This window comes from Anser cygnoides, chromosome 3 (genome assembly GCF_040182565.1).
Source record: "Anser cygnoides isolate HZ-2024a breed goose chromosome 3, Taihu_goose_T2T_genome, whole genome shotgun sequence".
NCBI classification, from domain to species: Eukaryota; Metazoa; Chordata; class Aves; order Anseriformes; family Anatidae; genus Anser; species Anser cygnoides.
The window spans coordinates 70,695,123-70,767,211 of NC_089875.1; positions in this window are offsets into that span (position 1 = coordinate 70,695,123).

Here is a 72,089-nt window from a genome sequence, read left to right on the forward strand (position 1 = left end):
TACACACATTGAGAAATACAATGTTAGCACTTCATGTCTTTTACTGCCTCTCTGTAGCTTTTTGTCTTTTTCTATGGGCCTGATTTTCATTAAGGGATACTTGGAAATATTTCCTGGCCACTGCATGATAGGCAGTAGAGTAACACTTCAGCAGGCATTAATCACAGAATCACAGAATTGAAGGGGTTGGAAGGGACCTCGAAAGATCATCGGGTTCAACCCCCCTGCCAAAGCAGGTTCCTTAGAGCAGGCTGCCCAGGTAGGCATCCAGACGGGCCTTGAATATCTCCAGAGAAGGAGACTCCACAACCTCCCTGGGCAGCCTGTTCCAGTGCTCCGTCACCCTCACTGTGAAGAATTTCTTTCGCATGTTGGTGCAGAACTTCCTGTGCTCTATCTTGTGGCCATTGCCCCTTGTCCTGTCTCCACAAACCACTGAAAAGAGTTTGGCCAAATCCCTCTGTCTCCCACACCTCAGGTATTTATAAACTAAGAACCCTTCTCAGTCTTCTTTTCTCCAGGCTGAACAGACCCAGGTCTCTCAGCCTTTCTTCATAGGGAAGATGCTCCAGGCCCCGCATCATCTTTGTGGCCCTCCGCTAGACTCTTTCCAGGAGATCCCTGTCTTTTTTGTACCAGGAAGGCAGACATTGTTCTGATATTATTTTCAGTTTTTTCTCAAACTCTGCTGCTCCTTTTAGAGTTTGATTTTTGACAACTTAAATGAATTAAGTGTACAATATACAGCTTGTTGTTGTTGTTGCTGTTGTTTTGTTTTGTTTTTTTTTTTTTTTTTTAACAGCTTGTGGTTTCTTTATCTTCTCCTACCTGGACAGATCTCCTGCAGAGTGTCCCTTTCTTCTCCCATAAAAGCTGAACATCATCCTTTCAGCCTGCAATGGGCTATTGTGTTGTGAAGATTCTGGTTTTGGTCTTCCTCTCAACTTAAAACAAAAACAAACAAACAAAACCTACAAGTATGGGTTGAATATAATTGGATATGGCTGAATATGCTTGAGATAGTGACATTTCTGAGAAGACAATCTCTAACATGCAAATTAGGTCACTACGTTTGTCTCACCTTTGGCCTAGCCTTATTTTTTAAAAACATTAATAACTTGGAGGCTATGCTTTGCCATTCTCTCTCTCACCAATCAGATGTATTGTTATTTACCTTCTATTTAAAATTCTATTACCTATGTGTACACTGACTGTTGTTGCTGAGCTCACAAAAATGCACTGAAAACTGTGCTTCAACTTTTTTTCCTTGCTATGCATATTAGGTTTGTGTTTAGCAATTACATTGCCATGAAACCAAGAAAGCCAGTTTATGATTTTAAGTGACCTGGCTCTGCAAATTTATGTTTAAAAAACATAGGTGAAACTCTATACTCCTCTGAAACTCCTCTCATACTCTCAGTCCACAGAGCTTTAATTTAATTTAATTTAACTTTTTATTTTATTTTATTTTATTTTATTTTATTTTATTTTATTTTATTTTATTTTATTTTTATTTTTATTTTATTTATTTTATTATTTTATTTTATTTTATTCTTAACTTTTCCCTGCAATTTCAGTGTGTCCAGCCTTCTTCACTTCCCCTGGAGTGCTTTCTGTTAAGTGGAATTTTGTGATTGGTTTCAAAGCTTCTGTCCTGCGAATGTCTTGCACTGTGGTCTCCTATCAGACTTCCATTTTCGGATCTTTCCCTTCTGAAATAATATCTACAATAAAGCTGTCAATTTAAAAAGAAACTTCATGCTAATTGCTCACAATTTTATAAATGTGAGAAAGTAAGCATAGTCCCGTTTACAACAGTTTATGAGTTGATCAGAGTCATACAGTGCATGCAAGTTGTCTCACATAAGTTTCATTCTATCTACCAAACCATCTCCAGAAGAATATTATTCCATAGAGAGACCAGGAACGAAATAAATAAATAAATAAATAAATAAATAGATAAATAAATAAATAAATATTTTTACAATTTCTTTAAATTACAATTGTCTTCCCAGTGTTACTGTAGATTTATATGCAAGCTAAATATAAAGAAGAATATATCCAGAAGCAGTGGCCAAATAAAGTCCAATAATGTAGTCCAGCACATGAAAATGTTAGAACATTAAGCCTACTTTTTAAGGAGACAGCATTTAATTTTAGTTTAACTATCGATACATACAACATAAATAGATGTGGAAGATGTGGAAAGGTTTTTTTTTTGTTTGTTTTGTTTTTGAGAGAGAGAGAAGGGGCTGCAGTAGAAAAATGTTGGTAATTTTTGGAGATTTTCTTTTTAATGTATTATTTTTCTCCTACGACTCTGTCTGTGTTTCTTAGAGAAATGAACACAGCCAGAGGGATATGAAAAATAGTTATAATGAAACCCCAAACCACTTGTAAAATAACGCTCCTGTGCAGAATGTTCCTTAAGCAGAACATACATCGGGGTAGCATAAAAGGTTTATTAGCTTTTGGAATGAGTTACGTAATTCACTGATTGCTTCATCATGATTTCAAAGGAAAAAAACATAAATGAATAAAAATAAGTAAACTGAACCCCCCCCCGGACCGTCTGAACCTCTTAAGGACAAATGTGTTACCTTATTCTAAAAAAACAAAACTGTATTTCCCAATATGCACTTATATGCACACCTAGGGGAAAACAAACAAACAAACAAACAAACAAAAAAACTAATTAACATTGATAAATAACTGTAACAGTTATTCAGGAAATACATCAGATAAGGGATGATTGCCATTTCACTAATGCTTTTTTTTTTTTTTTTTCTCAGATGTGGTCATGCTTGTCAAGGACAAACACAGCCAGAACATTAAAATTTGCCAAAAAATTACAGATCCTTTCAGAAGTGTTTTGTCCTCAAGCAGGAAACTTTCCAACTTTGCTTACAAAACAGAATGCCTTTGAAATCGTTTCTATTGCTGTTTTTAAACATATTAGGATACCTGGCATATTACACGGAGAATTTGCAGAATATTATACTTTCTGAAATGTTGAAATGCTAACTATAATATTAAAATTTTCAATAAATCCTGTAATAAATCCTGTAACAATTTAACAAACATTTGCAAAGATATAATACAACTTTCTGAGTGAAACGGAAGTATTTTAAAGTCCAATAGTAATCCATCGGTAATACAGAAAAGAATACAGGCATATACATCTACTATATCTCCTTTACATTCTTGAAGAGTTCAAGGTTGTTTGGTGACAAGGTCAAGCTACAGAACGGATTAAATATATTTGGTAATATATATTACATAGCAGCCCGTTTTTATTTAGAAAATCAGTCAGGAATAATTGCTACCCAAAATATGAACAACTTGCTGACTTCAGATTTAGAAGTATCATGAAATTTCAGTGATGATCATACCAGCAATAGATAAGTGTTTGCTTCCAGGAATGTGTATCTGGAAGAGTTTTCAGCTCATGTAAACAATGAATGTCAGATCCCATAGCAGCGTCTGCGCCTCTCCAGGGCTCCCCCCTAACCACTCACAGCTAGGGGCTGGGAACCAAATAAATATGTGTAGTGGAGAAAGAAAGACATGGATTACCTAGAAGTCCTGCAAACTTATCTTTGTTTCAAGAAAAACTTCCCTTTCTTACACAGAGTCTTTGCACACTGTATTGAGTTTGTGTGGCAAGGTTTTGGTAGCAGAGGGATGCAGGGGTGGCCTCTGTGAGAAGAATCCAGAAGCTGCCCCATGTAAGATAGGAGACAGTTTCAGCCGGGTCCAAATGGACCTGCCGCAGCCCAGAGCCGAGCCAATAAGCTATGTTGTTTGCACCTCTGGGAGAGCAGATTGAAGAAAGGAGAAAAAACCTGCTGCGCAACAGCAGCTGTGAAAGGGAGTAGTGCGAAAGTGTGAGAGAACCAGCCCTGCAGACACCAAAGTCAGTGAAGCAGGGGGAAGAGGTGCTCCAGGCATGGAGCAGACGTTCCCCTGCGGGCTGTGGAGAGGCTCCTGGTGGAGCAGGCTGTCCCCCTGCAGCCCACGGGTCCCACACGGAGCAGATCTCCACGCTGCAGCCCCCCCGTGGAGGAGCCCCCGGTGGAGCAGGTGGATGTGGCCTGGAGGAGGCTGCGGCCCGTGGAGAGCCCCCGCAGGAGCAGGCCCCGGGCCGGAGCTGCAGCCCGTGGAGAGGAGCCCACGCAGGAGCAGGGGGTCTGGGGGGAGCTGCCGCCCGTGGGGGACCCGTGCTGGAGCAGTTTGCTCCTGGGGGATGGACCCCGTGGTACGGAGCCGTGTGGGAGCAGGTCTTGGAGAGCTGCTGCCTGGGCAGCCCCCGCAGGCTCAGTTCAGGAAGGACGGCATCCCGTGGGAGGGCCCCCACGTGGAGCAGGGGCAGAGAGTGGCCATGAAGGAGCAGCAGCGGTGATAATTGTTTAGTGATCTCCCTGTCCTTATCTCAACCCTTGAGTACTTTTCCTTGTATTTTCTCTCCTTTTCCTTTTGAAGAGGGGGAGTGAGAGAGCGGTTGTGGTGGAGCTCGGCTGGCCAGCTGGGTAAAACAACCACACACAAGTGCAACCTTTCCTCAAAGCCTTTATATAGGCCATCAAGTGCTTCATAAAGCATTAGTCAAACATGCTAAAATAATCAACTAAAAGACTAAATAGGCAAGTACGTCTTAAGTAAATATTTCAAATGGCCTTGGGACTGAGTTCCCAAGTAGTCTGCTTGTGTTTTGGGGGTTCAGGTGACAAAGCAGATTGATAATTATGGTGTGTGAACACTTTCCTTTCTAAAATGTAGTTGATTTTGGAGCAGAAGAATCAAACAATAAATATAAAAATACCCCAGACACTCCTCAATGGGATTAGAACAACAGAAAGAAAAAAAAGGCAGAAAGTAACATTTTACCTTTACGAGCTATATGGAACATACAGCAGTCTAGTAATATAGCCTCGCCTGCGCTTTCGTAGTTGGTAAGTATTACAACACGTGTAACAAAGAATATTAAAAAAACACTCAATTCAAAGAAAATGTGAACATATGCCCCACTATTTCATGAAATGAATTGCAAATGTGAGTCCTGTTTGGGAGTTTTATTAACTTTGGCATATTGCACATGTCGCTGCAACGTGTGTCCTGTGCTCTGTTGAAATTAATTTTGAAAACAGTAGAAGCCAAAGTAATCGAACACTTCTTTCTCCACACTTTTATTTTTTAGCTCCTGTACGTAGCCAATTCCAAGTGGATGTCAGTGTAATATTAGTCTGGGGCACAGAATGTGAAATTTTCATTTAATAATATTCTCTTCATTAGTTCAAAGATTAAAAAAAAAAAAAGCCTTTTTTTTTTTTTTGCCTTAAGCGATAGACCACATTACATATTTGTATTCATGCAAGCTTTTGGGGGACTGCAAAATTCTGAAATAAACTGAAAAAAAATGTGGCATCTTTTTGCATAACAAGATACACTGAATAATAGAGATGCAGTCATTCTTGTGTTAGTTGATACCAGTAATGATTTCTACTACTGGGATGCCAGACTGTCCAGCTGAAAGACAGATAACATCACAGGCTGTCCAATGCATAGCAAATTACACAGGGCTGTTAGCCATTTTCAAACTACATTATGAGAAAATGAGAGACAGAAAAGAAGTGATGCTGATTCTTAGCAGGTGACATACATATATCTATATATGTCTTATATCTGCTCTGCCTAGCTGCTCTGGGGATTCTCTGTATCTCATAGGAAAATATGTGCATTCCCCAGAATGTTGTGTACATGAATGACTTTCCAAATTCTGCTCTGTTTAAATATAACTCTTTATTGTGTCTCTGCCACTACTGAAAAATCAAATGAAGCTGAAAATTCAACAAACAGAAAGAGGGAAAGGATGTTGATTAGGCTATAAATACTAATTTGAAATACTGGAATGGAACCATTTTTATTCTTGTCTTTTTGACCTGGCAATAGTTATGTCTCTCATCAGTATTTCAATTCTTCATATGGAAAATAAGAACAAGAATACAAAAACACACACAAAAAAAAAGTTTAGGGTGACAAATCCCTTACAACAGCATTCAGGTGTTATAAGCCTTTGCCTTCTATTATCCAGTCTGGACATCTTGCCGCAAAACAAAGAAATTGAAGGAGGCCCTACAACTTCAGAAAACATAGAGTTGCTCTTTTGACACAAATCTGTCTTGTTGGTAGCACATTAAAAACAAACAAAAAGTATTCCTCCTCTCAATGTATTTGTGTTCAACAATATTTTCAGAGAAAGACAAGTGTCAGGCAAGTGGGTACAAGATCAATACGAGTCATGGACATCAAATAAATTTAATAAACTGATTTGCTTTTTATTAATTTTTAAAGCATACCCTGGAGACTGAGTTTATAACAGAAATCTTGAAGAAATGTTCAGGGAAAGTCAATGCTTTGTTGTAGAGACTCTAAAAATATGTTTTAGTATTACATTCATCCAATTAATATATGGTCTTTATCTATTCAAAATAAGTGAAATCTTGAATATTTAATAACAACAACTTATGTTCAGATGAAGTATTGCAGATAAATTCATTCAGCACTGTAATTGTAATGTTCAAAATGGCTATAATCTCTTTACAGAAAGTACAAGAAAAAAAAGCCAAAAAAGAAATTACATTGTTTTCAGTGAATTGACTTGTTTGTGAATATCAGTGTTTCATTACGCTTCTCTCTACTTCTGAGCACTTAGTTATAAACTTAGTCTTTACAGACAAAGTATTAGCTATTATAAGCTGGGGTAGAGCATGTAATTCTAGTTATATGTAACTCACAAGCAGATCAAGTGAAACTTTTATGCTACTGTTTGTAGCATGCTGGTCTGAGGACTCCCGAGAAACACAAATCTCCAACTGACACAGTAGGATGCACCCAGAAGTTGACTTCTCTGCATCAACAGGACAGCCACCTGCAATAGCAGTGACATCCCAGGAATGGACAGCCACCTCCTATATGCCAACACTGCACATTATTTAACCACTTTATTTATTTATTTATTTATTTATTTATTTATTTATTTATTTATTTATCTTGAATTTGGCCTGTAGGATCACAGATCTCTCCATTTCTCTGTTTACAATAGCCGAGCTGTTTCTGCATGCAAAAATATGTTGTGTTATTTTTTCTCTGACAAAATTTAATGACAGCCTCTCCACTGATAATATTTTGCAATGTATTTAAAACGCAGTACGCAAAGACAGTATTAAGAACAGGAGTTCATTATAATCTTTAATGTTCTAGTAAACCAAAACATGCTTAGAAAGAATTATCTTGCATCTACAGCAGTGAAATTCTGTAAAATTCCATCATCACTTACTAATCTGTCATCATCAGTTATAAGGCTTTAAAAGGTAAAAAATAAAAGGGGAAATGCTGAGGGCACAAAACTATGCCAAGGGATGCAAAAACTGTATTTAAAACTCTGACTTTTTATCCTTTTTAAAAATCATTCTTCAGTAGTTTTTGCATTGTTCAGGAAATTTCCAAAATTCCTTGGGAAAATTTTCATATACCTAAGTGACTATGAAATTAATACATTAATAATATATACATAAATACTTGTATATTATAAACACATACACACTTGATAGGTTCTCTCTCACAAACTTCAACCATTTTTGTCCCATGATATACAAACTCTGCTTAAGGCAGTTTGAGTTAACCCAGTGGAAAAATAATGAATTTCATATAACGTGGCAATAGATTGCTGTTGTCTGAAAAAAAAAAAAAAAAAAAGTCTTCCACAGGGAATTATAAGAATGTTCTGTTTCACTGAGTAAAGAAGAAATAAAAGAATTGTAGAAATGTGGGCGGAGGTGAATTGAGGAGATGTGAAATGGGGAATCATGCTTAAGGATTGATTATGTGATAGCATTAAAGAAAATAAAAATGTCCTAAAATTGCCCTCAATTAATTTCTGTTATTCGGTAGATGTTTATAAGAGGAAAACATTTTTTTTTGGGGGGGGGGCGGGGGAGAGGGAAGGGTTTGTACTCATCCAGAAACTGCCAATGAATAATGAAAACCCAGATATCTTAAAGACCATTAATAGATAACCTATGGAGGAGAGCCATTTTTCTGAAAGTATGATAGACAAAGCACTATTAATAACATCTTCAGAAATTACTACTTGTGACTATGATTATTCCAAGGAGTATAATGTATTTCAGCAACTATTGAAATTCTAAGGAAACTAGATTTAGGTTTCCCTAGTTTAGATAGAAAAAGGTTTTACCTCTTTTACTGTGAGAACTTCAGCTCAGGTTTTGGATTAAAAGACATCTTGTAAAAAATGGGTGATATTTTCAGATTTTATTTCAGGCATGATACTGGTGACTTATCATACAGCCTCTCTCCTTACCTTTCCATCTAGTTTATATTCGTTTAATGTTTAACATTTATATTCAGTTTATATGTGTATATATACATATAATGTGTAATATATGTATCTGATTGGATGGCTTTGGTAATATATCTTGAAATAATATTTAAGTATTTGGGTATTTTGTCAGGACCCAGTCTTGGGCTGCATTTTACAGAATATTGACAGTCATTGGGTTCACTCTTTCTAGCTATCAAGGAAACAGATTAATGGGATGTGAGAGGAGGTATAAGCTCAGTGCTGCTTACCAGGCAACTATAAGAGAGAGCAGTTACAGCAGAGAGGAAGACTGATAAGATGTAAAAGCAAAGCCAATGGTTGGGGGGAAAGTTCTAAAAATGACAAGAAATGCAATCTAAAGGGTTTTCCAACCAAGTTAAGACTGATACATTACAAATGTCTCAGCAAGACAGGCCTGGGAAAGAGCTGATCAACCCTGAAAGTATGTTTTGCAAACCAATCAAGACTCCAGACTACCAAATGAAGGTGCACTTTAGCAAGTAGACACAGTGACATTAATGATTTTAATACCTGAAAAGGGTTGGGCACATTGTGGCCTTTGGTGCGATTCAGTTTGAAATGAAGACACTGACAAGATACAACAGCTTCAGACTTAAAACCTGAAAACAGTTTGTTTTACAGGTTTCCATAAATATAGTTATGGATACAACACTTACCATCAAGATAGGGAATTGGCTGTATGGTTGCATCCAGAGGGTTGCAGTCAATGGCTCAGTGTCCAAGTCGAGATCAGTGATGAGTGATGCCGTTGACACAACAGAAGGAAGGGGTGACATCCAGGGGGACCTAGATGAGATGTGGGCCCACATGAAATTTATTAAATTCAAAAAGACCAAGTGCAAGGTGCTACACGTGGGTCAGGGCAATCCCAGATATGAGTGCAGACTAGGGGATGAGAGCAGGCCTGCAGAGAGGGATTTGAGGGTATTGGTGGATGAAAAATTGGACATAAGTTGGCAGTGCATGCTTGTAGCTCAGAATGCCAGTCCAATATCCTGGGCTGCATCAACAGAGGAGTGGTCAGCAGGTGGAGGGAGGTGATTGTCCCCCTCTTCTCTGACCTTCTGAGACCCCATCTGGAGTACTGCATCCAGCTCTGTAGGCCCCAGTACAAGAAATACATGGACCTGTTAGAGCAGACCTGTCCATAAGAGGGAAACAAAGATGATCAGAGGGCTGGAGCACCTCTCCTATGAAGAAAGACTGAGAGAGCTGGGGTTGTTTAGCCTGGAGAAGAGAGGGCTCTGGGAAGACCTTATTGTGGCCTTTCAGTACTTAAAGGGGGCTTATAAGAAAGATGGAGAGAGACTTTTTACACAGGACTGTAGTGAAGAGACTAGGGGTAATGGTTTGAAACTGAAAATGTGTAGGTTCAAATTATATATGAGGAAGAAATTCTTTACTCAGAGAGTAGTGAAGCACATGAACAGGTTGCCTGGAGAAGCTGTGGATGCCCCATTCCTGGCAGTGTTCAAGGACAGGTTGCATGGGGTCCTGGGCAACCTGGTTTAGTGGGAGGTGTCCCTGCCCACTGCTGGAAGGTTGGAACTGGATGGTCTTTAAGGTCCTCTTCCAACCCAGGCCATTCTATGATTCTATGTTTCTATTCTGAGACTAAGTATCTGCATCATGTCATCCTTCTTAAAATAAGATATTTTGTTGGATACAACAACAAATGTCTTCAAAACTCTGACATGTTGATATGAAGAGTACTGTTTTGCAGAGTTCTAGGGGGAAAAAAATAAAGAAAGGAGAGAGGGAGAGAGAAGAAAGGAGGGGCAGGGGAACAGGAGAGAAAGAGAAAATAACTAAACAGTTAATAATCCTATATACCCATTGGAGTAAACAGAGAAACGATAACACAGACTTTTCTAAGGACTCACTTAATGAGATGTAGAAATAAGGGTGTTATCTTCTTTAAATTTACTTCCATGAACAGTATTTTTCTGTTTGTTTGTTTTTGTTTTCCTTTTTTCACCAACCAGAGAGAGAGTCTGAGGCAGTTTCTGCTGGGAATCAACAAGTTAAACTGTACATAAAGCATCCAAATCAGAAGGCTGTGATTTGAGCAAAAAACAAAATAGTTTTGAGGCAATTATTTTGTCACATAGCAATACTGAAAAATTACTTTACATTTCTGTTGCCATGCCTCACACCTGGGCCAATAATTCCTAGAAGCAAACTGTAGTACATTTTATGTAGCTATTGTGAAAGAATAATTACAATTATGCAAGTTAGTTTGAACATATTGAGCGTGCTCAAGTGGCATAAAAATGGCAGGGGAAGTAGGATACTTCTGTTTTGTTCAGCAATTGCAGTGCAGTACTGCAGTCTAAAGGGCTGAGGCAATTTCTCACATGCATCTTGTCACTTTACTGTAGATGCTTGGCATAGTGATAACTGTCATAATATTAGTTATCTATATACTGCAATACGATGTAAAAATACTCTCATTAACATGGTGGTGGTGTTATAACAGCTAAATATCACAAGCTTTCTTTTACTTAAAAACAAACAAACAAACAAACAAAACCAACCAACAAACAAACAAAACAAAACAAAACAAAAAAACAAGAGAGGTATCTCTGTGTTGTTAATTGGGTGGTCATTGACAATTTATTTATTTATTTTTAAATGGTAATCAGATATATTGAGAGTTGTGAAATTTGTTTTACTTCATGCTTGTCTTTAATCCTGTACTGAATCAAACTATCTTGGTTTACCTCATTATAAAAGAAACCATTTTTAATCCAGTAATGTATGTTATAAATGAAAATAAACTATTCCTTATTGACTTGTTGACATAGGTAAATTCAGTTGAAAACCTGCATAAATGGAGGCTAAGATAACACTAAGACAGTAATGAATTCCACCCTCAGATTTTACTGGGATTGAGTGGGAAGGTAGTATAATTATGAATGCTGCAACATTATATGTAAAATGAAGATTAATATTTAGATAAGTCACGTAACCCAAAGGGAATGAACTGATAACGTAATTAGAACTGACTGCGATATGCATACTACAGACCACAGCTGCAAAAACATCATAACTGCTACCTGGTTATGGGTAAAATATAAATATTTTTCATCTTGGCATTATAAAAATATTGTGACTCTTTCTCAACTCTGGCCTCATTCAGTGGAAAGCTATCATGTCATTTCCTCTCTGTTGTTCCACAGTAGTAAAATCATTGCAGTTAGTATTTAGGGTAAGCAGCTGATTTAGGGAAACTCATGTGGAAAGAGCTGTCTTGCAACTTGCAAATCAGGTTTTGTCAGCTAGTAGCAGACAAGTACCTATTATTAGCTCTTACAGCAGGCAAGATATAAATGTCTTTTTTTTTTTTTTTCCCCCAGAAAGGTGAAGTGAAACTGTCACAGTGCTATATGTAGAAGCTACCACTCTACCAGCTGTCATAGCAAGTGATATTTTGGGGCCACATTTAACCCAGCTGATGAATAGGTCACAATCTTGGCCAAAATACTTTCTGTTAAATAAAGTTACATAAGCACTTAGGGCCTGAATTCAGCTTATTCTCTGGAGGGGGCAGCACCTCTGGAAAACCTGTAAAGGGTTTAGGAAAGACAGAAACATACCAAGTTGGGTAGGACATATGCACTATTTTGCATGGATATTAATGAGGAATATAAACCCAAGCACACTTCTAACCTTCAAGTTCTGCTGTTAGGTGGGGGCATTCAGCTACCATTCTTGCTACCCAAGGAAGTCAGCTGAGGACAGTATTTTTGTCCAGCATTCTTAGCCCACCTTGCAGAAAGAGATGTTGTCATTTCTCCTGGTGTAAACTGTTAAACCTATTAATCCTATTAGCTGAAAGCCCTAACTTCTGACACCAATTCAATCTTTAGAAGTCATCTTTGATGCTTTTGACAGATGAGACCTTGCAAATATCAACATTTTGGAGATTATTATCCTGAATTATACTTAGAGACATTACATGTGTGATTCTCCCAATTGTATCACTGCTGCAGCTTTGATACATAGCTTCGATTTCCTGCGTTACTGGAGGAAGGTGAAGGAGACAAAAGCCTATTCTTCCTCTAGCCTGGGGACACAGTTTGCTGCAGTTTAAAAAGCATCATGAAGATGTTGGTGAAAGGACTAACAGAAGGTCGGCCCATATCTGAAGCAAAAGTGGGAAAGCTGGCAACATGGACTAGGGAAACAAATGAGTTCTTTTTGCCTGTACTATGTGCAGCTGATGTGTAATAACTGCAAAGAGATTGCTTTATGATACACTTTTTTATAGAGTCTTTTTTCACTTTTAAATGAAAAGCACTTTTCTGAAAGCTGACTAGTTACAGATAAACTCCTTTTTCTTTTTCTTTTTCTTTTTCTTTTTCTTTTTCTTTTTCTTTTTCTTTTTCTTTTCTTTTTTTTTCTTTTTCTTTTTCTTTTTCTTTTTCTTTTTCTTTTTCTTTTTCTTTTTCTTTTTCTTTTTCTTTTTCTTTTTCTTTTTCTTTTTCTTTTTCTTTTTCTTTTTCTTTTTCTTTTTCTTTTCCTTTTTCTTTTCTTTTTCTTTTTCTTTCTTTTTCTTTCTTTTTCTTTTTCTTTTTCTTTTTCTTTTTTTTCTTTTTCTTTTTCTTTTTCTTTTTCTTTTTCTTTTTCTTTTTCTTTTTCTTTTTCTTTTTTCTTTTTCTTTTTCTTTTTCTTTTTCTTTTTCTTTTTCTTTTTCTTTTTCTTTTTCTTTTTCTTTTTCTTTTTCTTTTTCTTTTTCTTCTTTTTCTTTTTCTTTTTCGAGAGAGAGAGCCATAAGACAAATGCTGAACTCATGTTAAATCTCTTTAAGTTCCCATAGGAGGTTAAGTGAACCACAACTGTAAATTCAGGGCTAGAGACAGGAATGCACTTCCTCACCTGAGAGAAACTCAGACTTGCACATCTAAGACATAAGCAGAATATGTCAGAGGATCTTGTGAGGGAAAAGCAGTAGTAAATGAGCATCGCATTATAGATGAAGGTGGTTAAAATCATTACAAGATGTATTCCCTTTATAAAAGAATCTAATGACTATTAATTCATCTACTTCCAAATAGATACACCATAGTCCTTTTGCATGCTATGGATAATACTGTTTTAGGAATACAGAGCAGCAGACAAATATTTTGAACGTGAAGTTTTATTCTTCAGTGTTTATATATCAAAGTGTATTTTCACCTTCCTTAAGCTTATTTCATGGTTATTTCAACAGCACAGCTGAAAATAACTCTCAGTCTTGAAGCTATAACATCACCTTAGCAAAACATAGTGCTTCACCTGTGTAAGAGTAAGGGAAGAAAACTCAAAAATCTATTCACGATTTTAAGATCGGTTGTTGCTTAGCAACTATGCTGAGGATGGTGGGATTTCTCTCTGACACAGGCCAGTGGACAGACGGCTCATGGTGGGTGCAAGGGACCCACAGCACCATTACAATAAATCCCCAACTCCATCAGCACCTTTCAGAGGTCCAGTGGGACATTTTTTATTTTATATTTTATAAATTACTCTTTGCTATTACCTAAACTATGAGGAATTTGGCCTTTTGTGCCATTCTGGCAGCTACATAGCATGCCTACAGACTCCTTTAAATGGTATTTATTCCATATGAGTTTTTTTCCACACCTATGGTGCTGTGCTGCAGTTATTATTGGGCACATAACCAAACTCCCCCCAAAAGAGCAGCCACACTAAAATGAGAAAACATTTTAGACTGTAGCCAAACAAGTTGAAAATTCAGGCACTCTTGCTTGTAACATTGGACAAGACCCCTGACTCCAAAATCATTGAGCTAGCACAGCTGTCCACCCACTTTTCCACTTCTTCAGAATCCTAAACAGAGATTCTCTGTCAGTGCAGCTTATGACATCCCTTCGCTGGTTAAAAATCACAGCAAGCTGTATGCAATGTCCCTGCTTTGCAACATCTTACCAGTAGATTCTCTTCCCAGAAGTATACTAATTCTCTAAGCAACTTTGAACTTTGTAAGTGGACATTAGGGATTCCTCTGGGAAAAACATGGGAAAAGTGACTCTTTGTTGGCTTATTTACCTTTTTTACAAGATGCTCAATAACAATTTAACTAGACCTTTTTTTTATTTTTTTTTTTTAATAGGAGTGGGAGTGGGAGTGAGGAGGAGGATTTGACAAGTCTTGAGATTCTTTATCTTCCTCTTTTTTTTTTTTTTCCCAAATAATGTAGAAATAGACGAGGAAAAAAAATTAGATTAAGCTTTTGTTTGAGGGAAAAAAAAAATATGTTGGGAGTCTTTTCTCCTCTCAACCAATTCAAGATAAGGTTTGGACACAGAACCACAGCATGTACCTGGATTTTCACTTCATATACACTGAAGCTCAAGTTTCAATTTGACCATTTCCTAAGATTATCCAAAACCTCAAACCACGCAGTTTAAAATCTTGGCAAAAATAGGCCAAGCTTCTGGGCTTTTTATGAAGATTTCTAAGACATTTAATGGCTCTGTAGAAACCGTGATACCTAAGCAGTATTTTATATAACAGAGATACAGAATCTAAGTGTCACAGCTAATAGATGTGTTTCAAAATCTTTTTATTTTTTCCACAGATATGAGCTATTATCAATATGATTAATGATGTTTTCAGTTTTTACTTCTTCCTCTCCTCTTCCAATCTTTGTTTCTCTACGATTATGTAATAAGCTATCAGATTGTTACAAGCCAGGAGGGCAGATTGTGAACTGACAGATAAAAGTATCCAAATAAAGATAAAAAAATGTATCTCTATATATCAATAAGGAAATCTTCAGTTTTATGTAAATATTACTGTTTATTGATGATCAATTTTGAAATTTTATCAATAGAGAACAAGAAGCGAAAATATATATATATATTATCTCTTAAAACTTTTGAAGTTAACTTTGTAACATTACTTGGAATTTGTAATAAACAACAACAAAACCAAAATGCTATTTTAACAGTATATACCAAAATATTCCAAATACAGTTAAAATTTTTATTAGCACAGTAGACAGAATTTTGTTTTCTTTAATGTATTTTATCACACACAAATGCAAGTTATCTTAACTAAAATAGAAAGACATTCAGCAGGTCTTCAGAGGATTTAGCATGAGAAGCAAACGTCTCATAGGAAAAAAGAAAATTGCCTTTCTTTTAATGACACTTGCTTCAGACTTGAGAGATCCAGGCTGAGTTCTTGTAACAGCTTTCACTGCAGTGCTGAGTCCAGTACTTCAACAGTGTCTAGACAGATACTGACAGTGCTGATCACAGCATTACAAAATCACAGAATGTTTGAGGTGGGAAGGGACCCCTGGAGATCATCTGATTCACACAAACCCACACTCAAACACAGGCTCAAGCAGGGACATCTAGATCCACTTGCCTGGGAACAAATCCAAATGTCCTGAGTGGAAGGGGACTCCAGAATCTCTTGGTGCAACTTGTGCTGATGGTCAGTCACCCACACAGTAAAGAAGTGTTGTCTGATGTTCAGACAAAACCTCTTGTGTTCCAGTTTGTGCCCATTGCCTCTTGTTCTGGCACTGGATGCCACTGAAAAGAGCCTAAATCAGTCCTCTTTGCACTATCCCTTTATGTACATTTTTATGATGAGATCTGATGAAATCCCCACCACACCTCCTCTTCTCCAGGCTGAACATGCCCGTCTCTCTCTGCCTCTCCTCATAGGAGACATGCTCCAGTCCCTTAATCATTTTTCCTGGACTCTCTCCAGTAGATTCATATCCCTCTTGTTCAGGGGAGCCCGGAGCTGGGAACAATACTTCAGGTGCAGCCTCAGCAGTGCTGAGTAGAAGTGGAGGATCACCTCCTTCTACCTGTTGGCAATACTTTGCTTAATGCAGCCCAGGATACCTTTAGCCTCCTTTGCCACAAGGACACACTGCTGATTCATGGCCAATACCTCATGTATTTAGATATTAATATCCTGAATGTTTCAGTGCTTATGGGTAAATTGAAATAATTCTTAGTCTTTTGGATCAATGCAGATATTTAACAATATTTAACAAACAGGTGTCAGAATTCCATCAAAACCAATTTCGGCACATTTTCATTGCAACAATGTAATCAAACCACACTGCCAGTCTATAACAGTCAAATTATCTGCAGTTTGAAAGAAAGCCAGATTTCACAATATTACTGATACGAACAAGCTCAAAAAATAATCAGATGTTCAAGAGTCTTTTCCTCACTAAACTGTAATATTAGGCATTCTTGTATAATTTGCTTCTCAGATAGGCTGATGCTTATGTTATCATTAGCTGTGCTGAAGTTCTAATTACACACCGAGTGTGTTTGTAATAAAGCATTTTCTCTCTACTGAGCTGCAGAGCTATCACTCACTAGGTAGTAAACGAAAACATTGCTCACAGTGGGAATTGAAGATATTAGAACATTTTATTTATTTATTTTTGTCCCTCATCTCACCAGATTTAGTCTCTCTCCTGTGGAGATCTTTTTCTTCTCCCACTTTGAATTTGGGCCATATTTGCTCTTTTCAATTTCTAGTTTATTGGACTTGATTCCCTAGTCTGTTTCCAGTTCAGCCACTTTGCCAAGTATTTGTGTAGCCCTTTAATACAAATATACACTCAATTTTACTCACTACTACTTTCCGGTCCAACTTTCCCATTATTTAATTTCATTCTATTTTGCTACTTTTCCACTTCCAAGTTTCGCTCATTACTTGTATTCTGATTCCAGCTGAATGCAGTTAATTTCTCTTCTTTTCTAGTTTAGTCTCAATGACTTGAGAGTAAACTAAAATTGATAAGATTTGAAATTGCGAAGGAATGCATTATTCATAATCAGTGAAGTAGAACGGGAAAAGGGAATGATTAGTGGGGGCTGAACTATTAAATGGGAATTGTTCTGGTGGGCTGAATGGATAGAAAAGGGAAAGCAATGTATGGACTGGGAATGAGAGAAAGATTAAATTACAAAAATGGACTAAAGAGTAGGTAAAAGAAAGGGAGGGATTCAGGGCGAACAGAGAGAAATAAGGTAGTAAGGAAGAAAAAAAAATCAGAACATGAAAATAGACCTCATGGGAAGCATTTGGAAAACACCAAAGAGAAAACTGAACAGATTCAGTTGAAAAAGTTCAAGTGTAAATCAACGTAAGTTTAATGGAAAGATACTGACATGAAAACAGTTATAGGATTAGATTCTGCTATTTGCTCACAATGCAAATGGTGAAAAAGAAACAGAACTGAATTATTTGTAGAGATATATTGATGCAAGTGCTGGAACTATGCCTGGTGCTTTTTCAGGCACGGTTGTGATGTACTCAGCTCAGGGGCAACACTTGATTGCCTGATCATACTGGTTTCTGCAACAGGGGTCTAGGGGAGCTAACTTCAATATTTGGCAAAGAGATTTTCCCCTTTTTCTCTGATTGTGAATTTTCTGTGATTCCCTATAACTTCATTACCTCAAGTGCAGGTTATTGCAGTGCTTTCTACATGGGCCACACCTTCAAGCCACTTAAAATACATAGATGGTATAGAACATGCTAGATCACATCTTTAGTAGCATTTCATGCAGAGTAGTTTGTTTTAACATTTTAAACCATTTTTAAAGTGTTTTGGGTATCGGTCTGGTAAAAAAAATCACCTCGTTTTGTGTCTCTTCCACAGCCGAGGTCACCTGAGGTACTTCAGCTAAAAGCACGCTTCATGCTAATAAATAACACAGAAGGAGGCTGATGGCAGTGTTCTCCATGTGAAGTCTTTGACTTTGAACCAATCTTTTTGCTGGGATCCCTCAAAAACTAGTTCTGAACATATCAAACATTAAATGCCCAGGGAAATAAAGAGGTACAGGAAGACCAGTTAGGCAGTGAGGAACTTGTGGGACACTGCTTATCTGACAGGGAAAAGGGGAGAGAAATAGACAAAGGTGCAGAGATGGAAGATGAGGGTCGTATTAGAACATGAAAGGTGTATTCAATGCTGTGTCCTGTTCCAGGCTGTTAATAAAAGAATCTTTGGAAGTTAAACTGGAGGTGCGGAACCATTTTATCTACGGTGAATTTGACCTTGCCAGATTATATTTTTTAATTTTGGTACAGCACAGTTTTGTATAGTGTTTTATGGGGACTCTATGTAAACTAAAACAACATTATCTCTCTCCAGGAAATAATAGATATTAACCAGGATATGGTTGGTCACATATAACTAAAACAAGTGTCATAGTATATTGGTATTTCTTCTAGGTTACCTTTCTAAACTTTACATTTCCTTCTTGTCAAGAACTAGAAATCACAACAGTTTGCTTTCTGATACACTGGCTATTGCTCAGTTATTTTTTTATTTTTTTTTCCTAGAGCCTGCAAGGTGGAAGGACTGACTGAAGGTTTTTATTGTTCAGTTAGACCTTTATACATAAGAAGAGCAGGATTCTGCATGCATGATGATAACATGTCAAGCAGTGGCTGTCAATGGAAGGAAGAAGCAAAGGCAGTCCAAGCTTAGGTGATCACCCTTATGACAGAGGAAAGCACAGAGAGGGATCAGACATCTTGTTGATGTCCCTGTGGAATGAAGGCAGAGAAATGTTCTTGACAGTGGCAACCATGGGATTTCTCTCTTTGTCAGCAAAAGGAAAGCACAACTGACAGTCTCGGCCTAGACTACAGCAGCATGAATGGAAATAGCACTGCAGGGTAAATGAGCCATGGGAAGAAGTGCAGTCCACAGAGTAGAAAAGTAATTTTTAGAGTTTTAATTTCAAATAAAATAGTACCAGTTAGTGTTCTTTCCTAAAGGAAATGAACAAATGAAGAAACAAAGCAAACAAATAACAACAAAAAACACCAAATTATGGCTTTGAGGAAAAGTGGATAAGATATCACATCGCCGAAGTCTCGGTTTTCAGGAAACTGAAGTGAAATATAGATATTTTCAGTTGTATTTGGTTTACACAACTTTGGTCTGATTTTTTGAGTAAACTTTACTTGTTTTGCAAATCTTCTGCAGAATCATAGAATCATAGAATATCCGAAGCTAGAAGGGACCTACAAGGATCACTGAGTCCAACTCCTGGCTTCATACACGACCACGCAAAGATCAAACCATATAACTGAGAGTGGTGTCCGAACAGTGCACGAACTCTGACAGGCTTGGTGCCATGACCATTTCCCTGGGGACCTTGTTCCAGCATCCAACCACCCAGTCAGTGAAGAACCTTTCCCTAACCCCCAGCCTGACCCTCCCCTGTCCCAGCCCCATGCCGTTCCCTCGGGTCCTGTCGCTGTCCCCAGAGAGCAGAGCTCAGCGCCTGCCCCTCCGCTCCCCTCGTGAGGGAGCTGCAGGCCGCCATGAGGCCTCCCCTCAGCCTGCTCTGCTCTGGGCTGAACAAACCAAGGGACCTAAGCTGCTCCTCATACGTCGTGCCCTCTAGACTCTTTGCCATCTTTGTAGTCCTTCTTTGGATGCTGTCTAATAGTTTTATGTCTTACTTATATTGTGACACTCAAAACTGCACATAGTACTGGCTACACCAGTGCAGAGTAGATCAGGACAATCACTTCTCTTGATAGGCTAGCAATGCTGTGCTTGATGCACCAAACAGTATGGTTGGTCCTTGCACCCCACAATAGTAATTTCCCTTGGTTAACTAGGTGGGTAACCTTGTCATAAAAGGAAATTGAGTTTGTTAAGCAGGACTTTCCCCTCATGAAGCCATGTTGGCTGTCACCAATGACCACATTTAACCTTCAGGTGTTTTTCAGTAAATCACAGAATAAATTCTCTCCATAATTTTACCAGGCACTGAAGTGAGACTGACAGGCCTGTAATTACCAGGGTCTTCTTTCTTGCTCTTCTTGAAAATTGGAATATGTTTGCCAGCTTCCAGTCAATTGGGACCTCTGCAGATTCTCAAGACTGTTGAAAAACAATTAAGAGGTGTCTTGCGGTGAAATCATCTAGCTCTCTGAGTACCCTGCAATGAAACCCATTAGGTTCTATAGACTTATATGTGGCCAGGTGGAGCAGAAAATCCTGCACGAGTTCAGGGGTGGCTGGGAGTTTACTGTTACTGCAGCCAAGGTCCTCTAGCTCAGGTCTCCAGGGGTCCCAGAGCCCATAATCAGTGTTGAAGACAGGCAAAAAAAAAGGCATTAAACAACTCTGCTTTTTCTATTTCCCTGTTAGTGAGCTGACCATCCTCATCAAGTAACATACCAATGCTACCTCTGGCCCTCCTTTTGCTGTTAACATATTTTAAAAAGCCCTTTTTATTGTCCCCCACACTACTGGCCTAACTGAGCTTTGCCCACATAAATTTTCTCCCTGCAATGGTGAACAGCATCTTTGCAGTCTTCCTGTGTCACCTGAACTCTCTTCCAGGGGCCATACACCTTTTTTTTTTTTTTTCCTGTTTAAGCTCTTCAAGAAGATCCCTGCTTAGCCAAGCTGACCTGCCCCACCTGCTTGAATTCTGACATTTTGGAGGTGCCTGTTCCTGCACTCTTTAGAGGTAGTACTTAAAAAATGACCAGTACTGATGGACCCTAATGCCTTGAAAAGCAGTTTGCTAGTTTCCCTTACTTCCTAGCTCCCTGAGCATCCTGAAGCCTGCTCTCCCCATACACAGGGTTGAAGTTTCAGTGGCTGTTTTCCTCCTATTACTAAAGATTTTAAACTCAGCTACTTTGTGGTCACTATGGTCAAAATGGCCACCAATTGCCACTTCACCCACAAGGCCCTCTCTGTTTGCAAGCAACAGATGTAGGAGGGCACCTTTCCTAGTCCGCTTCTTTAGTACCTGTACCAAGAAGTAATCATCAAGATGTTTTAGAAATCTCCTGAAACCTGTTTGAATCAGCTGTGTGGTATTCCCAGTTAATGTCTGGCAAGTTGAAGTCATCCATAAGGACAAGGGCAGCTAATCTAGAGATATCTCTTAGATTATTAAAGAATAATTCATCAGTGTCATCATCCTGGCAGTAAGAAAGATTTTTAACTCTTTTTTTTTGTACATTTATTTACAATTGCTTATTGCCAGCATCAGCTGCAACATCAATATTTCTCATATTGTAAGATAAATATTAGCTGCTGTGACCATCATGATACTAGCAGGACTCCAATTATTTTCTTTCTTCTATCAAAGAAACAAATTAATTTAGATAAAAAGGGATTTTGTTAAAATAAATATTTAGCATTTAAAATTTGTTAGAATAAGTACTGTAGATGTCTCAGGTAAAAAGAAAAAAAAAGAAAAAAAAAAGCTTTGCAAATATTAGAAATATTAACATAATAATACAAGCCACAGCTCACAGCTCCCCTGATGAGTCACAATTTTATTCAGAAATTGATGTGATTCCAAAAAGAAATTCTAGATTGAAAAATATTTTTTTTCCTCAAGGATAAAGAGATTAAGATGCTCATTTGGGTGAGGCAGTGTTGGCTTTTCACTCCTACTCTGCTATTTGTCCAGTATATCTCAGTCCCTGGTGGTCCATTTGCCAAACAGTAAATAAAGAAGGCTTGTATCCTCTTAACTCAGAAAGCTCTTCCAAGGGTAATTACAGAGTGAGAACTGATGCTCTTTTGTGGCTGCTGGGACTATACAAGCACTTGGGAAGTTAATACCATTGAAAGCCATTATGTATTTATTAACTTTCCATCATTTTAGTTAGATTTATGAGCACTTGTTAATGATTCAACATGTTAAGATACACAGCAAGAACCCTCTCACCACCAGGTTCTACTTAGTACTCATAACATATGCCAGAATACTTAGTTGTTCTTTTGAGTCAGATTTTATAAAATTTTAAATATTTTGAGAATATTGACCAATCAGAAAAACCTAAAAGAGGAGGAACAATAGAGAACACATTTTGACTTGGTCTACAAGGACAGCACCATCATAACTTAAACTGCTGTCATTACCAATATTACACAAAAAATGTTTGTTTTCCAATTCTATGAAGGTATATTCCCTAGACAAAGGAAGCCTGAAAGTATATTAATGTATTGCAAATATAAAAAGAAAAAAATAGTTTTAAGGAAATTTCTTAATTTAGTTTGCATTTTTGGTCAAGATTCAGTCAGAACAGAATCTCTGTATCTCCATATCTCCATTATTATTTGCTCTCTTTTGTCTAGTGTTCCTGATTTTTTTTTTTCCCCAGTTACATGACCCTGTTTTTCAGTTAGTACATGGACTTGTGCACCTAATGACAATAAGGCTTTGTTCTTCATCTCCAATGTTCCATTTTTACTATTGCTTTGTAGCTTAAAATGTAGTCTCATGCTGCCTATTGTTTCAACCCTGCTCCATCTACAGCATTGTACATTTCCTTGTGGAGTTTACCATAACACTCATCACTACAATTGTTTCAAAGCTCTTAATTAATTTTCACAACACCTCTGTGACACGAAGGCAACCTGTTAGCTATTTATTAAGATAAATGATAAAAACTAGCTATAAATATGCAGAAAGTTTTAAACACTATAATTCCTGTTACAGACAATACATCAATCAGAAACTAAGGGGAAAGAAAAAACAAAATGAAAAAGGATGTAACCATTCATGACAAACAAATCTGATTTCTTTCTCAGTTCTTATTTGTTTTCTGTAGGGCTAGTGTATCAGAAATTACTGTTACGATCACTGATGCAAATTCCCCTACTCCTGCAGGGAGATACTTCATGAAGACTAAATAGAAGTCCAAAAAATACTTATTCGGTATTCAAGCTCTGGAATAAGTTCAGCTCATGTGTGGTTCATCAGGCTTTTAAATCCCTCTACAACTTGTTTCTGGTAGTTCCTATAATGGGAAGTCCTGGTTCCATTGCTGAAATCATGAATACACATTATCATGATGGGATGTAGGAAATGAGACACTGCATGCTCATCTCTAAGATTTGTCGACTCCTTTGTGTCCCCAATCTCCAAAACAAGTCTGCACAAATAAACTTAAATCACAAACCGCATTTCTCCCCTTTAGCTCACTATTTTATAAGTGTTAGTAGCAAAAACTAAGCTTCACTACAGTATATTGAAGCAAACTACCCAGCACTCCACAGACACACAAGGGAATGGTGTTTCATCAGTGCAAGGCAGGAAGGCTACCTGAATGTGTACTTGATGAAGTGAATGAAGATGTGGACTAAATTTTGTGGACTGAATTTTGCAACTCATTTCCAGTTAGTATCACTTTACATCAATAGTAACCATAACTGTATGAATTTCTTGCTCTGAATAAAGTCCATTCAGATATTACTGTTTCCAAGAATAAAACCCTAGGCATTTCAAAATTTTCAGTATATATAAAAACAAATCAGAACAAACCAACCAACCAACCAACCAAAAAAAGTCTCTAAAACAAAGCTGATTCTTTGTGAATGTTGCTTTTGCCAGTCAAATTCCATGAATTTGGATGGTGTGGATTGCTGACAAATAAGATTGTAAAGGAAAACTGTTATATATTTATATATATATAATGTATATTATATAAAATTATATATATATATAATTTTTCTTTACTTCATGTGAAAAAATACTGCCAGCACCTGGGCCTTCCTCTTCAGCATTCATTCCCATTAAATGAACTTGAAGCAAGATTGAGCTCCTGCATTAAATTTGCTACAATGTTATATTCGGCCGCAAGAAATCACATTAGTTTCAAGGGTGAAAGGATAAAATGCCTGTTGTTACTGAATAACACCAAACAGTACACAGAGAAAGCAATAATTTAAGATGTAAAAAACAGCAATACAAGGTAAAAAAAAAAATTTACTTGTAAGCGTCCTCATTCAATTCATCAAGTGCACATTCAGGTATACTTCCTGCCTTGTGCATCAGTGGTGTGGAGGGTAGTCTCTGGCAACAGAAAAAATTCCAAAGCAATGACAAAGTGCTGCAGACAAGTGAGGAAAAAAAAAAAAAAAAAAAAAGAGTTCCAGCAAATGTGTTAGGAGATCAATATGTTTCCCAACAATGCCCTGCACAGCCACCCAACCTTAAACTTAAAGAATGTCAATTGAAATGCTGAATAGCCTCTCTGCCTTCAAAAATTCAATGGCTGCTCAAAATCCTGAATGCTTTCTATAAAAGTTGCATTTAGCCTTTAGGCTACAAAAGAAAAGATGGAAAACATGGGAAACCATGCTGTATTTTATAAGAAGATTCAGCTAAGCTGTCCAAAAGCAAAAATATTTAACCTTACAGCAAGCTGATATTCTGTTTTCATTCATAGATTTATTTACTTATATTTTCAGGTTACTATTTATTCTTTTGCTCCTGGGCTATTCTGTGCAGACACAGTGAAGTCAAGGCTTCTGCAATGCCCTGGTACTCAGTGAGTTTCCCTGACTCACAGCAAAGTCTGAAGATGTGCTGCATTCCTTTTATCATTTCCTGTATACAAGGAGGAAGAAGTACTTCATTTTAAGATTGCTTGGCAAAATACAAAAATCTGTTTTTTTGGAAACAAACAGCTAAAAAGATGACTCACCAACAAAAAGCCTTTTTTTTTTTTTTTTTCCTCTATTACATTTAAATGCCCAGGGGTTAAGAACACAGTGCTTTTGTAGTCCTTTGCAGGGCATAGCAGATGCTTTGCTGACTGACTTTATGCTTTGTTTAATGCATCAGTTGCCCATGACTTCTTATTCTAAATTCCAGGAACGATTCCTCCACAGCAGAGGAAATGTTGGTGATAGTGTTTTTTTTTTGTTGTTGTTGGGGTGTGTGTGTGTGTGTTATTTCATTTTCTAACATTCCTTGTTCTGCATTAAACTATATCACACACACCATGCAGGCAGTGGTAAAGAGAAAAACAGAAAAGGTTACTGCTGCTGCTGTGACAGTAAGTACAGGTTCAGTCAAAGAGGATAAGTGGATTTAATCAATTTGAAAGTGTTTCGTGAGTGCTCTTGTCTCTAGTATATCAGAAAAGTGGACAAATCCCTAAACTCTGCACTCTGTGGTCCCACAATTAGGCACTGAAAACTCAACTAGCATTTAAGGCAAGTGGCTATTTGAACACAGCAAGCCTATGTCTATTATATACAGTAATATAAGTGGCTAACAATTGAAAAGAGTGGAAGCAAACAGGAAATGACTGACAGTTGGGGGAAAGAAATGTAAAAGAAAAAAAAAAGTGCATTTTCCCCTTTTTCAGGAAGGAAAACTCAATAATCATTGCAATCAAAATTACAACACTAGATTTGCCTTCTATGTTAGTTACTAACAAGAAGGCAGTGGTTTGGGCACCAGGTCAGAAAGTTCTCTAAATTCTTCTGGCTGTTTAACTCTAAATATTGTACCTTTTCAACCTAGATGAGCACAAGCTACTTTAGCACAGCTTTTAAGGTCTTTGACAGCACCATGCTTTCACTTTCCTTAGTTTTGACTGAAAGCTTTGTCCTTCCCACTCTCTTGGTGGGGAATTTTTTGTACCACCCATCCCATTTAATAGCTCCTTGTTAACATGAATCTACTCTGTTTTCTATCTGCTAGTCTGAATTCAAGAGCTCCAAGTAAATGCCACTGAACTGCAAAGATGCTTTGAAATCAAGGCAGCCTACATTACTCTGTAGTACACTGAGAGCTCTTAGAGTTAAACACACTGATGTCCCAGTAAATCCAAGGAGATTAGTGAATGTTTTGCATTAGAGCTCTTGGTAAATTTGTTTCTCTCTGGTAACACAGAAGCAATTAAAGACCATTAGGTTTCATCCACATGGTTTTACTGGTGACCATTAGCTTCATACTACTGGCATCATTATAGTAGCATAACCTGGTATTTGGTCATGACATGAGATTTTCCTTTCTTTTTAAATGTCCCCAGGTAAAGTCCTGTTTATACTGATACCTAGGAGAACTAGCTCCAGTGAAAGGACCTCATTTTACAAAAGGTTTATTTCAAATATTAATTACATTAAATGCAATAATGTTTTCAATATAGATAAGCTTTTATCCGTGACAGTCAAAGCAGTGTTCAAACAGGTAAGTATGGGGGCTACCCCTGAGGAAAACCAAAAATGCCAAAATATTTCCTTTACTAAGTATCATAATTACTGAGAAATCAGGAAATACAGGTAGAGAAGCTGAAGGGAGAGGTGATACTTTTTGCCAGGGAATTTAAAGATGTCCCTTGTAGATTCAGAACCTTAATTCTCCTTGGGTAGCAAACGATCAAGCAAAGATTGAACTTTGCTTTCATATCAGTTATCTGTTTATGTGACAAAACAACGAACATTTAAGAAAACCCATACCCTTCATTTAATGTTCTGAATCTGACACTCTTGTACAGTGCAGAAAGAATATCTGGAAATGTGGACAGTGACACGCAGAAATAAAACTTCTACATTGTGCAAACAGGTGGCATTTCAATACTTACACAAATATTCAGTAGAGTGTGATTTTGCATATATTTTCTATCTGCCTCGTTTATATACCCATGAATACATATATCACACCTTTTAAATGTAAACTACAATGTCAGGAGCGGGGATGTATTTTATTCTATTCATGTTTAAGTGTGACTTTTTTATTTTACTAATAACTCAATGCAAGACTTTCATAGAACATACCCCTTGTTTCATGAAGAAAATTGTATTCTATTTCAACACAGATAAAAGGTGCCATGCGCAGTATTGTACAATGATATCTCTGTGACATGGTTAACTAGTAATCTACATTATTCTCAGATATCTCTTTGTGGAAAAGAAATTATAGTTACTGTACAAAGCTATAAAGAACACAGTGAATGTTCACATCTGTTGTGTTAGCTAGTGCCACTCAAGTGACAAAAGTGCTGCACCAAAATTCCCATATGTAACTATAAAACAGCTCACAAAGGCTTTTTTTTTTTTTTTCTAGTTATCAAAAAGAAATATAATAGATACAGGAGAAAATGTGCTTCATTATATTAAAAATTACCTTAGAGAGAAATCAAATAAATAGCAATAGCAGGTCAGATTCAAATATTTTCGTAGTTCCATTTACAGTATTCTTAAATAAACATAAGGCAAAACCTTTATTCCCAATTTAGCCAGAATGTCTACAAAATATTTATTAATTTAACGGAGTGTATTTTGAATCTGACCTCTTTGGAAAGGAAAGAGATGTAGGGGCTTTCAACAGTTCAGGGATGACGACGATGTTTCCCAATATACCCAATATATGATCGTGATATATATGATTTGATTTTGACATATATGTTTTGAATATTTTGTCAAAAAAGATACGAACAGTTAAGATAAACTCTACCTGTAAACTTGGTGAACTTTTTGGAGCTATCTTATGGCTCTGAATGAACCCTACCTCTTGCTTGCCACCTCTGGACCTCTGGAGAAAAGGTATACCTTAAACACTCTAGTCATCTGCCCTTAAGAGAGAGCGTAATTATTTGTGTGGTAACATCCAGTCACATAAGACTATATTTTCATTTCTCACTTTCAATAGATGAAACAGAGAGTAGGAAGAAACTAAATAAACCAAAAAATGTTGCTGTCTTTAGTTTCATTAAAAAAATGTCCATTTCCTCTCCCCGCTTCACTGCACAAACTAGTGAATTTTTATCCTGTGTGTTTCTAGCAGGAGAAACATGCTTCTTGGGAGCTGTGTAACCTGTTTTTATCTCTTCCAGTTTCCACTGCATGACACAAATGCCTTCAGAAAACCAGACTGATAGAGCATCTAGTTTTCTTGTTCAGGCTTCCTTTCCCAAGTTGTCTTCCTTTTTTTTTTTTTTTTTTTTCCTCTGCTCTTTAACTTTGCAAATGAATGAGAGGATGTGGTCCCAGACCATTACTGGAAGGCACAGTGTTTATAGACATAGTGATGTACTACTACCTTAATTTCATCCATCAGAGTGTAAACTAATGCTAAAACAAATGGATATGAAAAAAAAAAAAAAAAGGCCAAAAGTAGGTAATGAACATTCCTGTAAATAGTGTGAGAACCAACATAAATCCATGTTTTCTGTCTAAAATAATCCATCTCTATTGATCCTTTAACCTAATTTTCTCTAACTAAGATTCAATTTCCAAACCCAGCAAAGCACAACTTTTTTTGATGTTATTAGATCTTGTTCAGTCCTTCACAGACTCAAGGTACTTAATTTACACCCAACGCGTATATATTTTAACCTTCTAAACTTGTCAACCCTGACTGCAATCTAGACAGTAGACAAATTGAGTGAGATCTGTTTTGCTGTATATTGTACATAGATCAGACTTGGAGATGACAGAGAAAATTAAACACAAGTCCTCCCTGTAATATAAAATCCAGAAGCTCGGATACTCAGCAACTGTATCTGTGAGTTTATTCCAGCAATGGATAGCTACTTATAAGATTTTATTCAGAACTTGTTCTCACTTTCTAATCGTAGATAAGTAACATCTATTCACACCAGTAAAGGTCTTTTATGAACAAGGGCTGCATAAAAACATTTGATACAGTAAGAATCCATACAGCTCCCAAGATAAAAGGTAAAATTATACCAGCCCCCTGGCACCGTGTCATGGAACCACACTGGGACACCGAGCATGGACCTTGGTGTGCTGAAAGGAGACAGAGGATACAAAATATCTGCAGCACTGCTCAACAGCCAGGAATTAGTACTACTGGAAAAAGAAAGGAGAAGGAAAATAATAGGTATATGGACAGTTTGTACCACATCTAGCTAGAAATAAAACAATGATTAGAATGAGACTTAGGTGTTTGGAAAGGAAGTAAGCAGATGCTAGAAGTAGGTTGGAATAATATCACCATTGATGATATCACTTCAAAACAGTCTTGCGGAGTGCTTTATTTGGTAGTTACATGGGTTGGCACAGGAAAAATACTGTTGACGCTGCTAAAAAGTAATGTCAGAACTCAACAGATTCAGAAAATCAAACAGGATGGGCAGGCTAACAGTGAAGACTAGAGTGACTAGAGTGATAGGAAGTGGTGTAAGGAGTCTATCAGATGAAAATCACTGTGAAAGAAAAGGAACTCCAAGTTATTTTTCAGAAGTCCATGAGCCACAAATGACACAGTGATAAAAAAATATGGATATCAGAAAACCCAGAGATTTGTCTTAGAATACTGTGCGTAATTCTGGTTAACAGTCCTTGAGAGGATATCCTTCAACTGCAACAGGGTGCAATAAAACAGTAAGTTGAGTGAGATAAAAGGAACCATGCTAAAGGAGCCTACAAGACTATCTCATTTTGGCTAGCTCAGAAAAAGTCAAATTGACAGAATAGTCTTCACTTTAAATGCATCAAAGGTGAATACCAAAGAAAAGAACCTCTGCTAAAAGAAAGAAAAAAAAAAAAAAAAAAAAGTAACATTCACTGGAAAGGCATCTATAGATATATTTAAGAGAAAACTCCTACATGATTTGATGTTTTGGGTTTACATGGCATAGTTTTGGTAGCAGTGGGCTTTAGGACTGGTCTCTATGAGAAGAATCCAGAAGCTGCCCCATGTAAGATAGGAGCTAGTTTCAGCTGGCACCAAAGGGACCCACTGCTGGCCAGAGCCGACCCAATGAGCGATGTTCTTCGTGCCTCTGGGAGAGCAGATTTAAAGGAAAAAAAACTGCTGTGCAACAGCAGCTGGTAGAACAAGCAGTGAAAAACAGCCTTGCAGACCCCGAGGTGAGTGCAGCAGGAGGGCAGGAGGTGCTCCAGGCAGGCAGCAGCAGTTCCCCTGCGGCCTGTGGAGAGGCCCCCGGTGGAGCAGGCTGTCCCCCTGCAGCCCATGGGTCCCACACGGAGCAGATCTCCACGCTGCAGCCCCCCCGTGGAGGAGCCCCCGGTGGAGCAGGTGGATGTGGCCTGGAGGAGGCTGCGGCCCATGGAGAGCCCCCGCAGGAGCAGGCCCCGGGCCGGAGCTGCAGCCCGTGGAGAGGAGCCCACGCAGGAGCAGGGGGTCTGGGGGGAGCTGCCGCCTGTGGTACAGACACATATTGGAGCAGTTCTTGAAGAGCTGCTGCTTGTGGGAAGCGCACACAGGATCAGTTTGGGAAGGAAAACATTGTGTGGGAGGGACCCCACACTGGAGCAGGGACAGAGAGTGACTGTGAAGGAGCACCGGAGATGAAGCGTTAGGGACTGACCGCAGCCCCCCCATTCCCCATTACCCTGTGCTGCTCAGGGGGAGGAGGTGGAAGAGGGTGGATGGTGAGAAGGTGTTTTCAGTTTATTTTTAGTTTCTCACTGTTCTAGTTTGCTAGTAATAAATAATAAATTACATTAATCTCTCTATGCTGTCTGTTTTGCCCATGATGATAATTGCTGAGCAATCTCCTTTTCCTTATCTCAACCCTTGAGCCCTTTTCATCGTATTTTCTCCCCTTTCTCTTTGAGGGGAGGGGAGTGAGAGAGTGGTTGTGCTGGATTTCAGCTGCCCAGCTGAGGAAAATCAGAACACTTAATAAGTTTGCAACTTACAAAGGTTGCATTTGAAAATGAACTCAATGACCTTGAAGATAGTCTGCAGTCCTGTGTCATGACAAAAGATTCTGTAGGGCCATTTTCATATTCCTAGAATTTCAGATTAGTGTTTATCTGTAAAAACAGAGGGGGGAAAAAAAATGTCTGCCTACTAGAAAAAAATATCCAGTTTAATTTATTGCAATCCAAAGCAAGTAAAATGAAAACAAAGTCAATCTAAGTGACCCAAACATGAGAGGAATAAGTACTTTTTCACCTTGAAATCAGTCTGTTTAATGAAGACCAAAGAATGTACAGATTATCACCACTTTACGAACACTTAGCCATGTGAAGTATTACAACAGACACTGAGGATAATACATTTCTAATTACTCCCTTTGTTAAAAAAAAAAAAAAAAAAAGAGAATACAAAGACTGAACAAAGAGAAGAAGTGAGAAATACCCTTCTGTAAATGTGTATTTCCCATGGAAGAAAAGTCAGTAAGGACTCTTGACAGGGTATTGGGAAGAACACCTACCTGGTATGCTTTGTCAATAAAACTGATAAGCTGAATTTGAAGCTTCTTACACCAGCACTTTTATAAACCTTTCATTCAGCAGAGCAGTACATTAGAAATAATTCTACACCCCCCCTCAAAAAAAAAAAGAAATCATTTGGGGAGTTTGTTAGTTAAAAGAAGAGTCTTGTCCAAAATCAGAGTACATCAGAGCAAACAACCTCAGTCTTGATATAATTTTACTAAATATAGGAAACATTAAACCTCTTTAGAAGCCCATGAGCACTGATTAGATATTAACTGTTTTTTTTTCCACCCTGCAAAAATTTAAACACATCCATAACAAGCCTCGGGTGAGTGATATAATTAAACCTAAATTGAGCTTTGCGCACAGAGACAGAAAAGGCATTTGAATCATATCAGTTACCCTTGAATCTGAATTCACCTGTAGTGAAAAGTAAGTGAATGGAACAGCTTATTTCTGTAACGAACTTTAGACAGAATATTTGGTATCTAAAGTTGTTTTTCCTATATATCTTTGAAATTTCACTAAACTCTGATGATGCCATATCATGCAGTGATTAACATCTGGAGAAATCTTTTGAAAATATTTTTTCATCAAATTTTTGGATTTCCATGATCCAAACTCTAACAAAAAAATCTAAACATACTTTTAATGCCAGCTACAAACAATTATAAAAAAAAAAAAAAATCACTGAAGGTCTGTTCCAAAGTCCCAGAAGTCAGTGGGAGTCTATGAATTGAACAGAGCAAATGTCAAAACAGGCTTAAGCATTGTAAATTAGCAATAGCCAGCTTCCTGGCTGTCTAGGCCACTAATTTTATTTCAGTGTTAATGATGGATCTTTACATGCTGAAGTCCTTTCCTTACCACATAAAAGGCCTGCCTCACCACAGGAATGATCATGTTATACACCCCCAAGTCCGTCTATATTGTCCTTGGGAAAAGAAGAGGTCCTTTGGTCCAGTTAATTGTTCTGCCAGGCCCATACTCCCTGTAATATGTAGAGTAATTTGTTCATTTATTAGTTCATCTGTCTGCATGTTTAGATCTAGAATTTTAATTACTTTCCTAAGATCTATTCAGGATCACATTTGCCATATAAATGCTCCTTTAGAGAACAAATCTTGACAGCACAACTATTCTATGACACAGCATATGAAAATTACCATTACTTCAGCAGTACAATCTAATAATGTAGTAATTGAGTAAACCAAGTGTCCTGATAGAAAACAGAACAGCATATTATCCTATTAGATCTTACCACAATCACCTTATTTTAAAACCCTCTTAATTTCACCAGCAAATTTTCAGCTCAGTGGGCCTTCACCTTTTGTACCTAACAGACACACAGTGAGTTTTCATACTGGGATCCTGTCTTCTGCTAGGAAACATCCACACCTTTGCTCTGCCAAACAGCAGGATTTGAGTAGGCAAGAAAGGGCATCCTACTGCTTATGCTGCTGCCAGATCTTCTCCACAACACAGAGAGCCAGGCTGGCTCAGAGGCATTAAGATCCTACAGATGTTCAGAGAAAAGATTGTCTATCCAAGCCTAAACTACAAAGGAAGTTAGCACTAGTGATATTTGAGGTGTGCTATGAGGGGAGTGCAGGGTACCTTTCACTGAAGATGAGTTTAGGTCCCTGAAATCTGGAGAGAAAACAAAACAAAACAAAACAACGAACAAATAAAAAATGTTTTTTTGTGTTTTTTGTGTTTTTTTCTTTTTTCAGTTACAACACAGAAGGTGTGACATCTTTGGTTGCTCAAACTGCAAAAGCCTGAAAAGCAGTTAAATAAGATGACCAAAAGTCTGAGGGAGGATGATTACAAAAATGGCCTATTAAAAAGTAACAGACAACAAAACCAATTAGATCATGATTTGCTAGTTACAAATTTGCTACAAATTACAAAATTTTGCTAGTTACAAATTTGTTTTAGCAAGAGTAAAACACAGATATATTGTCTTTCAAAACCATCTCTCTCAAAATGTATCCACCTTTGAAAACCTGAAGAACATCTTTATATTGAAAAATATTGCCAGCCATACATGTCTGGTATAAAAAATACTCCCGTGAATTAAAACCAAACCAAAACAAAACAAAAAAAACACATAACTTTATTTTACTTGTTGCACAGCATATTAAGGATATATTTTGGAATGTCATCTTTGTGATGAGATTAGTTCACTAGATCATCTTTGTGTAATAATACACATGGTGTACATCTTTGAAATATAAATCAATTATTTTCAACCTAATACTAGCCAGAAGCTGTACTTCTAATTAACAAATGAATAAGAGGATCCCTCTATTACTCCTCATTAAAGAGTTCATTGCAAATGTTTAAAATTGAGATAAACCATCACTATGGCATTGCTACAGGAATAAGGCAGCAGATTTCCATATGGCCATGATTATTCAAACTTCCATGAACTGGAGATTTCTACTGGCTCCAGCCCTCCATCTGGTCTCATAGAAGGTTATTAATATTTCAATAGAATGATATAATGTTGCAGCTGTAACGGCATCACGGACTAATTCATTAATCCTTTTCTCACAAATATTTTCTGTAATAGTATAAACAGTTAGTGGAATTGGTACAATGGTGGGCAGAATTTTAGTCAACTAGTTACAGAAGACAATGTAAACAAGATAAATCAATGAAAGTAATTTAAGCGTGACGATGGTGAATACATCATGGATAGAAAATAAGCTGTTTCAAGTGGGAATTATGGTAACTTTTTTTTTTTCCCTCACCAAGAGCTCCTATTTCTTTCATAAAAACACAGAAAAGCTGTGGACATAGGAAAAAATATAAGCGGGAAATACTCAGCTACTTGAAAGTTTTCAAAAAAGGCACAACCAATAGAGCAACACAGATTTAGTGGAAGAGATACAGAGATGGCGTGCTTTATGTCTTTATAGGCAATGCACCAAAGCTGTTACAAAGGTATAGTAAGAAGTACTAGCTGGAATCTCAATATATATTATCTGATCTTCATCAAATAAAGATGTGGTCCACTACATCATGGATGCAATAAAATGCCAGTTAAAGCTTTCTCTTAAAAAAAAAAAAAAAAAAAAGTCTGTGTTCACAGTGCAGAATAATACATTTCTCAGCAAAGGATTGAATTAGGGTTCAAAAGAACATGCATATATTTGCCAAAATATGTGTGCTCCTTCATCTCAAACATTTCCTTCCCCAGCAATGTCTCTAAGGACTGCTGTGATGAAAGCGGAAAAACAGGCACATGAGATAAATAAATAGTCTGTGGCAGCAACATAGATGGGTAGTTCCAACTTTGCTAACACTGATTTGCTCTTCTACTTCAGGATCCAGGTCAAACCCAGACTCCCTCTGCTTCCTCTAATTGCTCAGACACTTTTTTTGCCTGACATGACTCCACACACAGAGCACAATATTTTTATCCTCACTCAGCATCAGTGGACTTTACCTAGAAGCCGCACGTAGCATGGTAGGATACTTGTTCCCATTGCTTGATGATTTGTGCCATTGCATTTGTGTTTGCTGTAATACAACACAATAAAGCTGGTAATCAAACCATTAAAGCTGTGGAGAGACATCTTCAGTACATACATCCATACTAAATAACAATGGCTGTTACTTTCCGCGATATAGTCCATACCTCCCTTCTGTAGACTGGCAGCATTGTGCTTGTTACAAGAATTGTGCTGACTTTCTGACAAAACAGCTACAAACAATTTGAAATGCCATTGGTCATATAAAATAAAAATGGTAGCGCACATTCAATGAAATACAGGTGAATATTAACTTTGATATCCAGATACCTTGACAAATACAAATAAAGCAGACTGACTTACATTTGAATAAATCACGATTCCTTGAATTATTAATCTGTTACCCTTACTTTCTCCTAACTTAACTTAAAAGTGTATACCACAAAACAATATACTCAATGACTTTACAACCAAAAAGACCCAAGACCATGCTATCTTGTTCCCAAGTCATAGCCATGTGTATTATTATTTTTTTTGTTGTTGTTGCAGTAATGACAGTACTTACATGATTTTCTACTTATTCTATAAATGCAATGTTGTAAACAAGCTTCCTCTAGGCATGAATAAATACCACATATAGAGAATTTGGAGCTTTCATCCTCAGTGTGGATAAAAGTGTGACTGCTGGCTTCCTTCCCTATGTCCTTGACCCAAATTTCCCTTAGAGTTCTCAGACAGAAGCTTCTACTTTCTTCAGTTTAGCAGTGGGAAGCATCCTGGCAGCACTTCCTTTCCTTTCCCTTGGTTGTGATGCCTGATGAAAAGTAATTCAATTGTAAGGAAGACTATTAGCGTAAGTCCTGTGCTCCTCTGAGATGATCAATAGGGAAGCTCACTTGATTAACCCTGCTTATCTTTACTAAAGATTTGAAAGGCTTGGAACCCCCAGTTATAGATAATGAAATGCCCCTTCAAAACTTTAAGTTCCTGACCCAACACATGTATGTGCTGAAAGTCCTCAAATAAAAGTGGCTAAAAATGTGGGAAAATGATTTATTTATTTATTTATTATGAGAAATTCCAAGATACTGATAGAAAATACTAATGTGTGTTAATAATGAAGGCAAATGTAGCCATAGCCTCAGCTGCCACATCTGCTTATTACATAACACAGAGTTACGCTATAGGGAAAAAAAAAAAAGAAAAAAAAAGAAAAAAAAAGTTTTACTTCAGTAAGCGTATTTACTTTTGATGTATACATTTAAAATTCAAAATAATTTAATATTATGACTAGTGCAAGTTGCACGTGGCCCAAAGTCACACAATCTACACAAAGATGATAAAGCAGTGTGGTGTCATATTTCCTTAAGTATAGCCAAGTTACAACATTACTAGCTGCTCTGGTACCAACATACCCCAACATCCACAGCTTTTTCACAGTTGCCATGTGCTAACCTGTTCTGCTTAGTACCGTTTGCTTTCTGGTGCATCACATATCAGTTCCAGGCTCCTTCATGGTAAGGATGTGTTTGTGCTTTGCTGACTTACATAAAGATCAATTCCCATACCAATGTCAGATGATTTTGCTTATATCCAACTTAGCTCCATTTTAACTCAGCCTCATTTGCAATTCCACACATCAGCTCAAAGAGAAAAATCTGGGGTTCATCTTCAAAGTTGAAACCCTTGGGGCCAGGCTCTCCTGTACCACTAGATGCAATTACAGCCAGTGTTCAATTATTGTGAATTAGGATAGCTCTCTAATGTAAAAAAAAAAAAAAAGGTGGGTGATATAGGTGCTTGGATATCACATTGCAGACATACCCAAATGGCTCTGCAGAGACTCAGGCTGGCACTGAGCTAGACTAGTAAACCTAACCAAAAAGAAGCAGGAACCTGCCCAGGCATTTGCAACTCTATGCGCTAAGTTCTAGCTCCTGTGATTTTTGCTTAGATGTAAGACAATATCTAAGCTTCTTTGCTATATTAATGTCAATCTGTGGGTAGCTGAGAACGGCCCAACAGTTAAACTGTACTGAAGTGTGGTGATGTTACTAAAAATCCTACTTAATTCCTGACACCTTTTCAGATGTTTGCATTTTAATTTTCTCTTGGTAAAATTCCCATCAGTAGAAATTTTTTATCTAAGAAACCATTCCAGGAGAAAAGTCTGTCCCTAATAATAATGCTACAATTATTTAATATAAACTATGTGTATCAGTATTTGGAGTCTTAAAGGAAAGTTTTTTCAGCCCACATAATATAGAGATTTACCTGAGAGATTCATGTTAAGCAGCATAAATGGTTGAAACCAAGAAAAGAAATTTTATGAAAAATTATAAGTCTTGTAATGAGAATAAAAAGTATCTTTCCAAGACTGATTCTAGCACCAACAGTATAAAATGTACTCTGAAGTCTAACAGTAGCATCACATACTAAAGCTAACCCTATCCTTTATGATGATACTTCACGAACAGGAGAACTGTAAATGAGCTATCTTTTTCTCACCTCTCAAGTGAAGCAAAAACATTATGACAGCTAAATAACAATATTTAATACATGATGGCCAAACTGTTAGAATCTAAAAGCTCGTGAAAAAATATAATGTACAACTTTATACAATAAACTATAATTAAGATTATTCTAAAGCTCATTTAAACATATTCTTTAACTGCATAAAATTCGACTCACTATTTGTAATACCTTTTAAACAAATACTACTATATTTTTAAGCTGAAGGGTCAAAAGGTATCTGATAACTTGGCAGGGATATTGTAGGCTTTGGGAGACAATAAATGAGCATGCTTCAACCTCTCAAGAAAAAGAAATAAAGTTGCAAGTTTACTTTAGACAATAAGATGTCCTGCTACTAATTTCTTTAATTAGACACTGAGGTGAATTTCAAATTCCTATTTCTTGCTTGTTCTAAAAATAGAATTCTATCCTCCTTCTTTCCAGCTTCTATAAGAAAATTAAAGTTTCTTGTCTCATGCTTGCCAAGACAGAATCTCCACAATTTCCACTTTTAGATAAGACTACATTTTCCCAGGATCTAATCAGATCAAGGCAAGCAATTTCTGACTGTGTATCTGTCTATTTCTTTGTAAGCAGCGACCCCCCCTTTTAACTCTGGGGTCACATCTGTTTGAATGGGTACAAAACAGACAAAAGCTGCTTGCCCTTGAAACTGGTTAAACATGATCTGGATCACGTCTGGGAAACATGATCTGGGATCTGTCTGGATATAAACCCTGTCTGTTACAATTGGGGTGGATGACAGTTGTCCATCTATCCCTATCTTTCCAACATGCCCTGGTTTCCATTAAATAAGAAGTTTGGCATACAGGGTTTCTGTAAAAAGGTCTCTGTCCCAGACTTATCCCCCTGCCCTATTCACACTACAGAGACAAACAGGAATATGGGGTGCTTACAGGATGTCCCTTGACCTGCTGGCCCTCCCTCTTTTGATGCAGACCAGGGTGCAGCTGGCCTTCTGGGCTGCAAGTGCCCACTGTCAACTCATGTCAAGCTTTTCATCATCAGAACCCCCACATCCGTATCTGCAGGGCTGCTCTCAATGAGTTTTTTTCCCAGTCTGTACTCATGTCTGGGATTGCCTGGATCCAGGTGCAGCACCTTGCACTTGGACTTGTTGATCCTCATTATGTTCACATGGGCCCACTTCTCAAGCTTGTCCAGGTCCCAGTGGATGACATCCCTTCCTTCTATTGTATCAAACACACCACTCAGCTTGGTGTCATCTACAAACTTGCTGAGGGTGCACTCGATCCCACTGTCTATGTCATTGATAAAGATATTAATCAGTACTGGTCCAACACCTCTTGTCACCAGCCTCCACTTGGACATAGAGCCATTGACCACCACTATCTCAATGTGACCTTCAAGCCAACTCCTTATCCACTGAATGATCCACCCATCAAATCCATATCTCTCCAATTTGGAGACCATGATGTCATGTGGGACTATGTCAAAGGCCTTGCAGAAGTCTAGGTAGATGACGTTAATTGGTCTAGTGAGCCTAAAGTACCGTTTACTTCATAATAGCTTTAATATCAAAATCTTTAAGTAGTCTTATGGTAGAGAGCTAGATCATGGGCCTGTTAAGGACACTCCCTAGAATGCTAAACCTTCCTTTAAACATCTTTAGAAATATCCATACAGTAATGTGCTGTACATTTGGAGGTGGAAGAACAGCTAATACCTCATTGCGTCTGGGAAGAATGGGTATTAAACACCTTATTCTTTTCACAGTAACTCCTTGGGGAGACAAGACTTGTGTAGTACCTGACTCTTGCCAGGTACAATGAACTGGCACCTAACAGAATCATGGGACCAAGGAAGGAAGATGATCGGGGTCAAGGAAGGAAGATGATCAACATTTCTACAGAGCCTTCTACTTTCTAAGGTTATTTATGAAACAGTTTATTGTGACTATCTGATAAACACCTGTTGACCTGAAACATTAGAAAACTTGGTCCAATAAATATAATTGGATAATAATAAATATATAACCAATATATAATTTTATATAATATAATAATATACTGTTATATACATAATATAATTAATATATAATTTTTATATAATAAATATAATTCATGACAATGTTAATATAAATGTGTTTTTGCTTGTTTGTTTGTTTTGGTTTTTTGCTTGTTTGGGGGGGGGTACGGAAAGGGGGTTGTTCAATTGACTGTGCTGTTTTATTTTGTTTTGTTTTTCAAACAATAAAGAAGAGTCATTCCAGAACATAAATTATTTGGTTGTGATACAGTTAGAAATATTGTTAGGGATTAAGAGATGATCCTGTTTTCAAGAGTCAGTAATGTAGTTAGGCAACCTAAAAAATTAAAAATAAATACATAAATAAATAAACAAATAAACAACAACAACAAACCACAACTTCTGTCAGAATCTACTGAGATCACAAATTTATTACCATTTAATAAGACTCAGACAGATTTGGCTAGCAATCTTTTCCAGGATTAATATGGTCATGTAGTTCCCAAATACCCGCTAAATTTCACTGGAACGTACATCAGACATTATTCTGATACACTTGTAGGGCTAAACCAGATCTTTGATTTGGTTATTTGGACTTAAAATCAGAACCATTATTTCAGCTTAAAATATGGTTCAAATTAAATTCTGTACAGAAAATCATTGTCTCTAACAATTACATTCCTTGTGTTAATTACCTAAAAATGGTGCACCCAGCATGTCATACAAATACTGTTAACATGGTATTGTTTTAATATTATGGATTACATTTAGTCTTCAGTTCTTTTAGGTAAATCCATAATGATTATGCATTTTCATATATTTATACAATCCAGACTGTATTTCTAATCATAACTACCACTAGGGAACTCATATATTATTACAATGAAACATGATTTAAATCAAGGGAGTTAGAGCAGTGTAAACTGCTCTGGATCAGTGTAATTCCAGACATGAGTACAGACTGGGAGAAGAACTAATTGAGAGCCACCCTACAGAAAAGGTTTAGAGGTTCTGGTGGACAAAACCTTGAATTTAGCCAGCAGCGTGAACATGCAATCCAGAAGGCCAACCATACTGACAACTGCATAAACAGAGGAGTGGCCAGCAGGTTGAGGGAGGTGATTGTCCCCCTCTGCTCTGCCCTCATGAGGCCCCACCTAGAGTGCTGCATCCAGGTCTGGGGCCCCCAGCACAAGAAGGATGTGGATCTGTTAGAGTGGGTCTAGAGGAGGGCCACAAAATTAATCAGAGGGCTGGAGCACCTCTCTTATGAAGAAAGGCTGAAAGAGCTGAGGATGTTCAGCCTGGAGAAGAGAAGGCTCCAGGGAGACCTCATTATGACCTTTCAAAACGTAAAGGGGACTTATAAAAAAGATGGAGAGAAACTTTTTGTTCAGGCAGATAATGATAGGACACGGGGGAATGGTTTTAATCTAAAAGAGGGGAGATTGAGATTAGAGGTTAGGAGGAAATTCTTCACTCAGAGGGTAGTGAGGAACTGGCACAGGTTGCCCAGAGAAGCTGTGGATGCCCCTGGAGGTGTTCAAGGCCAGATTGGTTGGGGCTTTGGCACCCTGATCTAGTGGGTGGCATCCCTGCCTATGGCAGGGGAGTTGGAACTAGATGATCTTTAAGGTCCCTTCCATCTTAAGCCATTCTATCATTCTATGAAATGTGGAGGAAATGATTCAGGCTCCTCTTCCATACTGAAATAGTTTCCATATTGAAATAGGCTCTCAAAAGGACATTCATATCTTAAAGTTTTTATATGCTGATCAAACGAAGTCTTTGTGTTATTCTCAGCAAACTAGAGAAAAAATGCCATTTAGGTATTCTGCAAAACAGTAGAGACCTTCAAAGCCTTATGTGAACATTATTATGCTGAATGTTTAGGATCTCACTGGAATATGTCAGGCACAAGTTCAATAAGCCTCCAAACAAGAAAATGTCTAAACCACTAGTTATAAAATAAACAGAGATGTAACAAAAGCAATCACTAGAGAAAACACAGTCTAGAAAGTAAAAAGAATTTTGCAAACATGTGATAAGAAATCTATTTAAGAGAATAAATAGTTTTCACAATAGTTTTGAAAGTATGGAACCATCACACTGTAGCTATACTCCAGTCTGATAAAGAACCTAGATCAGAAATTACATCACTATACTTTTCAGAGGTCTCAACCCAATACGTAATGACCAACAGAAAAATAAATAATAATAATTTAAAAAAATCTGTTGACCCCATGTCAAAACAAAACAAAACAACAACAAAAGACTTTATTTTTTGTAGCTCAATACTGTCTTTTTAAAAGGATTTCATAAACACAATAAAATTGTCTAATTTATCTTTCTTTCTTTAGAGAAAACACACACTCAGGCACAGTCTTCCTGAAATAACAGCAGTTAATTTAATGGAAATATATAACCAGCAAAATTTACACTGCATTTAGATAGTCTGTTCTCACTCACAGACCTCAAAACAACTTGCAAAGGTGTAATTTCCACTTTACAGATGTACTACTGGAGGTGCACAAGGACTTCCCAATTAGTTCATTGACAGGAAGCAAGATGAAGGCAGTTTTACTTACAGAACAGAGCTCTCTCAATTCTCATCTTAATCCTTGGTCCTATTTAACAGTATCCCCTTTCTCACTAAACAGAAATTATATTAGCTTTGTATGTTTTGCTAATAAAGAAGTGCTTCCTATGGTAAGAAGTTTTCAGTCTTATTTTGTAAAAATGAATTCAATATTTATAAGAAAATTGAAATTATAATGGTTATAATTATTATAACTCATTCTGATTAGAAGTTGAAAATGACCTATTTTTTTTGTGGAAGTTCTGGGAGAGATATGTATATTTAAGAGAATATTCATGCAATTCCTCAAATGAATTTCAGTCTTCAATTATGAAAAAAGGCACTCATACAGACTAGGGGTAAAGCCATTTACACAGGAGTTTCAGTTTTACATTGTTAGATAATGATATAACCCTCAACACATCACAGAGGATAATGAGTTTCTAGCTTTCACCAAAACCTCATGAGCTTAAATCAGGCTTTAGTTTCTCTACTTAAGATCTAAACCCTCCACTGTGAGCAAAGAAAATTGCTTGAAGACAGATAAGCAATAACCATTAAACAATGTTTATATTACAGACACATCACACAGGCTTGAAAAGACTCTAAGAATACTTATCCTTGACCATGATAAGTGGTTACCAGAGTAGAAAAACAAAATGAGTTGCTGTTCTGAAGAACTAATGAACTTTGTGTGGGAAAATGTCATTATTAATGTATTAGAGTGTGTACTTACTAAGTGCCTTACAGTTACTAAAAAAAAAAAAAAAAAAAAAGTGAGAAATTATTTATATGAAGCACAGCTCAGTGTTTCCTTTTTCACTCAAACCCATAAAATATAACTTCTGCTTCTTCAGTTTTTCTAAAGGCTTGAGCTTGCTCTTAGGTTTCTGTTATTTGTAATGAGCCAAAAAAGTAAGACCTCAGAATTATGCTTTAATCCAAATGAACAGTAACCTTGTAACAGTAAAGACCAGACAATCTCACTGAGTAGAGGATGCAGACCGTGTGTGTGTGTGTGAGATTTCTACGTAGTTGTACAAATGTATTTTTTGAGCTTTGATAGGAAAGGGATCAAAGCATATTTCCATGTTTTCATCTTCTCACAAATAAATATTTTAATTTATTATCATATGATTAATGGATCAATCAGTATTACATTCTCAGTTAATGTCTTCACTCTCCCATAAAGGAGTCTGATTAAATATTTAAAGGCACAGTACTTTTGTGCTGAAGTTCTGTTTCTTTCCTTACCACAAAGTTTGTGATTTTGAATAAACTGACAAAAGCCAACTTTTCAAAAGCATCCCAATATTTATTTATTTATTTATTTACTTATTTATATATTTTCCAGAAGTATTTGAGAGCCAGATGTGCTAGTGCTTAGATTTTACCTTTCCTATAAACATCTGGGCTACTTAGGAGCTTTGCCGCTCATAAATGGCCTCTGGTTAATCTAGTGCAAGAATTTCATGTGTAATCACCTTGTTCATCCTATCCCTATGCGAGTTAAACCTCTGTGAAAGTGATAAAAGCAAATATGATCCTGCAGCTCAGTCTTGCCATTTATAGTCCAGCATCTTTGCTTCAACCACAGATGAATGTTGATTTGAGCCAGTAAGCCCACTGTGGTTCAGAAACTGCATTTTGCAGCTGTTGTTAAACTTCTGCCATGTCTGCTACAGTACAAACAGAGAAGAACAGCAGAGGACTGGGGTGGCATTAATGACGAGTGAAAATGTCTGTCTGCTCCTGGGCACAGATACCTTATGGACAGGCTGACCAAAAAATTTAGTCTGCACTTAAGTTCAAGCCTCTGTGTTGACAAGAATGAAGAAAGTACGTGAAAGGACTTCCAAATAATGGACAGCTACAGAACATAACCACAGCTGTCAACTTACAGATGATGGTGTTTGATGTGGCAGATATACCAAAAATAGAACATTTGATGAATTTGTGTCATTCTAATAGAGAAATGAAAACAGACAGCAGAGCAAACATAAGGCATAAAAATGGATATGCCAGATCCTTAGAAGAAACAATTACAATCAGTTACAGGTGTATTATCCTTCAAAAGAAAAAAGTGCCATTGGATTATCTACAGAAGTAGATAATCACTGTACACAAGTCACAAACACAGCAGACACAAGCTACAAGTTCAAGTATATGTTAGACAATTCTTGTTGTGGTTTGAGACACTCAGATTCCAGATTCATATTAAGGAATGTAAAAATTTCTAGTATATCAAGAAAGATTGAATAATTCTTGTACACAGAAGTCATACATATATACTAGTAAAACATACTGTACCTTGCATAAAACCTTCCACAACTGATTTGAGTTCTTAACCTTGGAATGGATGCTAACGTAAACAATTTTACTCCTGCAGTTTGATAGTCCTCACTCCTTTCATCTAATGTGCTCATGCTAACAACAGTTAAATTTTATAACTGTAAAATATTAGAAAAAGGAATCCAGAACACAGAACACTAACTCCATTTTACTAACATATAGGTACCCTGTATTATTGTTTCAGATGCATCTTTAAAAAAGTCAACACACAATTCAGGTAAGTTCAGTTGTTGAAAAACAGTGAACCATCAGAGTTCAAATCAAAGACCCACAGCCTGAGGAAAATGGCCTTCAAATTCCTAGGCTTCTAATGTAAATTCACAGGATTCCAAATGTAAAACATATTTAGTAAATGATAAGCTCAGGAAACCAACAAACAAACAAACAAAAACACCACCACAACAACCCAAAAAAAAAAATGTTTTAGCCCTCAAGACAAGGATAAATATAATCACTGGAAATGTTTTGCTTAATCAGTATCTCTTTTTTTTTGTTTGTCTGTTTTTCTTTATTTCCACAACAGATCAATAAATCTTTGTAGGATGAAGCTTCCCAAGACCAGACAAGGATGAAGAAAGGATCACTATTGAGAATAGAAGCAACAATAGCACTAGTACAAGTAATAGTACTAAAGCTTGTAAAAAAAATAATAAAATTATTTTTAAATATACTGTCAAAATAATAATCACAAGAATCTCTACCATAAGCTGCACAGCTCTTCTCTGCATCTTTTTTTTTTTTTTTTTTTAATATATTCTGTACAATGATTTAGCTTCTGCTAGGAACATTTCATTGACTTCTGTTTCATAGATGAAAAGAAATGTGAAAGATTTATAATGATATAATTTCTAAAAATAGTAATATTTCATAATATAACTAAACGGGTATCAACATCATGACATACAAGTAACATAATAACTATGTTGATGCCTGTTGTGGTTTAACCCGGCTGGCAGCTAAACACCACACAGCCGTTCGCTCACCCTCCCCCCTCCCTCTCTGGGATGGGGGGAGAGAAACGGGAAAGTGAAGCCTGTGAGTTGAGATAAAGACAGTTTATTAAGACAGGAAAATAATAATAACAATAATAATAATAATAGTGATAATGATAATAGTATTAACAATAATAATGTGTAAGAAACAAGTGATGCACAATGCAATTGCTCACCACCCGCTGACCGATGCCCAGCCTATTCCCGAGCAGCCGGCCCCCCCACCCCGGCCAGCCACCCCTATATATTGTTTAGCATGACGTCAGATGGTATGGAATACCCCTTTGGCCAGTTTGGGTCAGCTGTCCTGGGTCTGTCCCCTCCCAGCTCCTGCTGCACCCCCAGCCTGCTCGCTGGCAGGACAGAGCAAGAAGCCGAAAAGTCCTTGGCCTGGTGTAAACACTGCTCTGCAACAATTAAAACATCAGCATGTTATCAGCGCTCTTCTCATCCTAATCCAAAACATAGCACCCTACCAGCTACTATGAGCTACTTAACTCTGTCCTAACTGGAACCAGGACAGATATCCACCCCTTATTCCATACCATTTATGTCATGCTCAGGTTACACTCTGTCCAATACATTCTAATTAATCACCATTTTCATCTATGATATATAGCAATCATGGTAGTGATGACATACATTATTATATAATAATTAACATACTACAATTCAACTCATGGGCTATTCTCACCCAGTATCAAATCCCCTTGAGGTACACACCGGACCTCCCCATTCTTTTGCATTACCCACCAAGTGCATCCAGGTCCCTGAGCAAAAGCAATTCCACGAATGGGTTTGCCTTTTCCTGAGGCAGGAGTAGCCCAGACTGTTTTACCCAGCATGTTTCTTACGTGCACTACAGGAACTTTATCCCCTTCTACAGTGCGTAACAGGTTTGATTGGGCAGGTCCAGCTCGGTTGGCAGATCCCCTGGTATTGACTAACCAGGTGGCCTTTGCCAAATGTGTATCCCAATTTTTGAATGTCCCAGCACCCATTGCTTTCAGTGTAGTCTTCAACAGTCCATTGTATCGTTCAACTTTTCCAGAGGCTGGTGCATGATAGGGGATGTGATACACCCACTCAATACCATGTTCTTTGGCCCAAGTGTCTATAAGGTTGTTTCGGAAATGAGTCCCGTTGTCTGACTCAATTCTCTCTGGGGTGCCATGTCGCCATAAGACTTGCTTTTCAAGGCCCAGGATAGTGTTCCGGGCGGTGGCATGGGGCACAGGATATGTTTCCAGCCATCCGGTGGTTGCTTCCACCATTGTAAGTACGTGGCGCTTGCCGTTGCGGGTTTGAGGGAGTGTGATGTAATCAATCTGCCAGGCCTCTCCATATTTATATTTCAGCCATCGTCCTCCATACCAAAGAGGTTTTGACCGTTTGGCTTGCTTGATTGCAGCACATGTTTCACAGTCATGAATAACCTGTGCTATAGTGTCCATGGTCAGGTCCACCCCTCGATCACGAGCCCATCTGTAGGTTGCATCTCTACCTTGATGGCCTGAGGTGTCATGGGCCCATCGGGCTATAAATAATTCACCTTTATGTTGCCAGTCCAGGTCCACCTGAGCCACTTCAATCTTAGCAGCCTGATCCACCTGCTGGTTGTTTTGGTGTTCTTCAGTAGCCCGATTCTTGGGCACATGAGCATCTACATGGCGTACCTTTACAACTAGGTTCTCTACCCGGGCAGCAATATCTTGCCACAATGCCGCAGCCCAGATGGGCTTGCCCCTGCGCTGCCAGTTGTTCTGCTTCCATTGCTGTAACCACCCCCACAGGGCATTTGCTACCATCCATGAATCAGTATAGAGATAGAGAACTGGCCACTTTTCTCGTTCAGCAATATCTAAAGCCAGCTGAATGGCTTTTACTTCTGCAAACTGACTCGATTCACCTTCTCCCTCAGCAGCTTCTGCAACTCGTCGTGTAGGACTCCATACAGCAGCTTTCCATCTCCGATGCTTTCCCACAATACGACAGGACCCGTCAGTGAACAAGGCATATTTCTTCTCATTTTCCGGTAGCTTGTTGTACAGGGGGGCTTCTTCAGCACGAACCACCTCCTCCTCTGGTGATATCCCAAAGTATTTGCCTTCTGGCCAGTCCATAATCACCTCCAAGATTCCTGGGCGACTGGGGTTTCCTATTCGAGCCCGCTGAGTAATCAGTGCAACCCACTTGCTCCATGTAGCATCAGTTGCATGATGCGTAGAGGGGACCCTTCCTTTGAACATCCAGCCTAGTACCGGCAGTCGGGGTGCCAGGAGGAGCTGCGCTTCAGTACCGACCACTTCCGAAGCAGATCGAACTCCTTCATATGCTGCCAATATCTCCTTTTCAGTTGGAGTATAGCGGGCTTCAGATCCTCTGTATCCCCGACTCCAAAACCCCAGGGGTCGACCTCGAGTTTCCCCAGGTTCTTTCTGCCAGAGGCTCCAGGTGGGACCATTCTCTCCGGCTGCGGTGTAGAGCACATTCTTTACATCTGGTCCTGTTCGGACTGGCCCGAGGGCTACTGCATGAACTATTTCCTGCTTAATTTGTTCAAAGGCTTGTCGTTGCTCAGGGCCCCATTCAAAAGCATTCTTCTTACGGGTTACTTGGTAGAGCGGGTTTACAATCAGACTGTAATTTGGAATATGCATTCTCCAAAACCCCACGACACCTAGGAAAGTTTGTGTTTCTTTTTTGCTAGTTGGTGGAGACATAGCTGTTATTTTGTTGATCACATCCATTGGGATTTGACGGCGTCCATCTTGCCATTTTATTCCTAAAAACTGGATCTCTCGTGCAGGTCCTTTAACTTTATTCTGTTTTATGGCAAAACCGGCCTTCAGAAGGATTTGGACTATTTTCTTCCCTTTCTCGAAAACTTCTTCTGCAGTGTCACCCCACACAATGATGTCATCGATGTACTGCAGGTGTTCAGGAGCTTCCCCCTGCTCCAGCGCAGACTGGATCAGTCCATGGCAAATGGTAGGGCTGTGTTTCCACCCCTGGGGCAGCCGATTCCAAGTATATTGGACTCCCCTCCAAGTGAAAGCAAACTGTGGCCTGCACTGTGCTGCTAGAGGGATGGAGAAAAATGCATTAGCGATATCAATTGTGGCATACCACTTGGCTGCCTTTGATTCCAGTTCATACTGGAGTTCTAGCATGTCCGGCACTGCAGCACTCAGTGGTGGCGTGACTTCGTTCAGGCCACGAAAGTCCACTGTTAGTCTCCACTCACCATTAGACTTTCGCACTGGCCATATGGGACTATTAAAAGGTGAATGAGTCTTGCTGATCACTCCTTGGCTCTCCAGTTGACGAATTAGCTTATGGATGGGACTCAGGGAGTCTCGGTTGGTGCGATATTGCCGCCGGTGCACAGTTGTGGTAGCGATCGGCACTTGCTGTTCTTCAACCCTCAGCAACCCCACAACAGAAGGGTCCTCCGAGAGACCAGGCAAGGTAGACAACTGTTTAATGTCCTCTGTCTCCAAAGCAGCTATGCCAAAAGCCCAGCGGAACCCTTTTGGGTCCTTGAAATATCCTCTTCTAAGATAGTCTATGCCAAGGATGCACGGCGCATCTGGGCCAGTCACAATACGGTGCTTTTGCCACTCATTACCGGTTAGACTCACTTCAGCCTCCAATACAGTTAACTGCTGGGATCCCCCCGTCACACCATAAATACAGATGGGCTCTGGCCCTTTATAGCTTGATGGCATTAGAGTACATTGTGCACCGGTGTCTACCAAAGCCTTATACTTCTGTGCGTCTGACGTGCCAGGCCATCGAATCCACACAGTCCAATAAACTCGATTGTCCCTTTCCTCCCCCTGGCTGGAGGCAGGGCCCCTCTAGTCCTGGTCAGAATCTTCATTTCTGTGTTTAAAGGACTGCCTGCTGGAAGTTGGAGCAGCAAACCTTTCAGAGAACTCCTTTTTCCCAATTGTTTTCCTTTGCAATTCACGTACCCGTGCCTCTAGGGTCGCAGTAGATTTTCCATCCCATTTTCTCATGTCCTCTCCATGGTCACGTAGGTAAAACCACAGGGTGGCGCGGTGTGTGTGCCCACCATATTGTCTTCCTTGCATAGATGAACGTTTACCCCTAATAGCTGAGACACTGGTTTGTACAGGTGGGGAGGAAAATAAACTCTCTTTAAGTTGGTGGATCTCTTCAGAAAGTTTCTCCAAGGTATTCTCTTTTAGCTGGTGGACACTAGTTCGTTCAGGTGAAGGGGAAGATAATCTTTCTTCAAGTTGGTGGATCTTTTCAGAAAGTTTCTCCAAAGCATTCTCTTTTAGCTGGTGGACACTGGTTCGTTCAGGTGAAGGGGAAGATAATCTTTCTTCAAGTTGGTGGATCTTTTCAGAAAGTTTCTCCAAAGCATTCTCTTTTAGCTGGTGGACACTGGTTCGTTCAGGTGAAGGGGGAGATAATCTTTCTTCAAGTTGGTGGATCTTTTCAGAAAGTTTCTCTAAAGCATTCTCTTTTAGCTGGTGGACACTGGTTCGTTCAGGTGGAGGGGAAGATAAATTCTCTTTAAGTTGGTGGACCTCTTCAGAGAGTTTCTCCACAGCTGAGACACAGGCCTTTAGGGAAGAGGAGAGATTTCCTTCGTACTGCCGGAGTATTTTAGTCACTTCATTCACTGTGGGATTCTCCTCCGTTTTCCAGGCTAGTATTGCCAATGAGTTGGCATATGATGATGGGGCACTCCGTACAAACTTCCGCCACATGGGTGGTGTACACTGGACTGCATCTGGATCTGCGGATGTTTGTGCGTCATCTAGGTCCTTATAAATTACTTCCCGTACGGCCAATTCCCTCAGGTACTGAATTCCCTTCTCCATGGTGGTCCATTTGCTTGGTAAACATACAAGTTCTTCCTTGAAGAGATACCTTTCCTTCACAGCTGACAGGAGACGCCTCCAGAGGCTGCGAGATTGTGCTCCATCTCCAATTGCTTTGTCAATGCATGCGTCCCTAGCAAGGGATCCCAGCCGCCTGGCTTCCTTGCCCTCCAATTCCACATAATTGGCTCCCGTGTCCCAGCACCGGAGCAGCCAGGTGACAAGCTGCTCGCCTATACAGCGACCAAAATCTTTTCGCACATCTCGTAGCTCACGCTGGTATAGAGTCCGGGTAATTACTGTTGATTTTTCGACATCCTCATCCTCATCTTCAGTCTTCTGCACCTTTGATGGCCGGTGTAGAGTCCGGGTAGTTACTGTTGATTTTCCGACATCCTCATCCTCATCTTCAGTCTCCTGCACCTTTGATGGCTGGTATGGAGTCCGGGTAGTTACTGTTGATTTTTCGCCATCCTCATCCTCATCTTCAGTCTCCTGCACCTTTGATGGCCCAGCCTCGTCTTCACTTCGCCCAGACTTAGCAGAAGACTGTCTGCGTTTTAAACGACCTGAGCCTCTATACCATTTTTTCACCTTGTCTACAGGGGCAACTTGCACTGCTACAGCTCGTTTCTCTGACCCAGCCACAGGGTCTGCCACAGGGGTTGGAATACCCTCTGCGGAGTCAACTTGCACTGCTACAGCTCGTTTCTCTGACCCAGACACAGGGTCTGCCACAGGGCTTGGAATACGCTCTGCGGGGTCAACTTGCACTGCTACAGCTCGTTTCTCTGACCCAGACACAGGGTCTGCCACAGGGGTTGGGATACCCTCTGCGGGGTCAACTTGCACTGCTACAGCTCGTTTCTCTGACCCAGCCACAGGAGTGGGAGCAGCTGCACGAGCTGGGGCAGCTGCAGGAGCTGGGGCAGTTGCAGGAGCTGGAGCGGCTGCAGGGGCTGGAGCTGGAGCGGCTGCAGGGGCTGGAGCGGCTGCAGGAGCTGGAGCTGGAGCGGCTGCAGGAGCTGGAGCTGGAGTAGCTGCAGGAGCTGGAGCTGGAGCGGCTGCAGGAGCTGGAGCTGGAGCGGCTGCAGGAGCTGGAACTGGAACGGCTGCAGGAGCTGGAGCTGGAGTAGCTGCAGGAGCTGGAACTGGAGCGGCTGCAGGAGCTGGAGCGGCTGCAGGAGCTGGAGCTGGAGTAGCTGCAGGAGCTGGAACTGGAGCGGCTGCAGGAGCTGGAGCGGCTGCAGGAGCTGGAGCTGGAGTAGCTGCAGGAGCTGGAACTGGAGCGGCTGCAGGAGCTGGAGCTGGAGCTGGAGCGGCTGCAGGAGCTGGAGCTGGAGTAGCTGCAGGAGCTGGAACTGGAGCGGCTGCAGGAGCTGGAGCGGCTGCAGGAGCTGGAGCTGGAGTAGCTGCAGGAGCTGCAGCTGGAGCGGCTGCAGGAGCTGGAGCTAGGTTGCTAATAACATCAATTGCAGCTCGATAGGCACAAGCCAGACCCCAGCACGCTACAGTGATTTGTGTCACTTTGGAACTGCCAGAGTCATGACACCTTTTTTTCAAGCATTCGGCCAGCTTTTTAGGATTTTGCAGTTGTTCAGGGGTGAATGTCCAAAACACTGGAGGTGACCACTGCTCTAGAAACCTGCCCATATCCTCCCACACTCCCTGCCACTCGCAACTATCCCGCCTCAAGACAGATCTCCGGATGAGATTCCTAAGTAGTTGTTTAACCCTCCACAAAATCTGAAGCGCATTCAGGAGACATAACAACAAGAGCAGGCTGGTCTGAGTATCCCAAGGATATTCAACATCTCGGAGAACCACCGTAACTAGCTCGGGGGATAAGAGGGTGGTGGTGAAGGAGAAAGGGAGAGTGAACAGGTAGGGAAACATGTCTTCCCCTGTCCCCTTCACAGATTGGCTCCCTAACGAAAACAGGCAATAGGTGTAATTGCTAATAGTTTCCGAGATATGGGTTCCAAAGTATAGAGTCGACGTCAGTGCTGAGTACAAATACCAGGTTAAAGTCGTGACCAGATATTTCATCATTTCATAAGCCATTGTTACACCGCACAGTACCATAACAATCTTAAACCAGGGCCCGGAAAGGATAAACAGTGCAACAGGGAGCACATACAGAAAGTAACGCACCATAAAACTCAATTTGGAATACAGGTACAGCAGACTGGAGATTAAGGCAATCAACATCGTGACTAGCAACTATTAAGCAGGTCCAATACTTATACCAATTTTAGTTTAACACACTCTGGTCAGATTTGTCGATATCTCAACCCTTCGGGCCCCACGTTGGGCGCCAAAAAGACTGTTGTGGTTTAACCCGGCTGGCAGCTAAACACCACACAGCCGTTCGCTCACCCTCCCCCCTCCCTCTCTGGGATGGGGGGAGAGAAACGGGAAAGTGAAGCCTGTGAGTTGAGATAAAGACAGTTTATTAAGACAGGAAAATAATAATAACAATAATAATAATAATAGTGATAATGATAATAGTATTAACAATAATAATGTGTAAGAAACAAGTGATGCACAATGCAATTGCTCACCACCCGCTGACCGATGCCCAGCCTATTCCCGAGCAGCCGGCCCCCCCACCCCAGCCAGCCACCCCTATATATTGTTTAGCATGACGTCAGATGGTATGGAATACCCCTTTGGCCAGTTTGGGTCAGCTGTCCTGGGTCTGTCCCCTCCCAGCTCCTGCTGCACCCCCAGCCTGCTCACTGGCAGGACAGAGCAAGAAGCCGAAAAGTCCTTGGCCTGGTGTAAGCACTGCTCTGCAACAATTAAAACATCAGCATGTTATCAGCGCTCTTCTCATCCTAATCCAAAACATAGCACCCTACCAGCTACTATGAGCTACTTAACTCTGTCCTAACTGGAACCAGGACAATGCCAAATAACAGCACAACCTGAAACTGCTTCTCCATTTCATATAAAGGTTTCTCCTAACACGGTTTTAGGATAACACATTAGTGTACCAGTAGTTTTGTATAATCGTAGGCATGCAAGAGAAAACAAAAGAAAAATGGTGTATAATAGGTAGTTCTGATTTGAACTCTGTGATCAATGGCTACAAGGCAAAAGACTGGAAAAAAGGCCCAAGGGTGAAAATGTAATGGTGATTTAACAGCAGCCACATCTCAGAAATGTGGCACTTCTCTCATGAGTTCACAGAGATATATATGGTCTGAATATTCATTGGTAGCTAGTTTTATGTTTGAAGATACTATTAAGTGGAAAATGGCAAACTAGGCAAATTTTGCGCTTTGATAGAGGTGGTGTTGCTAGTGCTTATCTTACAGAGAACAGGCATTCTGACAATGGTTTAAATGAAGACTATGGGAAGTGGGATCTGGAGTAGAAGCGGCACCCTACCACTTATATCACATAATAACTTCAGCATGACCCCTTTGATAACATTCTCTGACAACTTCTGCAAGCTTTGCCAAAGACAGACAAAAAGAAGCGAAAATGGTGACAAAAAAGAAAGGTGTGCTTTTGTCCAACACATAAATTGTAGTGCATCTCTAAAGTCTGCAGGGTCCCTCTAAGGATACATGTTGTTCAGCCAGAACCAAAATCCAATCCACTTCACTGCTCATTGTGCATTTAGTTGCATCTCAATTACATGCAGACATAAAGGCTATATACACTCTGCTGGGTGAGTGCTTACCACGTGTAAACATTCAGCCCTCAAGGCCCCTCCTGTGCTCCTCCCGTGGTTTTGGGGAGAGGAGAAAGGGTCATGGAAGGAGGAATCGGAATCGTGGTGGTGGTTTCACCCAGACATGAAGCTGAATTCTACCACAACTGTTTTCTCAGTATACCTCTTCAAAGAAAGAGGGGGAGAAAATATGGAAAAGGGCTCAAGGGTCACTATAAGTATGGGAAGATCACTCACCAATTACTGTCACTGGAAAACAGACTCAATATATGGAGATTAATATAGTTATTGCCTATTACTAGCAAGCTAGAGCAGTGAGAAACGAAAAGCAAATTAAACCCACCTTCCACCCTCTTCCACCTCCTCCCTCCAAGCACTGCAGGGGAACAGAGAACGGGGGCTGCGGTCAGTCCCTAACGCTTTGCCTCCGCTGCTCCTTCACGGCCACTCCCTGCCCCTGCTCCACGCGGGGTCCCTCCCACGGGATGCCGTCCTGCCCGAACTGAGCCTGCGGGGGCTGCCCACAGGCAGCAGCCCTTCAAGAACTGCTCCCACACGGCTCCGTACCACGGGGTCCATCCCCCAGGAGCAAACTGCTCCAGCACGGGTCCCCCACAGGCAGCAGCTCCCCCCAGACCCCCTGCTCCTGCGTGGGCTCCTCTCCACGGGCTGCAGCTCCGGCCCGGGGCCTGCTCCTGCGGGGGCTCTCCATGGGCCGCAGCCTCCTCCAGGCCACATCCACCTGCTCCACCGGGGGCTCCTCCACGGGCTGCAGCGTGGAGATCTGCTCCGTGTGGGACCCATGGGCTGAAGGGGGACAGCCTGCGCCACCAGGGGCCTCTCCACAGGCCGCAGGGGAACTGCTGCTGCGTGCCTGGAGCACCTCCTGCCCTCCTGCTGCACTGAGCTGGGGGTCTGCAGGGCTGCTTCTCTCACACTTTTTCACTTCTCTCTCTCACCTGCTGTGACGCAGAAGTTTTTCTGTTTCTTAAATCTGCTCTCACAGAGGCACAAGCAGTATCATTCACCATCTCAGCTCTGGCCAGCAGCAGGTCCTTTCTGGAACTGGATCAGATCTAACATAGGGTAGTTTCTGGACTCTTCTCACAAAGACCACATTTGCAGCATTCCCACTAGAAAAACTTTGACACATAAACCCAAGACATAAGGGTGGCTTAAATGAAATACTAGTAAAGATAAAATATTGCCAAGTCTAGAAGAGTGCCATTTGGAAATATTTCTTCTATGCAAGAGTAATTAGGTATTAGTAGTAAATTAAAAAGGAATAATAATGATACATAGCAGCAGAAGACCTGATAATTCCTTCACTAGCTTTTTGAGAGAAGCATACTAATGAGCCATGCCTACAGGATGATATAAACATATTGAATCTGACTGATCATATGCATGATCATCTTGTGGAGATAGTTTATCATGTTGCATCACTAAGTTCCCTCATACAGCAGTGCAGATAAAGACAAAGATTTGGAAAAAAAAATATATATGTATATATATATACATACACACATATATATGATACTGTTCTGTTTACACAACAGATAAGCTTGCCAATGCTTGACTTTGAAGAGTTAGGCTTAACAGGTTAAATGTGTTTCTGGTATGGAAAGACCATTTCATATTTCTATGAGGCTGTAGGCTGAAATCATTAACTGTTTGCCAGTTTCATGTCTATCTATGAGCATTTTCCAGCATACAGGTTTTGAAACACTACACTGTGCTCTTGACTAGATGAATGGCAGTGATAGCATCACAGTAATGTGGAAAGTTTCAGAAGAACAGAGAGTTTACGAAGATCATCTAGTAAACCAGAAACCTTGTCATAGTGCAAGGTCAAAGGCAGATTTAGAGGCACATTCTGTTCCTCTCCTTCAGTACTGAAAATCCAAAAGTATTCAGAAGGTCTCCTCAGTTGTCCTTTTATGATATCCCTTTCCACTTCTCCTGGCCCCAATCCATGGTATGTTGACTAACACCCCAAAGAAGTCAACTTGCATGATATGCATGACATTTCCAAAGGCCAGGCCCTGCCCTTCTTTTGAATACAGATGTGCTCACTGACAATGCACAGTTTCATGCATCATGAACATGTCTGAGACCTGGTTTAATTTCTTTAAAACTAATCTCAGTTTCCTCATAGACTCCCTGAAACAAAGACCTGTGTAAAGTAGCTAAGCAATTTTGTGTTGAATATTGCTCTTTTGGGGCAGTTACTTTGACTTATCCCACAACAGTTTACCAATTTATTTTTGCCTCAAGGACCAGAGGCAAAGTTCGAGATTGGATTGAATTTAGTTTCAAGATTGGAAACTAAATCTGCATTATGTAAGGCACATGATAAGCAAAAAATTCATATTTGTGGCAAACAATAACTGCATCTGCAAGAAATTATTCTGCAGGTACTTGCTCCACTGTTACATGAAAAACAACATAAATGTCCTGAAGATTTGGCATCATGGGCTAGTTTTACCTTGACAAAAAACTAACAGAAGGAAATCTTTCAGCTAATATGCATAGATGTCTGTGAGGACAGTGAGCAAACTGACATCTAATTATCTACCTTGCCATATCCAAACATTATGAATGAAATTGAATAGTGACACAGTGCTAGCATTCACCAAAAAATCCACAAATTCTATAAGATTAATGATGACTTTGATTTACAGCATGTTTTGATTGTCATCTAAAATTACACTTAAAATAGATGGAAATTTTAGCAATTCCATGATATAAAGGATCATGTTACTGCATTAAGTGGTAACTTGTTAGTCAATTTATTAATTGATAGTAATTTCAGTAAAATAATTATAAAACAGGTATTAATCAACAAGTAGGATTATATGTGCAATTATAGAGTTGCCTAGATTAAATTCCAAAGGCTTCTTATAAAGCAAAGAAGATAGCATACCTACTAGTGAACATGTATTTCAATAGAAGCTTTTTTTTTTTTCTTTTTTTAACTGTGCAACTAGCTTATTAGCATTTATGTTTAGAACTGAAATGCAAGAGGTGATTGACACGGAACTCAAGAATTATACAATTCTGAAAGTCTTTTGTCACAGAAATAGCATCAGGGAGACAGACTGGAATTTGTTCAGCAAGCAGTAGAAAAGAGAGTAAACTAAGTAAAGAAAAGTTGTTTTTTTTTTGTTTGTTTGTTTTTTAATGATGAATCAAAGCATCAAATTATATATGCTAAAATTATTACTTTTTTTAATATTGCTTTTTCTCAGAAGATCATATAATACCACACAGTTACAGTCACCAATGTGCCCTCTTACACTTTCACAAGTGAAGAATCAAGGGATAACAGTAATATTTGCAAAGTCTAATTCTTAAAGCATTTCAGAAGCTTAAGTTCCTTCTTACAACCACATAGTAGACAAATGAGGTGCTTGATGTATTCAACAGATAAGGCTTGAATATCCGAGTGTTACAACCAGGGGAAAAATATTTTGTCTTGAAACAAATTAAGATTCATTCTCACAAGGAAAAACCCTTACAGAAAATTTAGAATCATGTAGCACTCTTACTTCAGCAGTGGCTTATCACATTTTGAACTCATATTTGTAACTAGTTTCATAGTTTTGACAGAAATGATGGCAGATATCCTCACTCTTACAAATCTGTGATCCAAGAAGGTAGTGTAAATGCCCTGTGGTTTTGGAGAGCATCTTGGGGAAGTGCTGTAAGTACTGATTTTGTAAGTAATCCATGTTTCAGGCTGTCTCCATTTTGTCTTATCCTTTGGTTGGAAGGAAATGCCAACACTTGTGTTATCAGCTGTAGCCTGGCTAGCACAACCCACTTGTGGATGTCCTAAAAGCTTTTGAGAGCCCAGGCTGGTGGATAATGGACTTGGAAGAAGTTTAGTAGTCCATACCTGAATTATGGATGAGTCGCATCAGCATTCAATGTAAACAAAACCAAACACGTTTACCCAAAAAAGATTTAATAGATAAAACAGTGTATTAATTGAAAAACTAATTCATGTTAACAGCTCAAAATTATTATCAGAGGAAAAAATATAACTTAATAAAAATAACAAAATTCACTGTTAAAATTATGATTAATAATAAAGATCCTCCTGAGTTGCTCCAGTGCTTTGGCTTTTTTGAAGCTAGTTAATTAGCCTAATTAAAATCAATTAAAGTAGAAGAAGAGTAGCAACATTCCCTTCTTCTGTCCTGCTAGCATCACTTCTAATTAAGTATGACCAAGACTGATGTGGTTTATATAAAGTTTGTAGCTATCAGTATGTATTAGGCATGGGCAAGCAAATATAGCAGATTGGACTCCTCTCAGGGGACCTAAATAGGGAAATGTCTAGTTTGGGGGTGGTAAGTAGCAAGATACGGACACCCAGCTGCTCAGCCCTTCTAAGATGGCAGATGGCCTTTTACAGAAGCACAACTGTATGTACTTAGAGACAATTTTTGGTAAGAGCTTAATCACCAAATAGCAATAACGTGGAGTTTTCTCTTGGGCTTTTAAAATCTGTCTTATTTTGTATACATACAAAATGCATTAGGATGTTATGCATTAGGAGTTACATGATTCATTAGCCTAAAAAAAAAAAAAAGGCAGGAACTTTTGGTGCTTTCCTTCTATTGTGCTGTGGAAATGTCACTTTTGAGAAATGTACATTTTTCTGTATTCTAAACTGGAGGTTTTTTCTTACTTTAGAGGTTATGTATAAACCCAATGATATTATAGCCTTTACCATGTTTTTTAAACCTCACTGACGTGGGTAACTATTTTAAACAGCTTGAGGTAACTATTTTAAACAGCTTGAGGGAACTTAAATTTTGCATGCATGCAGGTTTGGTTATACTGAAGTCACCAGCATCTTTCATCTAGTAGGAATTTTCTCCCTCACAATGCCTGAAGTGTGACTTAAGAAAGAGCATAAAAGCAAAAAAGAAATTGAAGCAGGGTCCCTCTTATTATGTTCACAATAATCATTTTGCTTCTCTTCCCTTTATCAGTAAATTCTTTCTGTCACCATGAATGAATGCACTCAGGAATGGGAGAAATATGTTTTTATTGTATTCATTATGAATATACAAGACTTCTGGCATGATACGACATTTGAGAAACGTAATAAATACAAATGGCAATGACTACTTAAGCTGAAAAGACAGGCTGAATCCTAGTCACTTTTTGTTTCACACTTAAATGGTCTGTGAGTTTCTCACTTTCAGAGATTTTTATGCTTTTGTCGTTGTTGTTGTGGTGTTTGTTTTTTTCAGAGAAACCAAATTTTAACACTCGAGATTTCCACTGTACAAACTACCCAAATAAATCAAAGCACTAGCTCACATCATTGTAATATTTAGTCCATGAATAAAGATCTGAAACACTTTTAGGCAGTACAAGGAACAGAATTTCAAATATTATAAAACCTCTATCTGTTTATAAAGTTCAAATTGTACATAGCATAAATAAAGCCTTATTTTACAGTGATGTCTGTGTGTGTTCAGATGCACTGCCAAGAAGTAAGAAGTCCAGTTGCCACTTACACTTGCTGCTTCTTTGGCTGCATTCACATGCAACAAAATGTAAAACTGGGGGAAAAGATTCAGGCTCAGCTCCTACCGCACAAATTCCTCGTAGCAACCCAAGTAATATACATAATAAGCTAAAAGAAGGCTGTGACACATGCAATTACAGCAGATGAGACCAGGGATTTCAGCAGAGGATCAGGGTGCCCCAGGGTATTGAGTATAAAGAGTCTGTCTATTAAATAGTTCGTGCTTTGCTATGAAGAAAAGAAAAAAAAAAAAAAGGTGTAATTGTCCAGACGTTTTAATTTGACAGTGCTATGGTAAAACCTTGACTTTCCTTGAAGAAGCATGCAGTTTTCTTTAAGATAGTAAATGTTGAGATTTTGTGCTGGAGAAATGTTATGGAATATATTTTGTGGTGAAGAGAAGTGGGTACAGCTCTTTTTCTGGTTATATATATTTCTATCACCATTTAATTGTTTTCTTGGAAATATATAACTCAAAGCTGGTCAGCAGCAGCAGCAAGAATTTGTGTTTTTCTTTTTCTTTATTCTTCCTGTAATGTTGCTGAATATTTGCTTGTCAACATTGTTCAAAAACAATGCAGAGAGAAAACATACATCTTGAAGTAAGCATTAAAAAAAAAAAAAAAAAAAAGGTGCACAGTGCAATATCACTCCTAGTCTCAGCACCCACTATACACAATATTCCATTTGAGAAAAAGCATGTGTTCATTTCTCTTTAGGTTCATAATATAATTATGTTTACTATAGCAAATAAATATATAAATAAAAGTAAATGAACATCAAGAGAGGCTTAAAGCCAGAGGCTCTGCCACCACCCAAGTGCATCTTTCCTTGTTTCCAGGGCTGAACGAAATGAAGCAGGGCTTGAGGTGTGTGCACAAAAGCCAAGTGATGACTTTTACCTCTTCAAAATGGTCAGGTCAGAGGTTAATTCAGGACTCTCACACTGGATATACATGCTTTAATAACACAGTATTTGAATATCTCACTGATTTAATAGACATATTTAAATAATATTAGGTCTGCATGTAAGTTCTTTGTAGATTGAGGACTACGCTATTGCATTTAGAGCTGATGGATGAGAACTTCCTCTTGCAGAATTTTAGCCTATTCCAATCCCAGAAGAACAAAGGTGCAAAATATTTTAAAACAATCTTAAGCCAATACTTCAAAATTTCCATAATATCTAGTTCACCTCAGTTCATAGAAAAATCTAAATGGCTGGAATGCTTATTCCACACCCATTTTCATGACATAGATAATAATGAACAGATTTCTATTAGATCAGGAGAACTATGGCTTAATTAAATACTAATTTAATACTTTCTGAATTTAGATGTATTTCAACTCAGAACATGTATGCAACTTCTTTCTAACACTTTCACATTAGTCTAAGTAGAATCTACAAATTACATGTATTCCCTTGAGTTTGAATGGATTTCAAGCTATCTGAAGCAAATCTGTGGAGTGGCAAAAACCATTATAGCATCTGTGAACCATTCTGGAAGGCTGGTATTTCAGGGAATGCTACAAGATCACAGATAATTTGTCAGTCTGAAGGAAGCAATGAACAGCCCCAAAAGCTGCAGAACTACAACTTGTAAACAGCAAAATGTACTTTGTAGGTCAAAGCACATTGGACTTTTCTAGATGAACTCTGAGGTATTACAGTAAGCAGGTGTAAAATGGTAAGGCCAATTCAGAGCAGAAAACAGCTTGCAGGCTGAAGCTGGTGTGGGCTTGGAAGGTGTTTTGTTTAGAATGTTGTCTAGCTGTGTGCCAGCTGAGCAGCAAAAGACACCTGGAAGGGATTTTGACACTTCTGTTATGACATTTTCTATTTAAATGTTTGTTACACCAGTCTACAGCAAATAGGTGTTTCAATGAACTTTTTTATTTTGTGATTTGTTTTGCTACTTGTCCCTGTACTTTGATTATAGACATGCTTCTTTGTCCCTGGCAAGTTCAAATTATCTAAATGATCTCAGGATCTGCAGTATCTTTACAAGCACACAGCCGTCTCTGATCACGTATGTTTAACAGAAGTGCCTTCAATCCTACTGAGCTCAATTAATGTATAGTGAAAGAATGAAAAACAAAAACCACAAAACTTTCAATTGAACAACAATCTAAGAACCTAAGGATTAAGAGAACAATCCTTTACAAACAGAGAAAACAAAACAAAACAAAACAAAAAAAAGAAGGATCTATGAAAGTTAATTGTATGCTGCAAGAGTACAACTACTCATTCCAGTAATACATAATTTGCTTTTCCTAAAGAAAAAAAGTAATGTAAGCAGAGAGCCAGTGTGAAGCCATTTCCCTATTTGCTGATTACATATCTGTGCAACTAAAGCACTATTTATTGAGTAATAGCATTTAATAGTTGTCTTTTATTCTCAGTAGGCTAGAAGCATAGCTGTTAATTTCTTTCAAAATGAAAAACTTCAAGCTGTTTTCTCAGTGTAATGGTCTTTTAACCACATCTTCACATGGGCTGAAATCTAACACTGTATTCACATTAAAAAGTTTTGGTTTCAGTTACATTTAAACCCCATTGCACAAGAATCAGACCCTGTCTCTAACATGTATAAACTGGTAATGCAGATTTCCACAACCGAGAAACTGAACCAGTATCACATGCAGATATGTGCCAAACCATGGAAAACCAGAGTATTATCACAGAGAAGTTCTCTTGCTTAGCAAGCTGCAGCAAGCTTATGATAAGTCCCCTGACCTAAGAAATAAATAGAAGAGCAAGTAACTACAGGAAATAAATAAAAATGTAAAAAATGTAGCTATCCATGCAGAATTCTGAAGTACAGCAATAACATTATCATGAGCAACACTAGGAAGAAAGAATATTTCCTATCGTTGCTAAAAATTCAGTATAGAAGTTTCTTTAAGTGTTGATATTTTTAAAGATAAAATCTACAGAAGCATGTATTGACCAAACTTCAAGGGATTAAAATAATAAATTTGCATTAGGATATATATGTTGTAATCCTATTAAGTCAAATGTTATTATGGATGTTATTTGTTATTGTTCCTATTACAGCAATTCCTGGGAAACCTGTCAAAAGTGTAACACTGTGCCAGACATCGTTCAAATGTATAGTATGATATGACCTTGCCCTTAGACCTTTCTCAATCTAATTTAAATCAAGGCCCAACAAATGGATGTAATCACTAAGAAAGGAAGGTGAAAGCAACAATAAGAATGCTATTGGACAGTCATCATGCAACATTTGTATTAGCTTTTTTTTTTTTTTTTTTTTTTCCTGTAGGGAAGGTTATGTTTTTGTAGGACACTAATTTCTGTGTTTTTATGATGGTATTCGATTATCTGTGACTTGCCTGCACTGACCATAGCTTGTGCTTATCTCTGTGGTAACTTCTGTTTGTATTTACTTGTGATTACCTTTGAGAAACTACCATATAGGAAGAAGAACAGTGGTATGTGAATTCATAAGCCTAAAATAGTTTTAAGTATGGAAAAAGGATTTATCTGAGAAAATTGGAGTTTTCCTTGTTTGCACGGTAGAAATTCACAATAAATACTGAGATTGTTATGAAGGAAGTCTGAATGGAATCGTGTGTGTAAGCATGAGAAAGAAAGCAGAACAAAGACTTAAGAGTGGCCTGATGATAAGGGACAGTGTTCCCAGGGCACTGTTTTCATCAGCAAAATCGAGGAAGGTAGTGCTGATGTCCAAAGCAAAGAGCCTGCAATCTAAAGAGCAGATGACTCACCAGCAAAAGAGACAGTGTCCTGACACTGACAGAGTGGCAGCAAGGCTGCAGCGTGTCATGTGCACTAGTTTTTTCCTCTTGGCAAGATTTCTCATACCTGCCAAAAGAGGAAAAACAGACAATAGACAGCAGTGTGTCTTGAGGTTTTTGGCAGCTGAAGTAAGCAAGATCTGAAGTGAAGGTCTACCCTAAAATAGCCAACAGATCCTGAGGGATATGAGAGGTCTGTACAAAGACTCATTTGTCATTGATAGCTGAGAGGAGCTCCAGCAATGCAATGAGGACCAGACAGACATGCACGCACTGTCTTCTGCATTGCACGATGTGATCTTGATCTGATTGCTTGGGCACACGTGTTGATGCGTTTGAGTTCACAAGTGAGAGTGCATGAAAGTGTGAAATCAACTTGCTTTAAAATGTTGAAAATAAGTGACATCTTTCCAATCCATAAGATCTTGCATCAAGGTTTATTATGCTAACACCACTACAATGTGGTTGTCAATACCATAACTAAAATCAACACCAACAAAACAAGTAAGATACTTGATTTGTAGTCTGGCAGCTGAATGCTGTATAATAATAGAAACAAAAAGTTAGTTACCAAGTGGGTTTGAAGGTCAAGCTCCTATAGGGCAGCTGTGGGGAATTTTAATATCAAGATTTCCACCCATTTAAGCTGCCCATAGTATTACCGAAGAAGTGCATTCCATTATTTTTCAGCAATATGTTAGGAGAAAATACCTCATTTTATAATATGTCCTGTGAATTGCCCATGCATATGAAAACATATAGCTCATAGACTTGTTATGTTTAAAGCCAGTAAAGAGCTAAGCACCACACAGCCTTCCTTCCACTTCCCCAGCTGGATGAAGTGGAAAAGAATCAGAAAAGCAAAAGTTAGCAAACTTGTGGGTTGAGATAAACGTGGTTTAATAAGAAAAAATAAAATAAATAAATAAATAAAATCAAACAAAAAAAACCACAAGTGATGCACAACGCATCACTATAGTGATGCACAGCCAGTCCTTAAGCAATGGCAGCTACCCCAGCCAACTCCCCTCAATTTTCATTGTTCCTCATGCTGTCATGCTCCCCTGTATGGGAGATCCCTTTGGTCAGGTTGAGTCAGCTGTCCTGTCTGTGTCCCCTCACAACTTCTTGTGTACCCCCAGCGCATCCTTGCTGGAAGGGCAGCATGAGAAGCAGGAAAGCCATTGACTCTGTGTAAGCTCTGTTCAACATCAACTAAAAAATCTGTATCTTATCACCACTATTTTCACCTTAAATTTAAAGCATGGCACCATTCTGGCTACTATGAAGAAAAAAAAAAATCAAATCAAAACAAAACAAACAAACAAACAGCAAAAACATCAAAAAGCAGGACAGAACTACAACAAGGAATTTGTTCAAAAGAGTATGAAAAATAATATATGTCACTATATGGATTAAAATTAAGAAACAAAATAAAGAACAACCAAGTACTGTTAACAGTGTTCAACTTGTTAAGCTTGCTGAGCTGCTGAACTATCCTTTGACTTTGTAGCCTGATAGCTCAGTGCATGAAATATTGCTATTTCCTATCAGAGGCCATGATTTTGCTAATTTTGTACAGTTTTAAGATTGAGTTCTGTCTGTTTTGCTTGGTCTGACCTTGCATTGGCTTGTCTGGTACTTTGCTTTAGTTCATTTGGCTGTGAAAGCAGTCTTTCTAATGACCAAGTGTCTATGCCTAACTTGTTTTGCTTATCTTTGTATATTATAACAACATTTTCTATATAAAAAGTAGTGACAAGCAACTGTTCTGCATAGAATGAAATATTTATGTCCTTAGCTTAATGATGTACTGTAGAGGAACAAAGGTCTGGCATGACAGCAGAGACCTTGAAAGTGGGGACACAAGATGCATTGTAGGAGACAGTAGACATGAGATGATAAGGGAAAGGACACAAGATGACAGTCAAGGCCCCAGGGCTATAAACAACTTGCCCATGGTCAGCTAAAGAAATGCAAATCTTAGAGAGGAAAACGGGCAGAAAATCAGAAGTGCAAATACACCAATTTAAGCTGCATTATCATTGCAACATTTTTCACCCTGTAGTACAGTATTTTCCTTTATTTTCTTTTCCTGTAATAATTAGATTTATAATAATAATAATATTTTTTACTATACTGTTAATATTTTGGTTGCGCTACTAAAAAATTCTTGGCTTTAAAAGTGAGATGCACTTCCTTTTTGCCTATGACAAGTCTTTGAGCATAACAATATCTTCGGGGGAATATAACATTCACCATGCACTTGTTTTCATTTTGCATTGCACGTGGATTTATACCAGTTAAAACAGGATCCCGCTAAAACTTGAACATAAAAGAGAATATGTTCATGCTACGGTGCCCACTTCCATGTAAATGAAATTTCTTAATTCAAGTTCTGCTCTGGATAGTGGGGTTTAATTTGTTGTCTATCTACATGTAAAAAGTAAAGATACTGGCCTAGGTAAATTCCATAATAATTTCATTAAGCTTTCTACTTCATTGGAACAACACTGGGTTTAGATTGATGCAATAAGATCAGAGTTTGTCTCAATAATGTAGCATTTCCAGCTGAAGAATTGTATCAGTGATAGGGAAAGGGCAAAGGGCCCAGGTTACATAGAATATATTTAAAATCTGCTGGTATGGATTAGCAGGGAAGCAGTTGAGACTGGAGGGCTTAATACTTTCTCAGTACAGCACAGAACTGTCTGCTAGTCTCCTCTAAATATCGGGAGTGAAAGAGCAGAGCTTCAAGTAAATCTTGTTAAAGTACCACTAATTCTCCTGCTTGATGCAGAAATTAATATTATATTCTAGTTGAACTGTACACCTAGATTTTGCCAATTTACAGACTATAGAGGTTTGGAACAGCAAGATGATTTCATCTTCAGGGGTATATATTTTCTTTAATTAAAAAGAGCATTCTTCAGTGTATGTTCTTTGGTATATACTGGGTCTCCAGCTTCTGGCAATACCTACAACAATAAAAGGTTAAATACAGTATTTTATTAAAAATACAATATTTTTTTGAATTTAAATCAAAGGCTAATTTATGAAAATTAACTGTTGTCTATTTTAATGGCATCCATTATAACATTTAAATAATTAATATTATAATATTAAATATAAATATATTATATATATTGAATAAATGGATATATTAAATATATTAAAATAATTAATATTATAATATTAAAAATATAAAAACAGCAGCTCTATTCCAGTATGTCTGCTGGCAGTGACAACATCTGATAGTAAGATCTGTAGCTGTCACTCAACACAGCCAAAGTAGCCAGTACCTTCTCTGTACAGGAGCTTTTGCTGGCAGATTTGTTCTGGCTCTTAGCGTTTGTTTGTTTGTTTTTTTGTTTGTTTTGTTGTGGTTTGTTGTTGTTGTTGTTGTAATTGTTGTTGTCATTTATTTTTTTTTTTGTGAAAAGTAGACATGACCACAGACAAATGGGAAGTTAAGGACAGTTATATTAAGTGCAAAATATGACTTGAGTATAACTTGAGTATTTCTCCATGGGCTACAATTGTCCCCCTCTATATACACATTTCTCTCTCAGAGAATGCATGCCTGGCAGTTTCAGTAGCCATCTCTAACATCAAGGCTTTCTTCTTGTTGAGTTTTTTGTTTGTTTTGTTTTGTTTTTGGTTGTTTTGTTTGCTTGTTTGTTTTGTTCTGTTTCTTTTTTTTATTATTTTTTTTTTCCTTCCTAATGGATTGTGAGGCAGTGACTACCACCATCCTTCCAACCTTCCAGAGGCCGGAGGAAAGTAGAAAGTAGAACAATCCCACTTCTTCAATGATTTCTGCAAGGGACAAATCCTCCCTATAAGAATTCACAGAGTTAAGGATTTTAAGTTGTTTGTTTTTATGGCTTTTGTTCTGTTTTAGGCTTTTGTGTGTGTGTGTGTGTGTGAAAAGGATGTTATTTAAATTACTTTGCTTCAGTTTAAGAAGTGGTTGTGTGTTAAATCGAAGTAGTGAGTGGTGAGTGATCTCCATAAGACTGTTATTAGCAGTCACATAGGTACCACCTCTCTCTTTAACAGATTAGATCTCAAACGTACTTAACTAAGGTAGTACAAGTTATTTAAATCTTAAAAGTAATCTTTTTGACCCAATGTAATTTGCTATAATGTTGGCCAACCCTAATCTAAATCATCTTTCTCAATTCCTTTCACATGTGCTTGTCACCAAGTTACATAAATACCTACCATTAAATTTTTTTTCTTAGATTTACTAAGAAGATTTTATTTTTATTAAGCTTTTATTCAAGTGCAATATATTGAAATGAAACATATCAGTAAAAGTGTCACAATAACATCTGCCGTATATGTACATATTATAGAATTTGATGAAACTGTATTGGACATGAATGAGTAATATGAAGAGTCATTTTCAATCTCTTCTGGTTTCAACAGGGACATGGATTCTCAAAATGTGAAAAGAGGTACATGAGGTGATTGAAATCTCTACCTTTATAAAAAACCACTAAAAATAAGAAAACAATAAAACAGTTAATATATTTTTCAGAGTTTTCATAAGAAACCTTCAGTGAAATTTTTTCACTGAAGGAGGAGAATAGCTGTCTTTGAGTGATTCTCTATTTTCCAGCTGTTTCATTGCAGGCATCTGAAAAAAGTCTAGAAAAAAAAAATCCATAACATATTTTTCCATTCCTACTTTCAAAGACTTTACCCTTATCTGACAAGACATGTATGCTTGCCAAACCTGGAACTGAAAACAGTCCAATATACCCTTAAACATAAAAACAATTATTTCAGATAATTACTTACAACAAACTACTACAGGGAATAAAGAAATGTGAAGACAAGAGAGTGAACTGAGAGGAGGAAGAGAAAATCAGAATGAACAGTAAACTCAGTAATGTCCTGTGTTCATACAAACTAAAGTTTTTAATCTCAGTAAATGCCAATAAGGTGTACCTAGAATTAAACTCTTCCCTGAAGGCTTCCACAAAAACAAACAAACAAACAAAAAAAAGTATTTCAGAATATGGAGCCCATCTGCATCTTGGTGGTCATTAGCAGTGTCCCTGACTTGCAAAGCTCAAGCACTGACAGCATGATTATTTCCTCCTAGGTCACAGCAGCACTCCATCTCTCCAGGCTGCTTACCACTACACCCCAGTACAGGCAGTGAAACCTGTACCCTTTCTTGTTGATGTCTCTCGTGTAGAGCAGGGTTAGACTGTCTTACTGGGGACAAATACTTTTTTAGGGGAATGAGAAGTGAGAAAGTTAAATAGGTCAAAATAGCCTGGAGGCACTGGTACCAAGTGAGGACTCCAGAACATCACCTGTCAGCCAGGTGGGAAGTGACAATTTCATTAAAATATACAAGGGAGCTCACTCCAATGTCTTTTCTCCCTTTCTAAGATTACCGATGATAACTGGCTGAGAAAGCATAGATTCAGAAATCAAGAGATGAGGATTTTAATCCGTCAGGATTTCAGTGTAACAGCTGGATATATACAAGAGGAAACAGGCTAAATATCATTCAGAAGCAGGAACAGAGGGTCTACAAGTCCTTCAGTTTTCCTCATCAGGAAATTAGTGTTGATATATTTAGTCCCAGAAAACTAGGTGAGAAAAGCCCCTCACATGTACTGAAGTCCTAATCTGAACTGCAACCAGCTGTTCAGTGCACTGCCCACAGCTACATTCGGTGGAGGGCTTTGTTGTACCAAGCTTTCCTAAGCCAATTAAACCTGACATTTTGCACACTCTCTAATTAAAATGCAAATGAAGGGATGATTTATGTAAAAAGAACAGATTATGCAGGTTAATTAAGAGGAAAACATACCTAGACCCCAAGTTTATTGTTAAGTGGATTTTAAACATAATCTGCTGACACAGCTGAATATGGAGGCTGAACACAGTATGGTGCTTCAGTGGAAGGGCCCTTTATCTATAGCAAATGTTGGGAGGTCCCCAAGGGAGCTCTTTTATAATTATTCATCTGCTTTTAGAAGTTTAAGATAAATTAGTGAAGATGCATGTTTCATTCCTGCCTTTAACATTCTGCCTCATTCTTCTAATTCTAGCATACACAATGCTATGTCTCAGACCAGCTGTCTACAAATTTGTCCTAGAATAACACATTTACAGTAATTGTACTGCTTGTTATATTCAGTGTACCCATCCCATCTGTAATTTTTAATGCAGGTAATCAGAGCAGAGTTACTGAACTGTTGAGAGGTGGGTCTGCACCTCTCTCTTACCTGATATAAAGGTATGTACTCAAAACTTGGAATCAGGCAAAAATAAAATGCACGCAAAAAAAACTTTGTCAGCCCCTTTCCAAGGTAGTATTTTCCAGGCTTTGGAGCAATCCATTTATAAGCACTGTGTCACATTTAATTTTTAAATGTACATTTGGAATGATAGTGATGTTTTTGATGTGCTTTCAGTAAGCAAATGGAATTAGACCTTTTAAAAATGAGTTTTAACAAAACCAGCCCTCCAACATTCATACAAATAAACTTCTACTTCCCATTTTCTGGGTATAACAGAAAGACAACCTTAAAAGGGATCAGTCAAGGCAGGGAAAAGAGTGCAGCTTGCAGGGAACTTTGAGAAAGGAGTTCAGGATTGCAAGAGAAAAGATCTGAGAATATGTTCCAGCACTCCAGCCTGTTCAAATGTTAGTTAGCTTTAATTGAAGGAACTCATTTCATAGATCTCCTCATAGACTGTGTCAGCTGAAGAGTCATTTCATGCATTTTTATGCATTACATAAAAAAGGAGAGAGGAGATTTTTGTTAAAACACCTGATTTAAAACTTCATTCCTGGTTTTCCAACAGATTTCTTGTATAAGCTAGACAAGCAAATCCAAATCAGATTTCTAATGCCAGTTAATACACAGCTGTATTAATGCACAGACAGGTGCTTTTAAAAACACAAAGGCACCATCTGCATCTTTAGGTTGCTAAATGCTTGAAAATCTGGCTCACTATTACACTGAGCTTCAGAAACAGATGTAAAATGGGAAATAATCAGATTCCCTTTCTCCTAGCTTTTGTCCATTTAGATATGGTCTTTCATTAGGCCTGCCTTCTCTCCATATATTTGTCTCTAGTATGAGTTATTCTATTTTAATTGAGACATCTAGTCACTACATAGAAAAAAAAATATATTCTCAGTGAGGATTCACAGAGCAAAAATGACTATTACCTCAACCCATCATGCTAATAGATTGTATAAAAAATTCAAAAGCACTGCCAAATGAAGTCCTTATATAATGAAAAAAAGGAAAGAGAATAATATGAATCTAATACTTGTTATTGACATTGCAGTTTTAGCCCAAACTCACTGGAAAAGAGTGGTATGGGGGTATAGGGCAATCATTAGTAGTAATTAGATTTTCTCATATCATTTGTTCTCTACATTACTTAGAAAAGTACTTCACTTCTTATTGAGCAAATAACTCCTTTAACATGGGAACAGGAAGAGTTATTAAATAATGGGAAAAGCTATTTTTCACCTTTCCATCTGCTTAGTTTAATAAGCAGAATTTAACTTCCTTTCACTAACTTCTTATACTCCTCTTTTCCACAATAGTAAGAACCTAGAGCAACAGCTCGAACATCCATCCTTATGTTTAAAACTTACATACTCTTAACTACCATGTAGTTTATATATATATATATATGTATATATATATACACATATAAATGCTCTTGACTGTTTTCAGGCTAAAGTTAGCAATATCAGGGAATCCCAAAATGCAATGGTTTTCTGATATAATTACACAACACAAAATATATAGAAAAATACATCTGAATGGTGAAGGAAATTAAAGCCCATATTCCTTGAGAAAACTCAGAGAAGTTGATTTTTTTTTAATCAGGTATTTTGTTTTTTATCTCTAATTTTGTGTGTTTGCCATCTTATGATTGTTGCCGCTGCATTTTTACCCACTTCTTGTGTTTAGGTGTAGGGAGGTTATGACAAAGAAGGCTGAGGGCTACCAGCAAGACCATACCTGAACATAGTAGTTGAAATTTGCAGTAAAATAAGTTTTCCAGATTTCCAGAATATAGAAAAGTACACACTGAGATGATGATAAGGGGACTTATGCTTTAAACTTTTTTTTTTTTTTTTTTTTGTGCAGTTTGGGCACCACAATATAAAAAGCACATAAGATTATTAAATAGTGTCCAAAGGAGGGCTACAGAGATGGTGAAGGGTCTGGAGGGCAAGACGTATGAGGAGCAGCTGAGGTCCCTTGGTTTGTGCATTCCAGAGCAGAGCAGGCCGAGGGGAGGCCTCATGGCGGCCTGCAGCTCCCTCACGAGGGGAGCGGAGGGGCAGGCGCTGAGCTCTGCTCTCTGGGGACAGCGACAGGACCCGAGGGAACGGCATGGGGCTGGGACAGGGGAGGTCAGGCTGGGTGTTATAGAATAACCTATGGCATAACGCAGTTTGAACAGAGCAGTATTTTCTCTCTTTCTACACTGGTGGATGTATGTATTCAGTGAAGAAAGAACTACTTAAGTAATGAACACTTTGGATAGAAAAAAAAAAATTGCTTAAAGTGTTCCTGGACAACCTTATTCCTCAGTTTGGGGCATTTATAGTCATGAGAGGTATCATGTTCCAGAATATCTTTGTAGATTTCAGGATGGCCTTTAAGTGACCACCATTTCAGCGAGGACTTCGCGCACATCAGCCGCAGCGGGGGCTCCTGACAGGAAGGTGGATGGAACCAACCCCTCAGCCCCTCCCAGTAACGCGGCACTGAGCCCTTCAGTCAGAGCTGCAGCCCAGGCCCTGCCCCGAGCGGGCAGGAGCTGTGCTTGTGCCGCCTCGGGCGCTGACGAGGTGTGGGTAGAGCCAGGGGTGACAGCAGCCAACCAACCCCTGACGGT